This window comes from Triturus cristatus, chromosome 10 (genome assembly GCF_964204655.1).
Source record: "Triturus cristatus chromosome 10, aTriCri1.1, whole genome shotgun sequence".
NCBI classification, from domain to species: domain Eukaryota; kingdom Metazoa; phylum Chordata; class Amphibia; order Caudata; family Salamandridae; genus Triturus; species Triturus cristatus.
Genome location: NC_140593.1, coordinates 294,042,606 through 294,114,694, shown reverse-complemented (window position 1 = coordinate 294,114,694; position 72,089 = coordinate 294,042,606).

Sequence of the window (72,089 nt, the reverse complement as noted above, 5' to 3'; positions counted from 1 at the left end):
GAGGGGATTTTAATGCTCATATGTATCGTAACAGTCCCCCATGTAGAAACGGTGAAGAGTTGAAAAATCATCTAGCCTCCCGTGATTTAGTAAATGCAATGGAAACTGCTGGTTCTAGTGTAAACAATATATTAACACCTACATATATAGGCCAGGGTTGTGCGTCCACGATAGACTATATATTTATCTGTCCCTCTGTGGAAATATGGATTTTTCCGATCAGTTATGTCCCCTATCTTGGACCCCAACGGTTCTATGTGCATGTCACAAGTACATGTATGTTCCCTCCAGTTCCAGTTATGAAGACGCAAATACATGTGCGTCCACCGTCAACATGCCCTCTGTCAGATCCGCCATGAATAGGCCGGATATTCCATTCCTAAATATGAAAGGCCACCGGCTTTGTATGGTTCACTTATGCCATTTTACAGTCCAGGCAAGTAGGCCCAGATTCTGTCATCAAACTCCTCTTGCTTTCTGCCTCTGAAAACTCCAGTTCGAGCCTGCATCTGTGACCATGAACTTTGTCTCATTCCCTGCGCGGCTCACGAAGCCTGACATCAGCCTATTCTCTGCCAAGAACTGTATTTCGCCTTCGAGTTATCTGCTTCCCCCTCAGCCGATGCATTCCTGTCTAGTAGTTTAAGTAAACATTCTTCCAGCTACCGAGCAAAAGGTTCGACTTCTCTGTCCTCATGCAAGTAATTCATAGCCCTGTTACCATGGAATATTCCTACCCCCTCGCTTTCAGTGTAGACATTCAGACGCTTGTACACGCACGCACAGTCAGTATAGAATAGATTCTGTCCGAGAGTCCTTCTTTTGTGGATAACATAGTTCTTTAAACATAGGATGTTAGATATGATTTGGGATTAGGTTGACTTGACCCCCCAGACTTTTTGTCTCCACATGTAGAGCTAAATGTCAAGTCCCCTTCACCCCCTAGTTGCACGTCAATCACACGTCATACTGCTGCGCGCGCATCTATGCCAAGTATTATCTTATAGATCCACCTATATGTGACATCATAACCAATTATGTTCCTTTTTACTCCTTATTACACCCATTTTTTGGTTACGCAGACAAATCGTCATTTTCCTTATCAATTGTTACGCCTATTGCATTCGCTTCATTGTAATGTATGTACTATAAAGGTTACTTCTTGTCAATAAAGTATGTACTTCACTTCCTGAACCTCCGTGGTGATGGAACTTGGAGCAACCGATTATAATCGATCATTGGAATAAAGCCCATTCCGAACCTCTAATACCACGGATTCTGCCTCTCATTTTACTGAGCTATTTAATTATGTTTCTGTATCAAATTACGTCCAGGTAAAGGAAAATTATTTACCACATGAATGGCGCCCGAACAGGGACACTTTCTCATCTCACGCGCCGGCGGTGAGTTGCAGGCCCGGTCTCCTGCCACAGCTGGACGGACAATAACGCGTACCAGCAGGATTTCCTGTATCTCCCTCCGGTCAAGCGGGGGCGACTGAGACTGCGATCAACACCCAGACGAGGTGGTGAGAAGTGCGAAGTATCCCGACCAGAGCCTAGCTGAGAGAGCAAGATCCGAGGTATACAGAGACCCACCAGTTCGAAGTCAAGCCCAGTGTCCGACGAGTCGAGTCGAGTCCAGTCCGGTTCAAGTTCAAGTTACCGAGGCCTTCCGTTTCCGAAGCTACCCGGTGAGTACCATTGCTGGGGAGGCATTTCTGACGTGCACATAGGTTGTGCCGGTCAAGACGGGTTTGGGTACACAAATCCGGTCTGCACTGTTTTAGCAGTGTATCCGTACTGTTTAGCAGTATATCAAGTATTCCGAAGTATCTAGTTATTGTCAAGAATTAAGCTTGGTGATTAGTTATGCAGACGATCATCATTGTTGGTTATTTTAAAGGTTAAAAATGTTTTAATGTTTAATGTTTAATGTGTTAAACGTCCTGCATATTGTGGTATGAATGGTTGTTCATTATTGTGCTTTTGTATTAAGTGTGTTCAAGATTAAGTATCGGATCAGTTGTCAATATGCCGCTCTTTTCGAAATTAAGACAGATCACTACTAGAAAAGGGGTTCTCGAAGAAGCCGTCCCTATTCCTCCTAGGGACACTCCAGGGCACTTCATGTATCACAAACATGGCTTAGACGCTATATTATTTCTTGATTTATGGGTAGACTACACCAAGGGATTACCAGAAAGTCAGAGGTGGCCCGCAACGGGAACCTGGGATGCAGAGTGCATCATGAAAGTCGAGGAAGAGTTATGGAAAAGGAAAGTCAGACAGTCACAGAAAGACGCCGTTGAGTTATGGCGTAAAGAATCTCATAGACGCACAGAAAAAGCACGTAGACAGGAAGAAAAGAATAAAGAAAGTTCAAATAAAGTTCGAGAAAATCTATTAATTAAGGAAGGTATCCGAGTGAAATCAGAACAAGTAGACAGACAAAGAAACGCCCTTATGAATGGTATGTATCCCCTTCTGGCCGAAGGATTACCTAAGGCTACTCCAGAAATACCGAAAGACTTGCCACCCCCATTGTTCCCAATAAAGGTACATCCTAAGGGGCATCCTAGAACCGCAGAAGATGTTTTTCTTTCCTCATATTTAGATGACGCAGCTCCCGAATATGCAAATTCCGCCCCGCATAGACCGCATACCAGGGAGGTCCAACGCCAAGATCCAGCACCCGTATCCCTACAGCAACAAATCGAGTCACAAGTTCTGGCAAGCACATCTGTTTCTGCATCCGCTCCTACAGCTACTTCTATAGCTGTGTCCACACCTGTAGTTGCTGTGTCACGTTCGACGAATCCATTCACACCCGACACCCCAGATGGGGCCACGGGAGGTGCTACCAATATCTTTTCTACGCCACCCAGAATAAATAAACTTACTTTTCAAGAGTCAGCACATTCACGTACACCCAAACTCATAAGTGCCCGTACGCTGAAGGAACTTCTTATAGATTGCAGATATGACCCTGTGCCCGGTAAAGAGGACGAAATGACCCTGGCATCATTGCGTATCAGACGAGCCGCAGTGTATTTAGGAAAGTTACCAGGAATGACTGCGCATCTAGATAAAATATATCATTTTGTCCAAACAGGGCGAGATCCAGAATGTATTAACAGAGCTATGGAATACCAGAAAGTAGAGATACAGGGGGAACTGTTACGTTTCCTCATAAACTGTGTGATCAGAAATCAAGACCGACCGGGGGTAGACCCGGAAGCAATGCAAATTCTTACAAGATGGAGCCAGAATATATCAGAAGGGAGACATGATAAACAAAATTGTATAATAGCCATGTGCCGAAAGATCCGTAAAGAAATAGAACGCCTACACGAAGAGAGATTAGAGGTAGACGAGTTCGAACAAAGCGAGGAAGAAGGGTCAGGACTGCCCACAGGACAGTCAGACACCATAGCCTATGTAGGTAGAGGAAGATCTTGTAACAATAATAGACGTCTTACTGACTCGATACGTCCGATATGTCCAGATAATAACAGGAATTTCCAAATACCTATAATTAATATAAGGTCTAACGAGCATTCGTTCCAAACCGCCGACAAACTACTCCGAGAACGAAGGGGTTATCATTTTCTCGATTCTATGGATGAACAAGATTTAGCCAGGGCAGCTGTCCATTGGGTGGACAGTCCCGGAAAATATAGTGATGATACAGTAGTACGCACATTTTTGAATCTTACCCCAGATGAACAGAGGTTAGCTGGGATTTATATGATTCAACAACTCATTATACTATATCGAAGTCAGCATTCGGACCCTGGTCCCTTACCTGACATACTGACTGAATTGCGTATGAATAAATGGAGAGGTGCAGGTACTAAATTAATTAAAGAAATTCTAGAATCAAGAAAGCAGTATATTCTTTTTGTATGCGCAGATCATGTCTCACTGCCCGTCAAGGAAAGAACCACGTATCACATGGATAGACAGAATCCCTTACGAGAAGTGCACCCAATAAAAGGCGAGGACAACGAGTTCAAGCGCGTATTTGTATATACGCCCATATCGAAAATAGAATTGTTACAAATGAAGAAAGTGGTACCCAGTCATGACAAAGATCCAGCGGGTTTTCACCGAGAAATTAAAGACATGTTACTCATGGGAGAGTATACCTATCCCGACATTATGACAATATTAAAGGTATTGATGCCTGCTGGTATTTATGAGAAACTCAAGGAAAAAGAGTGGGAGGTAGGAGACCAAAAGATAGAATGGTCAGTGTTAGAAGCGGAAGAAAAGGCCCGAACTGCAGGAGCAGGACTTGGGGATAAAACTAAAGCACTGCCAGGTTTATTAGTACAGGTACTGCCACGTTTATTAACTACGAAAAAGGAAGATTGGGGTACAATTTCAGCCTGTAAACAGAAGCAAGATGAAGACACTAGTGATTACTATGCCCGATTTGAAAAATGTTTTGGTATAAATAGTGGCATAAAAGCAAGTAGCAAATCATACCCACATCTGTTTGTAACAAAATTAGTAGAAAATGCCTTGCCACCAGTAAAGAATAGAGTATTAAAATTCGAGAGTACCTGGCAAGGTAACACTCCATCACAAATGTTACAAATGTTACAGTACCATCACAATAGAATTAGAGAGGAACAAGAACATGAACACAGACGCATGAAAGACACGAAAATGAAAATGTTAGTTTCCCAGACAGTTCCAGCTGAAGGACATAAAAAGGGTATGACACATTCCGATTCAGCAGGACCTGTAAAAGGGACATGCAATTATTGTAAAAAGCCAGGTCATTATGTACACGATTGTCCAGTTTTAAAACATAATATCGCCATAGGTAAAACACAAGAAAGACCACGGCCATTTAGACAAGAGCAGAATGAACAAGGAGCTCTGCAGCATGCCCAGGCCATGCCAGCCGCACAACAGCCAATACAGTTTGTGCCAGCTGCACCACCGTTGCCTGTTGCTGCCACACAGACAACAACACGACAAATGTATCAGACCGCACAGTATGAATATCCTGAGTATCAGCGTTACGCATGAACTAGCCTAGAGAGGGAAGTTGATTTACCCCTTATCGAGATTCCTGTAGATCAAGAAGGACCTTATGTACATAGTGAATTATTAGGCCAAAATAGGAAATTTTTACTCGATACAGGGGCAAGTCGAACAACTATAAAACGTATTGAAGTTCCAGGGGCACCCCTCTCAGGCTCACAGAATATTTCCCTTGGTTTTTCAGGAAAACCTATTGTTAATGAAGTGTCACAACCTCTGCCACTTACGATAGGACCTCTGACCCGAACTACAGATTTATTGCTTACTAAATCATGTCCAGAAAACTTGCTAGGAATAAAAACATTGAAAGCTCTAGGAGCCATAATATGTTGTTCTCCGGAAGGAGTAAGGTTGTTTTTACGTGATTTTAAAGGTCACTATGTGTCTAGAGACATGGATCCCCGACTGCAGACTTTACCTACACGTCTATGGGCACAAGGCCCTACTGATGTTGGTTGCATGAATATTACACCATATAGAGTCACATTAAAGGCAGGAGTGGTGCTACCACGAATGCGACAATACAAGTTACCACCAGATGCTGTAGTGGCTTTACTACAAATCATTGACGAGCTCATTGCCCAAGGAGTAGTTGTAGAAACAGACTCCAATGTATGTAATTCACCGATAATTCCGATTCTTAAACGAACAGATCCTAAGGCCCCGCCAGTATATCGATTGGTTATTGATCTGCGCGAGTTAAACAAATGCATTGTGCCACAATTCCCTGTGGTCCCAGATATCTCATCATTACTGACAGCTATTGATTCCGAAGCAACATTCTTTACTGTAATCGATCTCAAGAATGCCTTTTTCAGCGTCCCAATAGATCCGGAAAGCCAATATTTGTTCGGATTTAGTTTAAATGGACGTAGCTTTAAATTCTCACGCGCACCTCAAGGATTTACAGAAAGCCCCAGCATCTATAGCCAAGCACTGAAACGAGAACTCGATAGTATCCACATGCCAGTTAACACTGCTCTGCTTCAATACGTCGATGATCTGCTGATCACCGCGAGAAACGAACCGGAATGTGAAAAAGCATCACTGACAGTTTTACAATTTCTAGCCGAAAAGGGGCACAAGGTGTCCCCTTCTAAGCTGCAATTCTGTGTCCAGCGAGTTGTTTATCTTGGACACTCGCTGTCCAAGGAGGGAAGGCAGCTTACACCCGACCGCATTCAGTTAATAGCTAACATGCCAATACCCAAGACACAAAAGGAGGTACGGGCTTTCATAGGCCTCACTTCATATTGTAGGCAGTGGATCCCTCAGTATGCATTTCTAGCAAAACCACTAATTCAGTTGACAACACAGGAGGCAGCCACATCGACTGTTCTCCCTTGGACTCAAGAACATACACAAGCTTTTGAAAGCCTAAAGAAAGCTTTATGTCAAGCACCTGTTTTAGCAACACCATGTTACAGAAAACAGTTTACACTTTTTGTTACAGAACGCGAAGGTACTGCCTTGTCAGTACTCACACAGGAACAAGCAGGAGCACACAAACCATGTGCTTATTTTTCTAGTACATTAGATCCAGTAGCTCAGGCTTTGCCTGCATGCCTGAAATCAGTAGCAGCGACAGCTTTAGCAATCAGACAAAGCGATGCCATAGTGTTAGGACATCCATTGACAGTTCAAGTACCACACACAGTAGAGGTCCTTGTAAATAGAACGCAAACACAACACTTGACTATAGCGCGACTTACAGGGTATGAACTTACATTGTTTCAGCCACATATAGAAATCAGACGCTGTAACACATTGAATCCTGCCACACTTTTGCCAGTAACCGGAACAGACCCACTAGCTCATGACTGTATTGAAGTTATTACTATAACGACAAAACCCAGACAAGACTTGACAGATGTCCCATTGTCAGATCCAGACCTGACGTTGTATGTAGATGGTTCATGTATGAGAACAAGTACAGGAGAGTTAGTGGCTGCTTACGCAGTCACCACAGATACTGAAGTCATTGAAACTAATCGTATAAATACTTTGTCAGCTCAAGCCGCAGAGCTCATCGCTCTGACACAAGCCTGTATTCAAGCCACAAATAAAAAAGTCAACATATACACTGATTCACGTTATGCCTTCGGAGTTGTACATGACTTCGGCGTGCTGTGGCGAGAGAGAGGTTATTTAACTTCCCACGGTGCCCACATTCAGCACGGACCCCTCATTCATGCCTTATTAGATGCAATACATCTACCCACTGCAATATCAATTATGAAATGTAAGGCTCATACGAAGATTACTGATATCATTTCCCAAGGCAATGATCTAGCCGACAGAACAGCTAAACAGACTGCTCAAACTCAAACCCCCGACATGACAAAGACAATAGTCCCGACACCGACACATTGTATGACAGTTAAAGATCCTACCCTTGACGTAATTGACATACAGACACATGCTACACCAGACGAAATAAAGAAATGGACTGAATTAGGAGGGATCCAAACGGACCAAGGATGGATGATGAAGGAAAAGTCTGTATGGTTCCTTCCTGATTCAATGGTCCAAGTTATAATTAACACTATACATAGTCCAGCGCATCTAGGAGAAAAAGCTATGCTAGACAGCATTCAACACATTTGGTTCAATAAACATTTACGAGCAGCAGCCAAACAAAAGGTCCGTACCTGTATGATCTGTTGCCAGTTCAACCCAGGAAAAAGCGTTCCCGTAGAACAGGGTGGATTTCATCCTCCTGACCACCCTTTTGAAGTCCTCCAGATGGATTATATCCAGATGGAACGATGTCGAGGATTCAAATATGTTCTCGTAGTTGTCTGCGCTCTGTCCCGTTGGACGGAGGCATACCCGGTTTCAGATTACACTGCCCCGACTACTGCCAAACAGTTGGTTCGAGAATTCTTCCCACGATACGGTTTACCACGTGTTGTCTACTCAGATAACGGCCAGCCGTTCTCATCCGAATTAATGAAACATGTTTCACTTCTGCTAGGATATCAGTGGAAATTCCACTGTGTTCGACACCCCGAGGCAGCAGGTCTCGTAGAAAGACATAATCAGATACTGAAAATCAGACTGTCCAAAATATGCAGAGAGAAAGGTGTCGACTGGATAGTAGCATTACCAGTTGCACTCTTTTACATGAGAATGGTAGCACACTCTCGAACAGGGCTATCCCCGTATGAGGTGATCTTCGGCAGACCACCAAATATGTGGGGGACGCCCATACCACGCAAAATAACTGATATTGACTGTAATATGCTGACAGATTACTTGGCTTCCTTGATGTCTGCACTACAATCTTGTCGTTCACAGGTTGCTGCAGCATTTCCCGACAACACTGAGGTGAAACCCCATGACGTAGTTCCGGGTGATTTCGTGTTTGTGAAAAATTTCGACCGAAAGACTCAGCTGGAGCCCAGGTGGAAGACACCCAAGTTGGTTCTGCTGACCACAAGAACAGCCGTGAAGATCGAGGGCCGCAAGGGCTGGATTCATTCAAGTCATATCAAGAAATTTCATGGACAATCCTCGGATATAGACATTGTGCCCTGCACTCCCTCACAGACTGATTCAAAACTTCCTTTGGTTGAACAGACTGAAACCGAACTCTATAAAGTTAAATTGAGGCCTAGAACGTCAGACGATTTGATTGTTTAAGTCCTCTCCTAGGTGAAGCGGTTGAATCTGTCTCTGACATGTATCCTCTAGACCTGAATCATGGACAGTCGCGAAAAATGATGAAACGACAGGCGTATTGTAAATCACTGCGTAGCCATTGCATAGTGACATTAATAATCTTGTTTTTCTTGAGTCTTTTAATAATTACTGCAAGCATATTGTTGCACATATATTACCCTATTTCTAGACATGTTTATAATGTTACTGCTGAACATTCTTTTAGTGACTTACCTCCGCATGAATTGTCTTATAGACTTGCGCTGCGCAATAACACTTTCATTAGTATGTTACATCATTCCCATCAGACTAGTAATGCCACTAATTGTTGGGTGTGTGGCCGACTCCCTCCCTATCAGAATTATGAAGGAGTCCTGCCTTTCTTTCCACATCCGTTTACACATAATGGATCCTGTGGAGCATGGTTTAGTTTAATCAATTCCATAGACTCAGACACAGCAGTTTACCAAGATCATTGGGTATGGGGAAATCTGAACCTAGTTTTACTCAAGGTCTGCTACCCTGACAAGGAGGGTCGCCCCAAGAGAACAGGAACTGATCTAGAAAATGAAGTATATGGATTAGGTAATTTTACACCTAATCTCATGATTCTAAATGTCGTATCCGAAGTTGAACTAGTCTTGCCCACCATGTCAGTATTCCCAGCGAAGGGTGAATTATGTGTAAGAAAGGTTGGTTCCATACATATGGGCCATAGTAAATGCACTACTATAGTAGAATTCAGTGATCGAGGCAAATCTTCATTTAGAGCTTATCGCCACTCCTACTTTATATGTGGTCAGACTGCATATATGCGTCTACCTCTAGACTGGGATGGTACCTGCTACATTGCATTCCTTTTGCCACCTGTTTTCCTAGCTCCTCCTGATTATTACAGAAATATTCATTTAATACACAACAGAGAGCGGAGAGATCTCCCAATTGTCGATTACACTGAAACAGCATGGGAAAAATACACAGATTTCAATAAAGGCATCTTTCCTTATATAGGTACTGTTACTAATAGTAAACTGATACGTAGATTAACTAGAACCCTTGAAGCAGTAGTGAACGAGACTATTTCCGCCTTAGGCAATTTAACGGAAGAGCAGTCTACTATGCGGATTGTTGTGCTTCAAAATCGTCTTGTTCTTGACGTCATCCTGGCTGATAGGGGCGGAGCTTGTAGGGTCATCGGATCAAGCTGCTGCGTATTCATACCAGAAAATTCGCCATCTGTATATAAAGCCATCACTCGCCTTCATAAGATTGTAAACCAGATACACCAGAACCCAGGCACTTGGACTTGGTCCAGTTGGTTTTGGAGTGTGATATCAGCCTGGGGATGGAGAGTTTTATCCTTCCTAGGTATTGGCCTTCTCATACTATTCAGTTGCTGTCTATGTCTGCAATGTGGACCAGCGATTTGTGGTCTGTGTACCACATCGTGTATTCCACCACCAAGATTTCGTTCGTCCCGGAAGAAGAAAGAAGAACAAATGATGTTATATGAACAGATCAATGGATTGATGAAGATTGATATCTCTTAACGGGCAAGTAGGGGACAAGGAGGGAATGTGGAAATATGGATTTTTCCGATCAGTTATGTCCCCTATCTTGGACCCCAACGGTTCTATGTGCATGTCACAAGTACATGTATGTTCCCTCCAGTTCCAGTTATGAAGACGCAAATACATGTGCGTCCACCGTCAACATGCCCTCTGTCAGATCCGCCATGAATAGGCCGGATATTCCATTCCTAAATATGAAAGGCCACCGGCTTTGTATGGTTCACTTATGCCATTTTACAGTCCAGGCAAGTAGGCCCAGATTCTGTCATCAAACTCCTCTTGCTTTCTGCCTCTGAAAACTCCAGTTCGAGCCTGCATCTGTGACCATGAACTTTGTCTCATTCCCTGCGCGGCTCACGAAGCCTGACATCAGCCTATTCTCTGCCAAGAACTGTATTTCGCCTTCGAGTTATCTGCTTCCCCCTCAGCCGATGCATTCCTGTCTAGTAGTTTAAGTAAACATTCTTCCAGCTACCGAGCAAAAGGTTCGACTTCTCTGTCCTCATGCAAGTAATTCATAGCCCTGTTACCATGGAATATTCCTACCCCCTCGCTTTCAGTGTAGACATTCAGACGCTTGTACACGCACGCACAGTCAGTATAGAATAGATTCTGTCCGAGAGTCCTTCTTTTGTGGATAACATAGTTCTTTAAACATAGGATGTTAGATATGATTTGGGATTAGGTTGACTTGACCCCCCAGACTTTTTGTCTCCACATGTAGAGCTAAATGTCAAGTCCCCTTCACCCCCTAGTTGCACGTCAATCACACGTCATACTGCTGCGCGCGCATCTATGCCAAGTATTATCTTATAGATCCACCTATATGTGACATCATAACCAATTATGTTCCTTTTTACTCCTTATTACACCCATTTTTTGGTTACGCAGACAAATCGTCATTTTCCTTATCAATTGTTACGCCTATTGCATTCGCTTCATTGTAATGTATGTACTATAAAGGTTACTTCTTGTCAATAAAGTATGTACTTCACTTCCTGAACCTCCGTGGTGATGGAACTTGGAGCAACCGATTATAATCGATCATTGGAATAAAGCCCATTCCGAACCTCTAATACCACGGATTCTGCCTCTCATTTTACTGAGCTATTTAATTATGTTTCTGTATCAAATTACGTCCAGGTAAAGGAAAATTATTTACCACACCTCATTGTGTGATATAATTTTTAAAGCTGAAGTTATCTGTTCCGCATATAGTGATCACTATCCTCTTAGAATATGCTTAGACAATCCACAGACCACGAAGGTTACACTGAGAGCAGAGTTGGGGGAACAACATTTGGATCTATCCACCGATAGATTAAGATTAATATGGAAAGGGGTGGATAATAAAGATATTCTAGCTAGAGTAATCAAAAAGCACCCTATGATAGTAGAGACCTGTCTGTCGCATACTAGCCCAGGCGATGATGTGGTTATTGCTTTTGGTAATCTCTGTGGGGCTATTAAAAGAGAATCCTCTAAACCAGCTAGGCCTAATATAGACCACGGCTTCCGTTGGTTTGACTCCTCCTGCTCTAGGGCCAATAGGGACCTGAGGGCTGCCTTAAAAACCAATCCGAGGGATGATCAACTAGTGAGAGAATTAAGATCAAAATATAAATCCGCGTTACGCATTAGATCTGAGGCCCTAGTGATTAATCATTGGGAATCTCTCACGCGCTTTGCCTCACTAAAGGACACGACTGGTTTCTGGAGAGAAGTCAAGTCCCTCAGATCTTTTGGTTCTAACATCAAACCAATCAATTGCAATATAACTAGTGAAGCGTGGGTAGAGCATTTTTCTAAAATCTATGCTATATTACCCTCTCCCCTAGATATTGCCCATTCATTTAACACCGTTGATCGATTGAATTTTTTATTATCTGAGGTGGAGGACGCTATACTTGAGAGCACTGGTAATAAAGCCCCAGGCCCGGATGGTCTTTCTATCAACCAGATTAAATCTGAAATCAATTTTTGGGCCCCCCTATTATGTAACCTATTTAATAATTTGGCTGACAGCTCAATTCCCGATTCCTGGTCGAACAGTGTCATCGTACCGATATTCAAAAAAGGTGACAGGTCGGATCCTGCCTGTTATCGTCCGATTTCACTGATCGACAATACGTTAAAAGTTCTCGGAAGGGTAATTTTTAAAAGAATACGTAATTGGGCTGAGGATAATAATGTTCTACACTGCAGTCAACTGGGATTCAGAAGCCATGTGGGTACAGTTGAACAATGCCTTAATCTGAATTTGATTATGGCTAAATATACCATTGTTAAAAAGTCCCCGCTTTATTTAGGTTTTATGGATCTGAGTTCCGCATTTGATTTTGTTAATCGTTCTAGGTTGTGGTCACTCTTGCTTGATTATGGTTTAGATAGTTCACTGGTTTATTTTCTTTCCTATTTACACAGGGATCTACAGGCGAGAGTACGTATTAATAATGATGGCGAATTATCAGATGATATTTTTATTAGCAGAGGAGTAAGACAGGGCTGCGTACTCGCCCCACTGCTTTTTATTTTATACATTAACGGGTTGAGCCGCTCTTTGAGCATGAACACTAAGGATGTACCAATCATAAATGGTTCCCCCATTTCTACCCTTCTTTATGCGGACGACGCAGTACTAATGGGGCGTACTCCGAATGCTTTACGCATTTTAATCACTGGGTTTGTTGCTTTTATGTCTGATTTGGGCCTAAGTACTAATTTTAAAAAATCTTTCATTATGAACTGTGGACCTAAAAAGTATAATATCACTTCGATAAAATCAGGGGACAATATATTAAAATGCACCAGCACCTTCCCTTATTTAGGGTTATTATTCTCTAATACAGGCTCATGGCAGCCACATGCTGCCTATGCAAGAAATAAAATTGGTAAATCGATTAACTCAATTTTATCTCTCCGACAACCCAAACTGGCCGATGTCATTTCCCCCTTGCTTAACATTTATCGTACCCAATGCCACCCAACTGGGACATATGGAGCAGAAGTGTGGGGTTATTGTAACAGCACTTCTCTCCAGCTGGAGGAAAATAGATTTTGTAGAAAGGTACTGGGGGGAGTTCCCTGTGCGCCCACATTTATTTGTCATAATGAACTTAGGCTGCCATACATTGCCGATTTTATTAGGTCAAGGCCTGCACTTTTCTGGATAAAAATTTGGTCCAACCCAGCTGCATTTTTAACACGCAGCATAATATCTGATTGTTTACTACTTGAAAGCTCCCACCTCATACCTTGGTTAAATGCAGTTAACAACAGCCTGTTGAGTGTGGGTCAAGGTCTTCTGTTTAGCTCCCCTAATATCATTGCCCCTTCTCATAAGAACGGCGTAAAACGGGCACTGTTTGATTTATATAAGGAGGAACGTAGGAGATCTGAATTGGTAAAACCTGTTGTTATTAAATATCTGCCACTAACTGATCCAGACAATGATAACCTAAATAAGCCCTGCAGATACCTGTCGATTCCAATTGGAAGATGGAACCGGAGCCTTTTATTTAGGTTCCGGGAAGGAAGTATTGTCAATTTACTAAGCTTCCCCCTTGGCTTTAATAAAAACTTAGAAGAGCTGGATTGCCCTTGTCCAGAGGGGGGAAAACAAAGTTTGTTGCACTTCTTTTTCTTCTGCGGCCATTATAAGCTGTATACCCGTCAATATCTAATGCCGATCTTTCGTAAACATAACTTAAGGGACTTTAATCTGGCATTAAGTTTCTTACAAATGTTGCCGACAGACGAGGTTATACACACGGTAAACTGCTTTATAAAAACCTGTATAAGATCTAGGGCAAGTATGGAACACACATAACGGCCACTGAATGTACATTGCACTTTATCATTTTATCATAAATAGTATATAGAATTAATTATACGCGTGTTTGGATCTGTATGACTATTATAGAAGTGGATAAGGTGGTATCTACAACCTCATATATTAATAGATCATGTATGTCCTTATTGTGCACCTTGCACTTTATGCTATATATGCTGCTAAACCCAATTGGAAATCTTGTTAGACTATGTATATCCTTTCTATGTACTATGCACCTTACGTTATATATGCTGCTCAAACCCTATTGAAAATTTTGTTTTTAAAAAATTTTTATACATGTTTTTATGTGTTTTAACCTGGATGTACTTTTATGGATGTATGAATTCCGAATAAAGATCATTTGACTTGACTTGAAATGTTGTAGGGGACTTCCTCGACTACCCCAACCGTTATCAAATCCTGCACTATCTGTATGAGAGCCTCCTCACCCTCCTGGGAAATACGGTACTGTGGGAGGCGTGGTAACACCGCCCCCTCCTGGACGCTAATGTGGACCGGTGGAATCACCATTTGTCCTACATCAGTATCCGAAGTTGCCCACAAAGCACGAGGGAGGGTAGATAACAGCCCATCTTCTGACATCGCACACATCCGTTCAGACCGGGGGTAATTGTCATTCAATATTACCCGCACACCAGCAGGGGAGCAGCGGATAGTAGCCCTAAAATGCTTTAACATATCAAGACCCATAATGTTGTCCGGTGTGTACGGGGCAAGTAGAAACGGACAGGGTGCAGAAAAAGAATCAACCTTAAACATGAGGGGCTGCGAAAGAGGGCTTCGGGAGAGTGTACCGTCAAACCCTACCGATGTGACCATCAAGCCGGATGGGGGAGCCCCCGGAACCAATTGCTTAGATAGCGCACTACGTGTCGCTCCTGTATCCACTAGGAACTGATCAGTAGAGCCCAAAACCTCAGCTGATACATAAGGGCCCTTCTGATCGACCGGCACCTCAACTGATTCTAACCCCCATCCAACGCATTCCTATGCATGCTGAGAGTCATGGTACCCCGACTGGTCAATCCCTGACGCTTGATACTGATGCTGGCGATCGAAAACATTTGATCTATCTCGGTGCTGCCCAGCAGAGTCAAAACGAGCCTGTTCGTTAGAGTTCCCTCGAAAGTTCGAGAAACCCCCTCTACCTCGCGGGCCGCCGTGGGTATGCCCCTGGCGCGATGCATGCAACACCGGGCAGTCCCTAGCCCAATGACCCGATTGCTTACAATACGCACATTGGTTCCTATTCAAATCAGATCGGCCCGAGGGAGGACCATAAGTTCCTCCCCTACCTCTATTACTACTCCGTCGGGGCGGGCCATAGACTTGCGCCAACATCACCTTTGTTTTCAAATCTTTCGACTTCTTTTCCTCCTGGCCCTTTGCTTCTTGCTCCTGACGCTCATAATACTGGGCGATAGTCAGGAGGGCCGTCGGTGTAGCGGAGGACCAAGAACTTTCACTCGCTTTTAGACGGGCCGCAACTGCCGGCAGCAGATTAGCCACATATTTATCCGCAAAAAGGTGGCGTCCCGTATCGTCGGTAAGCGACTGTCCACTAAAATCATGAAACGTCTCCTCAAAGCGCGTAAAGAAGTCCGCAACTGACTCGTCAACTTTCTGTTTACATGCAGCTAACATATTCCAGTCAATCTTTTTAGGGGGAATAATTGTCTTCAACTTAGCCACAATAGCAGCAGGGAGATCTAAAATATTCTGGGGCGGTTTCTGCGCAGGCTTCCTCTCCCTATCCTCATCCTCCAGTTCAGACCATCGAGCCTTAAAAGTGGCAACATCATCTACCTTTCGCACAGATCGCCACATATCTGGTGGTAGAATAAGCCCAAAGAACAGATCTATATCTGCTAAAGTCATAACGCAAGAATTCAAGGCCCCCTCAACTTCTTCATAGAAGGCCGCTGGATTCTTGCGGGGGTCGGGCAGCGCATTCTTCAACGCCATAACATCAGCCCTATGCCACGGAGTGTAAACCCAATTATACACAAAATATCCCTTAGCATCGGCGGAGGTAATGTCCGAGCTAGTCCCCGCTCCTTTAGGAGGAACATACAAAGGCGCCGCCTCTCGCATTGGTTTAACATGCACTATGTCATCCTTATCTGACTGGGAGGTGGATGAGTGGCCCTCTGTTGTGCACGAATCCGACTGCTTCTCCTCCCCTGCTCGCTGGCGCGCTTTCTCTTTAAAGACCAGCACCTCGTCCCGCAAGGCGAACAGCCGCCGAGCCGTATCTGGAGCCTTAGAAAAAGAGAAAACACCATTACGCAATGCTTTAGCATCCGATGACACTTCGTCGGGCTCAAAAACACCAGAACGTTTCCAGAAAGCATCAATCACTTCCTCCGCGAAATGACCCAGAAAATACAATTTATCTCTCTCCTGCCATGGCCCCCAAGTATGAAATAATTCCTCTATGGATATCTTGCCTTTAAGTGCACGGAAGGAAAGTTGCCGAAGCTCAGCCATTTGTTCGGCTGATAACATGGACCGCGTATCTACCTTACCCGGACCCGGGACAGAATCTTGCGGCCTCGGAGCAGATGCGCCGACATAAGGGGGCGGAGAACGATCTAGTAAATAAAAATCATCATCAAGATTATTAAGGACAGGATAAAGTGGCTGCCGAACAGCATATTGACCCGAAACTTGTAGCCTACGCTCCTTCTCTTGCCTGTCCGTCTGCTCTCTGTCCTCCCGACGCTTCGCTTCCTGTGCTCGCACATGATCATTCTTCCGTTGTTCCTTATCAAACAGCGCTTTCTCGCGCTTCTCTCGCTCACGCACCTCCTTCACCCACAACCGTACACACTCAAACATATCCTGACGAGCACGCCGTTTACACATACACTGTTCCACATACTCAATCTTACGTATATCAAACGACCCATACAAAGGCCATCGTAACTCAGGATCTTTTTTTGTATATTTCCTCCATACTGTGCTGTACATTATGGAAGAAAGACCATGCTTCACATACATATCCCTATTAGGAGTCCCCTCTGGGGGAGCTGAAGCAGATTCCTCGAGGTTCAACCGGTTTCCGAAACAGCAACACCACTTACGGAGTGCGCTGAAAGCAGGCATGCTCAGAAATAATGCAAAATATGCAATATTATAGAAAAAATGGCACTTAATCGTTGCGCCGTTCAAAGTTACACAGCTCCGGAGAAATCTCTCCACATTACCTGCCTATATGTGTTGCAACGCATATATATTCACAAAGACAAATACAAAATATGACTAGTCATCACAAATCTAACTCAAATAGCCAGATCAGGCTTCAAAAACTCGGAGCAAGTACCGTACACCGGTTCTTACCAATCAAGAGTCCAGATTCCAACTGCCAAGCTCCACAATCGCCCAAACGGCTTTCACGGCAAGACCGACAGAAGAGGTCTCAGTCGAGGACCGGCGCCACCCAGACGGTCAGCTCGGAAGGGAAGGAAGAAAAAAACCTCGGGATGCCAGGGCTAAGACGCCGCTGGCAGTGATCACGTCCCCGGCCAAATTCCTCACCTTCGTCGCGACCAGTCCTTCGAGCATCCGAGTCGCCGATGAGCCCCACGTGACGGGCGCCAATTGATGAATACAGGCCCCAGCCAGGCCCGCAGGACACAAGGGTTCGCTCTCCTGTAATGGAATCTATAAGGAAGTTGGCACGGAAACTGCAAAGTACAAAGACAGCATTTATTAACCCTTAAGGGTGGTCCTACAATCCACACAACACTCTTCAGTATTGCATAGAGTAGCACAAAGAACTTACGTACATGGTCCCCTTTTATACACAGTAGAGGGGCTCATAAGTGGGTGGATACAACATGAGGTCGAGGAACATTACCATTTACGGTCATTTTCGATACTGAATCAATATGTGGGCGGAGCTAACACACTCCTTGAGCCCGCGAAAACATGGTCAAGCAAGGCTAACTGATAACAGATGTGGTCAAGTCTGGGCATGTGCCAGATGGACAAAAGAGCTATTTATAGACTGTTACTAGGCAGATTGCAAGAGCGACTAACACAGAGGTTGGACTCTTCTCGTGGGGAACACGTGGAAGCATGACAATACAAAAATGGAGTCCAAGCTTCGGCCAACATAACAGAGAAAACACGATCTATAAAAGGGGAATTAATGTCTTTAGTAAATGCTTAATCACATCGTTGTTTCAATTTACAACATAGGTAGAACCTAATTATCTCAACCACCATCACTCTTAGCTTATTGTCTGAGAATCTGGGCTGTCTTCTTACAGATATCCTAAAGCATTTTAGGCAAGGAGCTCCACTGCTGGTGCGTCTTGTAGTGAGTGTTAAATAGTTTGAGGTTGTTGTCTGTATTGTCCTACAGGTGTTGTTGCTAAGTTAGTTTTGAACAGGTGCGTATTAAGGGATGCATCTGTCAATTTTGATCGATTTGTCTGCCATTGGAAACTCTGTCTGCCATCGCTGTCCTTCATCATGAGGGTTTCTCGATCCCAATCTGATGGCAGATAACACTAAATATGGTAGACGGACGTCTGCAATACCCATGTTGATTGAAAGGTGTCTACCAAACAAAGGATATGGGGACTGACAATGGATGACTGAAGGGCAGCTGACAGTCCTTCCTCCATTGGGACAGATGGCAGACCATCAGCCCAAACCCATTGTGATCAGTTCTACCATGGTAGAGGAATGACGGCTCACCTTTCACACACTAGCTAAGATTCTATATCTGAAGGTGGAAGATTTGTACCCTGCAAAGGTGAGAAAAATATCTTGCTGATGAGAGGATGTTGGTGTGCACAAAGGTTTACATTTCCTGCTAAAACCTATGGCCTCAGTGAGATCTCGTATAATGTCTGTCCGAGGGAACTTCAGTGGAAACAGACTATAGCCTCACACCACAGAAGTATTGAGACTTTCATTCCAGAGACCTGAAATCATGCCTAGCTTCTGGTCAACTGCGACCCGTAACTTCTGATTGGCACTTTATTTTTGCCTAGTGCTTTTTTCCCTAAAATGTTAAACATTCATCTCCCTGTTTGTCCTTATTGGATTTTAATTGGTTTTGTTTAGTTCTTCTTATTGAAGTTTTCTCTACTTATAGAAATTGGTTGTGGGATATTTATTATGTTGTTTTTTTTACTTTCTAATTGGTTTGGTCCTGTTAAATACTCTGCAGATTTTCCATATGTCAACCTTGTATGTTATTTGCCACCGCTACCAGATGTTCAGCTCAAGATTATGTACTGAACTTGTGTATTGGACCTAACAGAATTTTGAACGTATTACTTGGGAAGAGCCTACCTAACTAATACCCAATTTCTTTCAATGTTGATATATTTATATTTGATTAAGTTGTTTAACCCCTTCCATGCTCATGACGGAACGGTTCCGTCATGAGCATCGGTTGAGCTGTGCTCATGACGGAACCGTTCCGTCATGGCCCCGCCCGCGCTCGAACCCTTCAGCACCGCGGGGGAATCCGCACCGCGCTGAAGGGGTTAAAGTCAAATTACAGAAACATACTTTGTTATTTAATGCATGCCTACTGTTGGATTTCCTTGTTTGGATTTCACTATGCAAGTCCATTGCTTGGGGGCATAATACAACACTTGTTAAATTCTGATACCAGAGGGTGAGTCAATTACTTGGTGCAGTGTTATATCCCCATTCCGAGTTTTGCTCCTTAGAATGTGGAGAATGTGATAATATTACATAACATTGCAAAACACAAGGTATTGCACCTTCTTCCAGGCAAAATGTATTCCAGGTTTTAAATGCAAAAACCTGTACAGTGAAAAAATATGATATTTTCGCAATACTTCTCAACCTGATTTGGGGGCAGCATCCCATTTGCGTCTGGCGTAGGATTAACAGCCCTCTAAAAATGAGAATGTTTGTTATTTATCACCCCATGACAGTAACAGAAGATATTATTTCAACAGCTTTAAAACTTTTAGTTTCTTTGTCTGGTAAATGAGCAAAGCATTTCATTTAAAGTACTTACATTCTCTATGAACCTTTGGGTGTATTTTCTGTAGCGCTTACTATGTAGCTCAAGTGTGAGTATAGTTAAAGCATCACTAAGGAAAGTCAGGTAAACATTAGGAAATATAATGTCCCAGATGCTCCAAGGTATTCAGTTCACTGACTATATTGTTTCTCCTTTAGCAATACAAAAGAAGTTAAAAGTAAACAGTTACACTAAAAGATGAAAGAAAGCAAAGACAAGGAGATGATGGGCGGAGCGCTGAAACTTTTCAGACACTCACCCCCAGTCACAGATCTGGGTTGAATCCATCATCATTCTTTAGCTCACTTTGCCACCCCAGTTCAGACACAGTCATATGCAAATCAGTCTTGACCCTGTACCTCATGTGAACAGTACAGCCTGAACTGCCAAGCCAGGACTTCCCTGGACTGGAAACAAGTATCTTGGGACCATTTTCGGGGTAACACCCCTCATCAGCCAGGCTAGCTTGAATCCCGCGGCAAAGTGAGCAAGGTACCCACATCTGGGCATACCCTGCCCACTAAGGGCCAACAAAGCAAACACACGGAGATAATGGATGGAGTACCTCTTTGAAGACAAGCACCCAAACACATTTTTATTTAACCCAGATAAATCACATAGGAAAACCCACACAGGAAAATATACCAGACAATTGTCAAAGTACAAACCATGAAGGTCTATCTAAAATGTAAGAATCATTACAGAAGACAAAAAGGAAAATGGGTAGGCAATCAATTTAAATATTCAGAATGCAAATACATGCAAAATATCATTGGCAGCGGAAACAAAACCCTAATCTAATCAATAGCAAGAACCGGTTGTAGTCTAGCACAAGGCAAATGAGTACTAATGAACGTTATTCATAGTAACTGCTCAGTAGGGCATGGGAGGAGTTTCCAACATATTTTAATTGCAGATTGATAAACAGACTAACATGAAGTCTGATCCTAAGAGGGGCAGAGAAAGGCCTGGCTTGTTGCCCAAATGATGAGTGTTAATGCACTTTTAGACGGAGATCCATATAGTCAATGCGGTAAGATCCAGGATGTTACATTCCAAAACCCAAGAGCAAAACAGAAATCACATCACATGGCATAGTTACTTGTGCTATACTTCTAATGAATAGGACTGTATTATGTCTTACATAGAAAACAAAACCACATTCAAAATTATAGACAGCATGACCTTCAATTATACTTACTTGCAAATCAGTCCCCTTGAGGATCATCATGAACAGAGAATAATACATTTACAATGTAACTGTGCAAGCATGACCATAGAGCTACCTGAATTTTGTACAATTAATCAAGTAATGAAGTTTAAATTTGAGGCTTCTCAATGCTCAAGAAGATAGAGAAAACAATTTAGTGGCAGGCACTAATCTTCTCATGTAAATTAGGCAGTTGAAAACCTATGATATCAACCTATCAAGACTTCATTATGCCAAACACAATACAAATATCGCATAGTTGTTTCGTTGTTATTAATTAAAAGCACAGACGTATTAATTTGAATAACCTACTTCCACAAGAACATGTCACTGACTATGAGTGAGCAGGAGACAAGGTGCAATTTATCGCACCTGGTGAAATCTAACTCTCCAGGTCTCTGAATTTATCAGGTGTGATAATTTGCAAATGTTTCGAGTTTTGGGGAATAACATGTGGATTTTGATGCTCACCACATCAAAAACTGCATGTCATAGAAAATACTGTATATATTTCCCCTTTTAAATTCCTCCATGTTTGACCTGTTGACATGTAACAAAGGGTGAGGAAGTTATTTCACCTTCTAATTATCAGCGCAGGAGCCTGAACAGGGGTTGGAAGACTCCAAATGCCTCATAGTCAAGTCCCATGTATTTCGCCTTGCTGATGTTCATTATTAATTTTATTTCTGGATTGTAGCATTCAAATCCCTCCGGAACTCGGTGCAAAGTGAGCTCAGTTAGTGTAAGTAGTATTGCATTTTTGGCAAAAAAGAGAAATGTCGCTGCCACCAAGTCTCAACATATCTAACTTCAACTTTACCAATTTACTTCCCAACAATGTATAGGTACATGCCCTTGGATCCTGGGAAATGTTGTTTGATCCAAGGTAAAAATATTTTGAGTCTGTTTTAAAAAAAAATATTCACCCTTTGTTACTTAGGCATGTTTTTCCCAAACTCCATTTTGTTTTATTCTACATCAAAGAAGAATTATAAATCAGATTTTTACTTGACCTGGACAATATGTTTCCTCTAAGCTTGTTATGATGATAGATCAATGATGCTGAGTTTGTGATCTTAACCCCTTGCGTGCGCATGACGGAACCACGCCGTCATGAGTCACGGGCGAGCTGTGCTCATGACGGCGTGGTTCCGTCATGCTGCGGCCGCTCCGCCTACGCGGCACTAATTCCCCGCCTGTGCGGACGAAATGAAGAGTGGGCGGAGTCGTGACGGAACCACGCCGTCATGAGCACAGCTTGCCCGTGACTCATGACGGCGTGGTTCCGCCACGAGCATGGCGGCGCCACGCTCACCCCACACCCCCCCAGCGCCTCAGCGGAATTTGCGCCGCGGCGAAGGGGTAAGGCATCAGGATGGCCAAGTAATACGTTTATTCTTTTGTTTGTGAATTTGTTTAAATACTTAGTCATTTATCAATGTATGCATTTTTGGAACATGCATTATTCCTGCTCTGTATACGGGCAAGTATTCCTTCTATAGGTAATCCAACTACATGTGAAACTGGTATGCCAACTTTTACTGGCTCAGCTAACAGGCTATTCTAGCAAGTATGTTGCAGCCTAGGACAGTCCATGATAACATTGAGGTTTAGAAATGTTTCTGTGACTTGTAGGATTGCACTGAGTGTCCTCTTTTGTTGACATGGGACTACTGTCTATGTGCTGGGTTATTGACATGAAACCTTGGTGGCAATGAACAGATTTTGAAAATTGATAGTCCTCATCAGTCTGTTTTGTGTGCAGGAATGGAGTGTGTCCAACTAACCCTACTCTGATAAAGTTCCCCTTCAATGCTGGACCCAGATATTTGTACTAACATTCAGTGTGTGTATCTAGTGCATGTGTACATAGTATATGTGTGGCACATACATAACATTGAGACTATGTGCAATATACATTTGCTCAGACCAGATGATCCATTTTGGATTGAACATTGTTTGACATGGCACAAGATGGTGGATGGGTACAGCATCCACAGACAATTGAAGTGTATAGCTTGAACTTCTGTATTTGGAGGGTGCAAATTGAGACACTAAAGTGAGAGAGGATAGAGACAGGGTTACACTAAGAAATTCTTTGAGGACCTTTTAGCAATTGCCAATTACATGTTCCTGACCTCTGCCATTTGGTGGATGGTAGGGAATGGGGTGAGTCAGCAGATTCTGTTGTTAAATATGGGAAAGATTCTCAGTCGAGTCTGATTTTCATCTTTCCCTGATTACTACTTAAGGAAGACTGATGACAGTCATGGCCAGAGTTGTCACATTAGGATGTGGCCTTGTTTTGGATATGCCTTCTTGGAGTCAGCATCATCGCTACCTGCCGAGGGAGCCATTACCTTGGCAAAAGACTGTGACCTCACTAAATTATGGAGCCACATGCCCTGTCAGGAAAATGAATATAAAAGTGGGAACCAAACCACCCCAATTTCTTCCAGTTCCAAGTTCTTCTTACCAGGGAAGCAGTGCTACACTGAGTACTGAATGAGCTTCTGTGAGACCAGGACATGTGTCTGCATGATAGCCAGTCTCATAAAGGAGTAGGGACATCACCAGAAGTCAGTGCAACTTGCTGGAAAGGCGGTGGGTCTGCAGAGTGCCTGGATGCATGTCAGAATGCTCAGAGAGAAAAGGAGAGTATCTTGCCCAGCAGGCCAGATAGGGGAGACTGTTTGAAACTGTTCAGGAGGAGATGCCCAGCCATGATCCCAGAGTGTGAAACACACAGAAGAAAGGGTCTGCAATATGGGAGATTTACGCAGTCTGGCCTGGGTTGGGAGGTGTCATTCAGTCTCTTAGAGTGTGTTTCTTCGTAAAGCCCTTAAATTGCACTTGAGGCCACCAATAATGTGCCGTTCAGCACCCCTGCAACCTGATGGACTGGTGGACTGGTGTTGGAATTGCTGACGTGGTGCAATCTCAGAGGAGTAGTTGCTGAATTGGATGATCTGTTGCACCAAAGAGGCTGCAACTGCTGAAGATGAGTAGCAGCGTACCTGACTTGGAGGCTAAAATGTCAGAATTTGAGCACCTGTTAGGCCACCCCGTGGGCTACTACTGCCGATGACAAGTAGCCACCAGTCCAACCTGCAGCATTAAATCCTTCAACAGTCCAAGGGAGATGACCAAGCCTGTAGTCATGGTACAGCAACACCAAACAAGAAGCAGACATTATGAGACAACATGAACCTCTCCAGTACCAATCAAGCTGTGTCTCCACAGGGAAGGAAAAATCCAAGGTGGCCTCCTGAAACAGAGAGGCTGTAATACAACAAAATATTTACTGCAACAGGAAGCTGTCTTTATTATGAGACTCTGTAGGCTATGAAATACCTAAACTTGACTTGCTTAAACTTGTTGCCATAAAGCAATTTAATTGTGCGGTATTCCATATGCCTGTCATACTAAAATTACTTCATATCACTTAGAAGACAAACACTGGGCTGGACAGGGATTTACTGTATCTTTTGTTATCTGACTGTTGAGGTATGAGTTGCTGCCCCCAAACTACCCCACATAGAAGTCTTCGGCTGATTGCCCACAATACCCTGATAGTCAAGTGCACAAAGGGTATAACTTCCACAGTTTGCACAGCTTTAGTAGGATGGGCTGCGGGGAACAACAGTGGCAGATGACCCTAACCACCATGATTATGGCCTGGTAGTCTCTGTCTGCCATGTTTACCCCCTGAACAGGATATGACAATTGGTGGCAAGCTGGGTAGGATTTATCATAATCAGAACAATACTTTCAGCTTAGACACACCCACACCACTATATGCACAGTGAGATAGCAGGTAAAAAGCTGATGGGTGTAGACTGTGACACTTATCCTGAGAACAGTTAAGGAACTTGGGTTTAGACAGTGGGAGTAGGGACTCAGGATAAAAAATTGTGAAACCAGTTAGAGAAACTAGGAGGAAGTTAAGAAAATATGATCCAATCTGGTTCGGACAAAACACGTGTCTGCTGCTCTATCTTGACTGTTCAATGTTCACATTTCATATCATATCAATAACTGTGCAATTGGGACAACCTCTGAAAATCAATAAAAGTTTTGAAACAAACCTGTGACTACTTTTGCATCTACTGTAAAAACTCACCTTGACATGTGCTCCAACCTGCTCTGGGTATTTTACTTTGTTTTGGATCCTCAATCTGGTGTAGCTGCACATCTAACACCTCAGGTAGCAAGGTGGTTTGGATTGTAAGAACACCCCAACTTTGTTTATACTACCATGTTTTTCTAATGCCACTTCTTCTACATACTAATGCATACTGCATGGGGAAGTGCAACAATCTAAAGTTACTGCTCCCATTGTATCTTCAAATATTTAAATAATGTAATAGAGCAGATGGTTATACATTTGAAATCTCTATCCATAGTATGCTGCACTGACCTGTATCTCGCTCCGTTTATGTGGTTCTTCTGTTGATGGCAGGAAAGGAGTAATTGGATATGCCAGGGACCCCCTGGGGGAGTGTGCACTTGTTATTGGAGCTCCTTGTGCACATGAAGAGAGTGCGGAGAACAATTGCATTTCTACTCGCTCGGCTGGCTTGGCTCCCGACTTGGAACAGCGCTGTAACTCGGGATTCCAGGATGCCTCCACGAACCAAGCTGACTAAGGAGAAGGAACAAAGGGAGATGTCCCCGCCTCCCCCATCTACAGCTTGCCGCCTTACAGAGATGAAGAAGAAGGGGGATGATATTGAAGCAGACTGCAGACTGAAAGCGAAAGTCGGTGCCCTCACTGCTAACAGGGTCAAGACTGATTTGCATATGGCTGGGTCTAAACTGGGGTTACTTGGTGAACAAGAAAACAATGTATTTAACCCATATCTCTTGACTGGGGGTTTATGTCAGCATTCCGTCCATCATTTGTTTGACTAGCACTCACTGCTAAACTGGCAGAGACCTCTAGGGCAGTAAAAGATTTCCAGGTCACCGAGGGCAGACTCATACAGGTCGAGAGGAAACAATCTGTCATTCCCTCGATTTTCAACTCCTCTACTCATCGCTCAGTTCACGCAGAAGAAAATGCAGGAGCAGGACAGGGAGGAGGTCGCCAGGTCACTGCTGAGTGCCTGCCTAAGAGTACTGGTGCAAGTAACATTACTGCTGTTATTGGGCTTGAGGAGGGGGCCATTTCTGATTCTACCACAGTGGAAAGGATTTGTGAATATGCGGGGGGAAAACGATAAAAGTGGCCCTAGGAGGTGAAGGGGGGTTCTTGGATAAGGCTCATTTGACTATAGACAATATTACCACCTCCACCCCCCGACCCCGCATGGTCATACAGGATTCCTGGTAAACAAATCTGCCTTGGTATTTTACATGTAGAGCAGTGCACTTGAACAAAAAGAGCTTACTCAGTCCTTTTAAATTTCTTTTGATCCTTTATTTTCAAATTTACACAAGGTTTCATAAACAAGCAGCCAACGCGTTTCGTTCAATTCGGCAAATAGCCTAAAGAACTTCTTCAGGGCTCTTTCAATCAAGTCTTTCTACCCATGGATTCTGCTGGAAGCGAGGATGACCAATTATTCAGATGGAGTTCATCCCACTGGGGATTGAGGGCACATATTCTCCAGATCTTCATCGTTCTACTGCCATTTATTGGGGTGACTTGATGCTGTTTCGAGTATAGATTTTGGGAGAACAATTTATCTTGGCCCCATTCTGACATCTGACCATTTCTGAAGATTATTACGTCTGTTTATTTGATTTAAAGAGCCCTGAAGAAGTTCTTTAGGCTATTTGCCAAACTGAACGAAACGTGTTGGCTGCTTGTTTTTGAAACATTGTGTTAACTTGAAAATAAAGGATCAAAAGAAATTTAAAAGGACTGAATAAGCTCTTTTTGTTAAAGTGCACTGCTCTACATGTAAAATATTTTGTGATCTGTGACCAGGGGCACCAAAAGGCAACAGGTGCTGAGAAGTGTGCACGAACCAACCACCAAATAACATTGTAGCACAGTTGTGAGGTGCTTTTTGACAAAGCCTGTTGCCTCAAACTCTCATTGGACTTTCTAAATCTGCCTTGGTATCGCTTTTGCCACAAGACAGCCTTGACTTGAGGAATCTGGCCTCCCCAGATCAGTAGGATACGTTTTTCTCACTTAGTGATGATTCGGATGGTTCAGCCATCACTGAGGATCTATCCGAAGATGGGGCTGACTTTGGAGGTTCTAACAGTAGGACACCCCATGGCCTTTTCCCTCCAACTACTCAAAAATGTCTTACAAAAAGGAGGAAGACCAGGAGTAGCCTTCCCAGTAAAAGCCCCTCACTTACTGACACCAATAATGTAGCCATGGCTGCTCCCTCTCAAGTTACATGGGATTACTTTGCAACCCATCCAGCAGTTCTACGAAGATACAGGAGCCCAAGCTGCTCCAGCTCCCGCGTCTGTCATGGCTGCACCCGGTCTGGCGCATCGGCGGGCGGAGAGTTGGGGGCGGAGTCCCTGCCTGCATAAAACGAGACGTCAGCGAAGCGCTGGCACTTCGCGTTCTAGTTGTTTTCCCCAGAGTTTGTTCGTCCGGGTCATCTGAGTTACTTCCAGGTCTTCGTTTCCGGTACAGGTGTGTCGCGTCCATGGAAGTTGTTGTGCCTGAAGAACTGCTGTGGTTTCCTCGCCTTCCTGCAAACATTGTTCCTGTCGGCATTTGGGGATCTTCCTTGGCTCGTTTCTACTCCTCTTGGCCCCTGTCCCTGAGTTCTCATTGTTTGGGCAGTAATGCGCTAGCGCTGATGCCAGTGGCTTCCTAAGAGGATGTTCTGTTTGCTATGTAGGGGCACATTCTGGGTTGCGTGTTGGGAATCTGCACTTTCCTTATGATCTTCTCCGTGTAGGTGAGCACGCACATCATTGGCAGTATTGATAGTAGAGTGTTTCTCCACAACTTAAGGTCAGCTATAGCGACTCCTGAGGCAAGGAGTATAGCTGTAGTTTCGGAGCATTCAAGCTAGCAGTAATCTCACTTACTCCTATTGCTCTTAGCTTGGCCCTACAGATTTAGGCGGCTACATATTTTGGTTTTTGCTTTTACATTGGGTTGTGCTGTTAACAACCCACTTCTGTATTCTTGTCTTATTTTGGCTGCCTAACATCCGAATTCCTCATAGGTATGAGGTAAGCTGCTCAAAAACACCATCACATGACTTTATACCCCTGAATCAGTAAAAGCATTATTAATTGTTCTTTTTATCTGTGTTTAGGAAGTATTCTTATCTGGTTACGCCCCGTATGTTTTGTGGACACACATGGAAGAGGGGAGATTAACAGGCAGAATGTTATGAAGAATCACAGCCATACACATTATTGCACGTAGTGTAGTCCATTATTGATTCAGCCATCTGTTTACAGGACTTCCTCTGGACCCCAGTGATGCTATGGTGGTGTGGGACGTGTGCTGGACCTGCCTCTCTCTTCTTCCTCCCTTTGTCTCCCCTCTTCCCCCTGTTCACCTGTGCTGCTTTGACTTAGTTGGGCAGGCCGGTTGGTGGAGGGAAGTTGGGATCTTTTTATCATCTCCTGCCTCTTGTCCCTGCGGAGACCTCAGGTGAGCCTGACAGAACGCGAAGCCCACGTGGAATCCTTGCCCGGGCGGGATGGAGGAGAACAAAATTACTCTAGCAGATTTAGCACATATGTTAGGGAATTTACAAAAATAATCGCAAGCTCTTTCTATAAGAGTAGATACACTACAAAGAAGCATGTCCCAAGAAGCCCCAAAAGGGGCTGACGGAGGTGGTCCTTCCCCATTTACGTCCTCACCAGTAGTCAGTAGCCCTGTTATACAGGTCACCACTCCTCCCACGATACCATTGGCTCGTCCTGAGAGATTCATGGGAGAGCCCTCTCGGTTTGCAGCTTTTATTAATCAATGCCAGTTGCACTTTATGTGCAAGGCCGCTTGTTTTCCAACTGAACAAGCTAAAGTAGCTTTTGTGTTATCATACCTGGGTGGAGTCGCAGCCACATGGTCAATTCCATTAGTTGAACGAAATGATCCTCTTTTGTACAATTTCAGTTTGTTTAAAGAGGAATTAAAGAAGTTGTTTGACAGACATTGCTTTGTGCAGTCGGTAGACTCAGAATTACTGAATTTGAAGCAAGGTTCGAAGAACTTAATAACTTATATTGCCGACTTCAATCGCCTAGTGGTGGAAGCCGGATGGCCTGAAGAGAAGAGAAGTGCCTTGTTTTATAGGGGGCTCAAAGATGAACAAAAGGATTAACTAGCTCAGGTAGTAGACACACCTGAGGATTGTAAGGCCCTCATGGATTTGACGGTGAAACTGGATCATAGGTTACATGAGTGGAGGAGGGAGAGGGGGAGGTCTGAGGCACGGCTTATAACCTACAGAGAAAAGCGCACTGAGTTGGAGAGGTCTGCGGCAGAGGGTGAACCAATGCAAATGGGGAGCTTAAGAGGTCCTATCAGTAGTGAGGAAAGGCAGAGGCGTCGGGACCAAAAGTTATGTCTCTATTGTGGCACACAGGGGCATTTCCTGAAGACGTGTCCTGTTAAACCGAATAAACCAAAAGAACAGGGAAACTAATCAGCCTGGGATCTAAGGGGACAAGACTTTCAGGCAGCTCAGGTTTAATAGTCTCCCAATCCGTAGTCACGGAACACTCACGAACAATGTGTTCACATTTTCATGTAGACACAAGGTTAGAGTGGGAGGGTCAGTATATCAAAGTCCGAGCAATGGTTGATTCCGGTGCTACAGGCAATTTTATGGACATCCAGTGGGCCACTAAGAATGGTATTCTGACTGAAGCAAAGGCTATGATAGAGACATTGAAAACCATAGATGGGAGTGCCATTAAATCTGGTCCAGTTTCTCATGCTACCATTCCCTTGTCTATGTGCATTGAAGAGATACATACCGAGAAAGTTATTTTTGACCTGATTAAATCCCCACAGTTTCCTGTGGTGTTGGGGGTTTCTTGGTTATCGCAGCTCAATCCAATTATAGATTGGAGTTGTACAACGATTACGTTTTTTTTCAGACTTCTGCAGTACACATTGTTTGGAACAAGTAAAAGTTGTAGCCCCTTTGATGGAATCCTGTACACCATCCGAACCTGAACTCCCCTCTTGTTATTTAGACTGGGCAGATGTGTTTGATAAACAAAAGGCCACGACTCTTCCGCCACACCGTTCTTACGATTGTAGAATAGATCTGATACCTGGGGCCCAGATTCCTTGCAGTCGCATATATGCACTTACTGAAAAAGAAAACCTCTAATTACGAGAATGTTTGGATGAAATGTTACGCATAGGGTTCATTCATCCTTTCAGGTCCCCGGCGTCTTCTCCTCTTTTCTTTATCCCTAAACGGGAGGGAGGTCTCAGATGCTGCATTGACTATCGCATACTGAATAACAACACCATAAAAAACCGATACCCATTGCCATTGATATCCTCTTTGTTAGATCAGGTCAAGCAGGCAAAGATATTCACAAAGCTGGACTTGCGAGGGGCATACCATTTAGTGTGAGTCCAACAAGGCGACGAGTGGAAGACAGCCTTTCGTACTAAGTTTGGGCTTTATGAGTACTTAGGCATGCCCTTCGGGCTTTGTAATGCTCCTGCAGCCTTTCAATATTTCATTAATGAAGTGTTGGACGTCTATGCCATCGCATACATAGATGACATCCTAGTATATTCCTCCTCCATGGAGGAACACAAAAGACATGTGAAGGCAGTGCTGCAAAGACTAAGAGACAACCATCTGTATGTCAAACTCGATAAATGTGAGTTTCATACGACTAGAGTAGCCTTTTTGGGGTTTGTTTTAACACCTACAGGGGTTAGCATGGATCCACATAAAGTAGAGGCAATTACACAATGGCCATCCCCCAAAACCGTGAAAGATGTACAAAGCTTCTTGGGGTTTGCCAATTTTTACAGACGATTTATCAACAATTTTTCTGAGTTGGCATCTCCTATTACTAGATTGCTTAAGAAAAACGCAGAGTTTTTGTGGTCCCCTGAAGTGGAATCTGCTTTTGAAATCCAAAAACGAGCCTTCACACAGGCTCCCATCCTACGACATCCGGATCCCTCCAGTCCTTTTACGGTTGAAACTGATGCATCCCAGATAGCTATTGGAGGCGTCCTTTCTCAAAGAGGCACTTCCACTGGGTGTTTACAACCCGTCACCTTTTTCCCTCATAAACTTAACACCACTGAACAAAACTACTCAGTCGGGGACCGAGAATTACTGGCCATTAAAAGAGCTTTTGAGGAATGGAGACAGTGTCTATTGGGAGCCCTACATAAAGTCACTGTTTTAACTGACCATAGGAACTTGTTATTTCTGAAATCCGCAAGAGCCCTATCCACAAGACAATTACGATGGACTTCGTTTGTTAGTGAATACGACTTTGTAATCCTATATCAGCCTGGTAGGAAACATGGGAAAGCTGATGCATTATCCCGCTTGGGTTATGGGGCTGATGAGCAAACATCAGATCCACCCCCTATTATAGCCCTAGAATGCATATTAGGGGCATTAGCACTAGAAGAAGATTTTTTGCAGAAAGTAAGAGAGGTTCAATACACAGAGGAGCTCAAGAGTTGGGAAATGAAACATCAAGGGAACAGAATCAATGACCTCTTATACATACAGGGCAATCTCGTGATACCTACCCCTGAGTTACAGGAACAAGTCTTAAGGTGGTGTCATGCTCATGTACTAGTGGGTCATCATGGTTATAGAAAGACAGCGGACCTAGTATGTCGTTATTTCTGGTGGCCCTCTCTGTTGGCTGATGTTAAGTCCTATGTCCAAAAATGCCATGTATGTGCACAGGGTAAAAGCTCTCATCAAGCCCCGGTTGTGCTGCTACTCCCCATGCCTACTCCTCCTAGCCCTTGGCATACTGTTTCAATGGACTTTGTTACGGAACTTCCTAAAACAGCCAAAGGACACAAAGTAGTTTGGGTGGTAGTAGACATGTTGACTAAAATGACCCACTTCTGTCAGGCGCTGAGCATGGGCGCCTACCTGACTTGTGGACAGACCCGGGACTACGAGGCCCAGAATGCCCGGTGGTAGGAGGGCGTGGCTATTGCCTTAAAGCTCAGGGACTCGAGCGGAGAGGCGCGCGTTATCCTGCCAATTACAGTTGGAACTCAAGGAGAGTTCTCCTGTGGCTGCAGATTGAGGAAGACGGGGAAGTCATTAGTGGTTCCCGAGTTGGGAGACCGCAGCGAAGCGCTGACGTAAGCACCTTCAATGCCAACCCCGGAACTAGAAGTCTTTGGCGGTTTCCGAGTCGGGAGACCGCAACCACGCGCTGAAGTCAGCGCCCTCGCGCCAACCCCGGAACTCTGAGTCCGTCCTTCCTGGAAGCCAACAGCAGTGCGAGAGGCTTTTCGTGAACTCCTGTTCGTGGTTCCTGCCAGGATGGAGACCACTGCGAAGCGCTGAGGTAAGCGCCACCGCATCGGTATGTGGATTGTTAGCACTCGGCTGTCCGGACTAAGGGGAAGTGTCTAGCCACCGATTGCTTGTCAATTATTCTCTGGGAGTACAGCTCCAACGCCTGACAAGCACGGACCACGGTAGTGGAATCAATCACGGGCAAGACTGTCACAGCCGTCATTCCGGAAGTCTTGGGCTACAAATAACTGCATTCAGCATTTCCAGTTTCATGACTCTTAATGATACTAGGGAGGGCAGCGCGTAGAGCCTAGAGAGGCTCCTTTAGACTATCGACTCTTTTCTTGAAGTATATCCGCTGGATACTGCTGGAAGGCACAGCAGTCATTCATTATTATTGTTTTGGGGCAGAAAAAGGGAGAGGAAGAGGGTGGATGTTTGATGTCTGACAGAGGGTGCTTACCTCTGAAGGTCCTTACTGGCGAACGTGTGTTATGTGTGATGTATGTAGAAGACACATTTAGTGAGACCTAACGAGAGTAGCGCTGCTTATATGCTATTGTTGGATTGTTGTTATCTATGTTAATCTTTTGTTGCAGGTATCCTTCTCCCAGCCGTTCCCTTCCTAATCCCTTTCCCTCACCTGATTGCCCTAGTGCTCTGTGGTAGTTTGAATCCAGAGTCGGGGACATCTGGGGGTGGAACCCTTTGTGCATCGTTCAAGGCCGGAGGAGTCACAGTGGAACATGACAGAATAACGCGCCCACGATTACTACTCCTGGTGGCTTGAGCGAGGCACAAACATGGCCTCCCTGGATGATGTGTTACAGGCCCTACTGGTGGTGCAATAGGAGTTAGCTGCCTCTAAGGCAGAAACCGCAGCCCTCAGGGACAGGGTGGATCGACAGGGTAGGAATCCCTTTGACGTCACTCAGGCGTCATCCCCCATTCAAGTGAATGTATCGCCACCCATTCCCTTAGCTAGCCCTGAAAGGTTTTCAGGAGATCCCCTCAAGATTCAGACGTTCCTCACACAGATTATGTTACACTTTTCGTGTAAACCGGCGTAATTTCCTACCAACCATTCACGGGTAGCCTTTGCCATCTCGTATATGACGGGGGATGCCGCCAATTGGGCAGTACCTTTGGTTAAATACGATGACCCTCTGCTCACAGATTGGAACTCCTTCCGCAGGGAGTTTGAGCGGGTGTTTGACCGCAGGGCCACCACGTTCTCAGCAGACCGAGAACTGCTGGAACTCAGGCAGGGAAAACAGGATCTAGTATCGTATCTCACTCAGTTTAATCGCCTTATAGCAGAAACGGCCTGGCCGGAGGAAAAACGAATGTCTCTATATTATCAGGGACAGCGTGACGACATGAAGGATGTGCTAGCACAGATTGATCCACAACCCGTCACTTATACCGATCTCATGAATCTCACCCTGAGACTAGACCATCGGTTGGCCGAACGGAAGGGAGAGAAGGTTTACGCTCAGGTTGAGAAAACCGAGAGAGGCACCAGAACGATGGGCTCCTCCTCCGAGGTCCACCCAGAACCCATGGAGGTGGGTGCGATCAGGGCTCCGTTGTCCAGAGCAGAGCGGGAGACCCGTAGAAGTTCGGGCTTATGTATGTATTGCGGGAAAAAGGGCCATTATGTGCGTGAGTGTCCCGCAAAACCCAAGAAACCAAGCGGGTATGTCTCGGGTAAAAAGGTGGCGGTCACCAGGATCGGTCCCCCGGGTTCTGACAAAGATACCCAAGGAGAGCGAACCGAAGTTCCTCCATTACATGACTTACAACTACCCTCATTGGCGGTAATAGATTTGGTTGCCTCGGAGTCCCACATCATGTTGCCCATGCTTCTGGTGGAGGGTACACAGGCCCATGAGGTAGGGGTAATGATAGGCTCTGGAGCCACCGGGAATTTTATCGATAGCGGGTTGGTGCAGCGCTTGGGGCTGCGGCGCGGCCCGAGAATCACTCCTGAAAACGTCTTAGCGGTAGACAGGAAGCCGCTTAAATCGGGGCCCATCACGGAAGTCACTGAGACGCTCACTCTGACCAAACATGGAAAAGATGGGGATCACGTAGAGGAGCTGGTATTGAATATTATCGATGCACCGCAGTATGAGATCATACTCGGGATGCCTTGGTTGGGGAGACACAATCCCACAATAGATTGGTAGCGGAAGACCATAGAATTCAAAACCGAACAGTGTAGAGCGAGTTGCTTGAACACTCACAACACCCATCTCTTGGCCCTCACCCAGGGATATCAGATAGCTACAGCCGCTGAGAAAGAGACTGTTCTTCCCGCGGTGTACGAAGAGTATCGGGAGGTGTTTAGCGAAGTCAAAGCGGAGCATCTACCGCCACACCGACTCTATGACTGCCAGATCGACTTGATACCTGGGGCACTCCTGCCGTCCTGTCGTGTGTATGCATTATCCAAACCTGAAACCGTTCATTTACACCGTTATCTCGAACATTATGTGGACATAGGGTTTATTAGACCCTCGCGTTCCCTGGCAGCGTCGCCTCTTTTTTTTATTAAAAAAGCCAACGGCGAGTTACGGACATGCATCGATTATCGCGTATTGAACAAAAACACCGTGCGAAATCGATACCCTCTTCCACTCATCCCTGTCTTATTGGACCAGGTGACGGAGGCAGCCGTATATACCAGGCTTGATTTAAGGGGGGCCTATCACCTGGTCCGGATAAGAGAGGGAGATGAGTGGAAGACGACGTTTAAGACGCGCTATGGTTTATTCGAGTATTTGGTAATACGTAAGCCGTTCGGGCTTTGTAATGCCCCGGCGGCTTTCCAATACTTTCTTAATGATGTCCTAAAGGAGTACATAGACAAGACCACCGTCGTGTACATAGACGACATCCTGATTTATTCCAACGATCTGGGATCGCACATCCAGCACGTGTCTCAAATATTAAGCAAATTGAGGGAACACAGTTTGTTTTGCAAGTTGAGCAAGTGCGAGTTTCACGTGGACAGAGTAGAATTTCTGGGGGTGATATTAAGTCCCTCTGGGTTGTGCATGGCGGAGAGAAAGGTGGGGGCAGTGCAGGAATGGCCGATCTCGAAGACTGTGAGGGATGTCCAGTGTTTCTTGGGTTTTTCCAACTATTATTGAAGATTCATTTCTCATTTCTCTCAAATTGTATCTCCTCTCACGCGGTTGCTGCGCAAGGGACATCATTTTTGTTGGACCCCGGAGGCCATGGAGGCCTTTTGCTGCCTAAAGAAGGCGTTCACCACCGCTCCGATACTGCGACACCCACAATTGGATGTGCCATTCATAGTCGAGGCGGATGCTTCCGACATAGCTGTGGGAGCGGTGTTGTCGCAATGGGAGTAACACTCGGGACAATTGCATCCCATCGCTTTCCTGTCCAGGAAATTAACCCCAGCCGAGTTATATTACACAATTGCAGAAAAGGAACTGTTGGCCGTAAAAAAGGCCTTCCAGGAGTGGAGGCACTATCTGTGGGGGGCTCAACACCAGGTCACGGTGTACACAGATCACAGGAATCTGCAATATCTGAAAACAGCCAGACAGCTCACACAACGCCAGATGCGTTGGATGTTGTTTTTTGCTGACTTTGATTTTACTATCACATTCCGTCCAGGGTCTGAAAACAAAAAGGCGGATTCGCTATCCCGGCAAGAAAGCGGGTATGTACCTAGACAAGAAGCCACCGCGTCCATCATTCCACCAGAGAAGGTGGTTTGTGTGGTCACTGCTAATACGTTTTTTGGAAGCAATAAAGACACACCACACTCTGGTACAATGGTTGCGGTGGGCGGAGCAGGACATGCAGCGGAGCATCAAAGAGGGGTTGCCGTTCTTTCAAAACAAGTTGTTTTTACCCACGTTGGAGCTTCGTTGCCAGGCTTTCGCTTGGTGTCATAACTCAATGGTAGCCGGGCATCCCGGATGCACGAAGACCATGCAACTCTTGCAGCGCCAATTTTGGTGGGATGGCATGTCCCAGACCGTTCGCCTCTGGATTAAACAGTGTGAGACATGTGCCTGGGCCAAAGGAGACCACTCGAAAGCCAAGGGTAAACTGGTTCCTTTGCCTACACCCGCAGGGCCTTGGCAAACCATAAGCATCGATTTTGTGTTGGGACTGCCGCTTGATCAGGGATGTGACGCCATCATGGTAGTGGTGGACAGCCTCACGAAGATGGGGCATTTTGTCCCGTGCAAAAACCTTCCCACGGCCAGCCAAACTGTTCAACTATTGCTATCCCATGTGGTGCGGTTGCATGGATTTCCGAGGGTGATCGTGTCGGACAGGGGGCCGCAGTTCGTTGCTCGTTTTGGAAAGCATGGTGCACGGCGGTGCAAATCAAGGGGTCCACCTCCACCAGCTTTCACCCACAGACGGATGGCCAGACTGAACGTCTGAATCAAACGCTGAAGACATATCTCCGTTGCTACTCGAAGGACGCGGGTAATTCGTGGGTGTCACTGCTTTGGCTGGCCGAACTGTCTTACAATAATGCTTGGCACAGTTCCATTAAGGAATCTCCCTTTCGGGCCAATCACGGGTTCCACGCCAAAGTTCTTCCTCTGTTGTTCCCTGACGCAGTGCGGAATCAGCCGGCTATCGCCTCCCGCCTGAAAGCCCTGTGGGCGATCCGAGGAAAAATACGGAGGAACCTGGACCGGGCTAAGCTACGTTACAAGTTTTGGGCGGATCAGCATCGCCAGGACGGGCCCTCATATCAGCCAGGCGATCGGGTCTGGCTGTCCACGAAGTACATCCGCTTCAAGGTGTGCAGCATATTCCATCCCCGATTCATCGGTCCCTATACCGTGCTGCATCGTGTGGGATTAGTGGCCTATCGCCTGAAGCTGCCCGTCTCTATGCGAATTCACCCGGTCTTCCACTGCAGTTTGTTGAAGCCCGCGACTGGTGCCCGCTGTGCGGCTGTTCCGCCGGTGTGCCGTGACGGCCAGTGGGAATACGAGGTGAGGAAGGTGTTGGATTCGCGATATCGTCGGGCCGCCTCTGGTATCTCAAAGTGTGGAAGGGGTATGCTGCGGAGGAAGACTCCTGGGACGTGCATGCCCCTACTGCAGTGCGCCTGTTTCACGCGCGCTTCCCGGATAAGCCTGGTTCTAGGAGGCGCACGGGAGGGGGGCGTACTGTCAGGCGCTGAGCATGGGCGCCTACCTGACTTGTGGACAGACCCGGGACTACGAGACCCAGAATGCCCGGTGGTAGGAGGGCGTGGCTATTGCCCTAAAGCTCGGGGACGCGAGCGGAGAGGCGCGTGTTATCCTGCCAATTACCGTTGGAACTCAAGGAGAGTTCTCCTGTGGCTGCAGATTGAGGAAGACGGGGAAGTCATTAGCGGTTCCCGAGTTGGGAGACCGCAGCGAAGCGCTGACGTAAGCGCCTTCAGGCGCCAACCCCGGAACTAGAAGTCTTTGGCGGTTTCCGAGTCGGGAGACCGCAACCACGCGCTGAAGTCAGCGCCCTCACGCCAACCCCGGAACTCTGAGTCTGTCCTTCCTGGAAGCCAACAGCAGTGCGAGAGGCTTTTCGTGAACTCCTGTTCGTGGTTCCTGCCAGGATGGAGACCACTGCGAAGCGCTGAGGTAAGCGCCGCTGCATCGGTATGTGGATTGTTAGCACTCGGCTGTCCGGACTAAGGGGAAGTGTCTAGCCACCAATTGCTTGTCAATTATTCTCTGGGAGTACAGCTCCAACGCCTTGCAAGCACGGACCACGGTAGTGGAATCAATCACGGGCAAGACTGTCACAGCCGTCATTCCGGAAGTCTTGGGCTACTAATAACTGCATTCAGCATTTCCAGTTTCATGACTCTTAATGATACTAGGGAGGGCAGCGTGTAGAGCCTAGAGAGGCACCTTTAGACTATCGACTCTTTTCTTGAAGTATATCCGCTGGATACTGCTGGAAGGCACAGCAGTCGTTCATTATTATTGTTTTGGGGCAGAAAAAGGGAGAGGAAGAGGGTGGGTGTTTGATGTCTGACGGAGGTTGCTTACCTCTGAAGGTCCTTACTGGCAAACGTGTGTTATGTGTGATGTATGTAGAAGACACATTTAGTGAGACCTAACGAGAGTCGCGCTGCTTATATGCTATTGTTGGATTGTTGTTATCTATGTTAATCTATTGTTGCAGGTATCCTTCTCCCAGCTGTTCCCTTCCTAATCCCTTTCCCTCACCTGATTGCCCTAGTGCTCTGTGGTAGTTTGAATCCAGAGTCGGGGACGTCTGGGGGTGGAACCCTTTGTGCATCGTTCAAGGCCGGAGGAGTCACAGTGGAACATGACAACTTCACCCCTTTAAAAGCGCTTCCCACTACACAAGAGTTTTGCATGGTTATTTGTGCAGCATGTGGTTAGGTTACATGGATTGCCCACCATTTTGGTTTCTGATCGGGGACCCCAATTCGTGTCTAACTTCTGGAAGGGAGTGGGTAAACTCTTGAATATAGATATGCGGTTTTCTTCAGGGCATCATCCCCAAACGGATGGACAGACAGAAAGAATCAACCAGTGCTTAGAACAATATCTACGATGTCAGTTGTTACAAACACCAGTAGATTGGGATAGGTTTTTATGGGCAGCAGAAGTCTCCATTAATAACAGTATAGACTCCTCCATAGGGTATTCCCCTTTCTTTGTTTCTTATGGTTTCCATCCCAGGTTCCTACCTTCTCACTCTGCATCTTTTGCACCAGTCCCAGCAGCTAAAGAGTTTCTAACGCAAACCCAAGAGGCACAAAAGGCAGAAATAGAGAATATTGAAAAGGCCAAAGTGGCATATAAGGAGAGGGCAGATGCTCATCGCCGCCCAAGCCCTGAATACGTTGTGGGGGATAAGGTTTGGTTATCCACATGCCATATACAGATAAAAGGTGTTCGCAAGTTCAAACTTCGATATATAGGTCCCTATAGCATTGTGGAAGTCATCAATCTAGTGGCCATGAGATTAGAACTTCCTGACACACTGACGATACACCCGGTATTCCATGTATCCTTATTGAAACCTTTTGCACCGGATACTGAGTTACCAGTCCAACCAGTTCCCTTTGAAGTTGATAAGGAAGAGGAGTACGAGGCAGGGGCCATTGTAGACTCTTGAAGAGTTCGAGGTAAACTCCAATACCTCATCCATTGTAAAGGGTATGGGCCCGCAGATTGGTCTTGGGAACCCGTGGCTCATGTGCATGCGCCCCGTTTGGTGATGTTGTTCCATCGCAAATACCCCTGGAAACCCAAACCAGTGGGGGGTTCTATAGGAGAGATATACTGTCATGGCTGTACCCGGTCTGGCGCATCGGCGGGCGGAGAGTTGGGGGCGGAGTCCCTGCCCGCATAAAACGAGACGTCAGCGAAGCGCTGGCGCTTCGCGTTCTAGTTGTTTTCCCCAGAGTTTGTTCGTCCGGGTCATCTGAGTTACTTCCGGGTCTTCGTTTCCGGTACGGGTGCGTCGCATCCACAGAAGTTGTCATGCCTGGAGAACTGCTGTGGTTTCCTCGCCTTCCTGCAAACATTGTTCCTGTCGGCATTTGGGGATCTTCCTTGGCTCGTTTCTACTCCTCTTGGACCCTGCCCCTGAGTTCTCATTGTTTGGGCAGTAACGCGCTAACGCTGATGCCAGTGGCTTCCTAAGAGGCTGTTCTTCTGTTTGCTATGTAGGGGCACATTCTGGGTTGCATGTTGGGAATCTGCACTTTCCTTATGATCTTCTCCGTGCAGGTGAGCACGCACATCATTGGCAGTATTGATAGTAGAGTGTTTCTCCACAACTTATGGTCAGCTATACCGACTCCTGAGGCAAGGAGTATAGCTGTAGCTTTGGAGCATTCAAGCTAGCAGGAATCTCACTTACTCCTATTGCTCTTAGCTTGGCTCTACAGATTTAGGCGGCTACATATTTTGGTTTTTGCTCTTACATTGGGTTGTGCTGTTAACAACCCACTTCAGTATTCTTTTCTTATTTTGGATGCCTAACATCCAAGTTCCTCATAGGTATGAGGTAAGCTGCTCAAAAACACCATCACATGACTTTATACTCCTGAATCAGTAAAAGCATTATTAATTGTTCTTTTTATCTGTGTTTAGGAAGTATTCATATCTGGTTACGCCCTGTATGTTTTGTGGGCACACATGGAAGAGGGGAGATTAACAGGTAGAATGTTATGAAGAATCACAGCCATACACATTATTGCACGTAGTGTAGTCCATTATTGATTCAGCCTTCTGTTTACAGGACTTCCTCTGGACCCCAGTGGCGCTACGGTGGTGTGGGACGTGTGATGGACCTGCCTCTCTCTTCTTCCTCCCTTTGACTCCCCTCTTCCCCCTTTTCACCTGTGCTGCTTTAACTTAGTTGGGCAGGCCGGTTGGTGGAGGGAAGTTGGGATCTTTTCATCAATCTCCTGCCTCTCATCCCTGCGGAGACCTCAGGTGAGCCTGACAGTGTCCCCAGAAGCTCCCACTATGGGTCTGATATATTCTACATTAAAGCAGCTACAGGGTGAAGCTAGGGAAGAGACTCGTAAGGCTCATTTTGTTTCTTAAAAATTTCAGGGAACTATCCGTAAGGTTAATAAATGCTGCTCAGACATGTCAGAAAGGCTGGCGACTTTGGAAAGTCAAACAGGGGCCGATGAGGAGAGTAAATGCACGCTTCAAAGTCAAGTGGAAAGAGCCAGGACTCACAGCTGGTTGATGAGCTCTGGTAGTTTGAGGATTTCGAAAACCGCCAATGGCGGAATAACAAACAGTTTTTGGGCTTCGCGGAAAACGTTGAGGTCAATGATGCCAGGATTTTTATGATCAAGTTACTTAAAGGTGCGGTCCCCGTTATGGCTGACTGGAACTGAGAGACCGAGATTCAAAGGGTGCACAGATTCCCACTCACCCTACAGAATAATGGACAGAGAGGCCAGTCGAAGAAGGCAAGAGCAATTTTGGGGTTTTGGGGGAAATTTTTGTTGTGACAGGCTATTTTGAAAAAGCTCGACCCAACGCAAGATGTTCATTCAATGGTCATTCATTTTTCGTGAGGCCTGACTTTTGCCATGCAACAGTAGAGAGGAGGTGGTGTCTCTGGCAGATGTTTGGCCCATTGCAGAATCTTGGCTGCCAGCTGTTTCTCCTTAACCCAGGCAGACTCAAGGTTATCTTCAAGGGTAGCATACGACCCTTTACCTCCGAGTAAAAGACACAAGAATTTTTGGATGAAATCCATGCGGGCTGTCATCATCCTGAAGCCCCCAAAAGGGACTCTAAGGGGGGGACACACTGATTAAAAATTAGCCGGAAAAGGAGTGCTGGTCTTACTATATCATTCTCTGTTCTCACTGAAACTGCCTTTTTTTTTTTACTTCGTATAGGTGATACATTGGACAAAATGCCTTTTTGTCTCTCTTTTTTTTCCTTCACAATCCGGGTGTTTTTCTCACTTCTCTCTTTCCTCTTTCTCTCCACTTTCATTATCTTTTCTCCGGTGCTTGATGGGGTGAGTCTGGCTTTTTTGCAGGAGCCATCATCAGGGTCATTGGTGACCCGCTGCTCAAGGTGGAGGTTTAGGGCTGGGGTAGGGGGCTAGGTTATTGGCCGAGGGAGGGCGGTCTGGGTGGGAAGGAGGGGTGAATACGGACCCAAACTGACTTTGTTGTAATTGTGAGATTAGCACAAAATGGAAATTTAACGCAGGGTCTAAATCCCATGTTCTAGTAGTAGATTCTGTCGAGATCTATATTCCGAGGCAATACAGATTTTCCTCATTTAAGGAAAATCTCTATTGCCTCAGTAAACATTGGTAGGCTCAGTGATTACCAGAAGTGGCAAAGTATTGCTATTGATATAAAGATTTTGAAATCTGATATTTTATGTATACAAGAGACCCATTTAGAGAGCTCTCGTAAGCATGTACTTGATGGCCTTGGGTATCAGCTGGTTTGTTAAACCACATAGGGAACACGCACCAAGGTGGTAGCTACTCTGGCTAGAAGAGGAGTCTTCGATTTCCCTCGGTTCAGCTCAGATAATCTCGGTCGAAGGGCCATTGCTGAGTGTAGGTCTCGCTCTAGCTGTTTTACGATCTGCTCTGTATATGGCCCGGTGCTGGACGACCCTGCACTGTTTCATTGGCTAAATAGCGAACTGGTCTCCTGGCCCCTACCCTTGATAATATGCAGTGATTTTAATATCAATATACCTTGCACTGCCTTAATACAAGGGTATAGTAAATATTCTGGTAGGCAACCTAAAGTTTTTAGAGCTCTTGGTGACCTACAGTATAGTTATGCCTTAGATGACGCCTGGAGAGAAACTATGAAGGCCGACTATTTTCTTTTCCACCCCTCACAAGATCCATTTGTGAATAGATTACTTTCTAGTCTCCAAGGGTCTGATCAGATATTCTAGTAATTCTAGATTTCCAAGGGTTATGTCTGACCACAATCCCCTTGTGTTGTTAATAAGGACGTCCCGACCCCCGAAAACTGTTCCCTCTTGGTCATTTGAAATGGCTCTGCTTTTAGATCTACAGTATTTGAGTCGGATTAAGGCATGGATTCCTCATTTCATGCTTGATAACCTTGGAAGTGCCCCAATCAGCATCATTTGGGATACTTTTAAGGCCTGTCTATAGGAAACAAAAAGATATAGTTTAGAACACCAACAAAATGAAAAAGTATTAACCGAGCTACTATATGCAGGCCTTACCAATGCAGAACTAAAATTAGTCGAGAGGATTTCCTCAGGGAATAGCTCTGATATTGCTCTTCTGGAAGAAGCGATGGCCAGGGCAAGGATCGTTGAGATATCCTCAAGGAAGGCAGCTGACATGGCTGGCATCGATGGCGAGAAAAGGCTTATGAATTTAATGAAAAGATATGGCAACAGCTAGCCTTTAGAACAAAACAGTACCTTGTCAAGGGCCAGATAATGGATATTAGAGTCCCCTCTCCGGTATTAAATCTGATCAGGCTGAGATCAGAGCGGCCTTTCAATAATTCTATCAACATTTATACTCTAAGGAGATTCATGAGGATACTGCAGTAATGGGGGAATATCTCTCTGAACTTGGTGAAGAAACCCTCATGGTAGAAGACAGGAAGGCCCTAGACATGCCCATCTTGACTGGCATGGACTTTATTCCCATGGAATTTCATAAAATATTTGGAGGGGCATTGGAAGGGTTTTTGAACGAAATATTCCAGGAGATCCAGGAAGGGATTCCTCCGCCTGATAGCTGGTCATTGGCTAAAATAGTGATGTTTTAAAAAATAATAAACCCCCCGCGGAGCTGGGTTCATATCGTCCCATCACACTTATCAACAATGACTCAAATATTTATGCTAAAATCTTGGCCACCCGCTTATCGATAGTTATTAACCGGCTCACATCTCAGATACAGCATGGTTTTATCCCCGGTAGGAGTACCACCGACCACATCCTGCGGGTGATTAACCTTTTTGATGTGGCTGAAGTTACTCGAGATCCTACAGCTCTTATCCTATTGGACACCAAAAAGGCATTCAATAGGGTTTCCCAGCCATTTCTTTGGACAGTAATGTCCTGCAAGGGAATCGGCCAGGGATTTATTAGTGCAGTAAACGCCCTCTATCATCTGCCTAGAGCTAGGATTTCTCTTATGGGGGACAACTTCAAAGAGGTGGTCATCGAAATGGGTTATCAGGCAAGGGTATCCTTGCTCCTCCCTACTATTTGCACTCTATATCGACCCCTTGATCAGGAAAATCCATTGTAATTTTGTCGATCAAGTTATCAGGAGGAGAGACGAAGATTTTGGCATATGCCGATGACCTGGCTATTGCTACTCTGCATTGAGTGGTGCTCTTGTAGAGATTGAAAAGGAGGCAAAGAGATTCGGTTAATTTTCATGGTATTTATTAAACAGGTAGAAAACCCAAGTCATTGTTAATAAAGAGGAGCTCCTTCTCGATGAGCAGGTTCCTAAAGAGGCAACCTACCTCGGGTATTTATTTGGTCTGATGTCAGAAAGATTGTGGAGGCCAATCTCACCCCTTTTATTCAGAAGGACAAACTGGACTTGCTGACGATGGAATAATTTGAAGCTGTCCCTAATTGGGAGGAGTAACCTAATCAAAATGATCTTTCTTCCCAAAATTCTCTATCTCCTTCGGGCTATCCCGCTGGAGATTTGTAATAATTAGTTCCAAATCCTTGATGGAATGCTGACTAGATTCCTTTGGGCATATGCAAATACCCGGTGTGCGATCAGATTTATGACATTACCTAATAATCATGGAGGATTAGCAGTTCCCAACTTAAATTGTACTAATGGGCTGTTGGACTGCAGCAACAAGCAGCCCTCCTGGGGAAAGTGGATGTTCCTCTTGGACAAGATGATAAGCCCCTTTCATATATGAGCTCCTGATAGGAGATAAAATAAGAGACTGTCTTTTCCGGCAAGCTGATTTTTGTTATTATAAAAAAGTCCGCTTTGAAGTTCTCATCACAGCCTTTCGAATTTGGGGTCAAATTTGTAAAAAATTTGGCCTGGGGAGATTGAATTATTATACCCCAATATTGGATAATTCGGTGTTGCCGGTTATTTTTCATGATGCTTATATGAGTAAATGGGTCTCAAACGGAATTTGTACACTCTGAGATTTGTTTTCACTTAAATCTTTTAAGTCTTTTGAGATGTTGTGTCAAGAATTTAAGCTTTACAATAGGAACTTTTTTATATATCTGCAAATCAGTGATTTTGTAAGGAAAAAAGTTGGTGGGTCGATGGGTTTCAATAAGGTAGAGATTGTTGAATTGATTTTGGCCCATGAAACTCGGATAGGGGTTCGTTATAGTTTTTTAAATAACTCAATGTAGGATGATAGGGCCAAACATTCTCAGAACTGGGTGGATAAGATCAATGCCGAACCAAGTGACCTGGCGAAGTCATTGGCGGGTGCCCAGATGTTTCTAAATTCTGCCAGTCTACAGGCCAAACATTTTAAGACCTGCTTCAATCTCTATATTACACCTGGGAAGATAGTCAGATGGGGGCTACCTCCAGGACAAGCTGCCCCAGGTGCACGGAGTATGGTGCGGATCTTGTGCATATGTTGGCAACTTGCCCGGCATTAGATGATCTCAAATCAGGAATTAATGATTTTCTTGTTAATAAATTGGGCATAGACATTATTCTGTCTCCTAGATCCGATTAAAGGTTCATGATGAACTAGCTCTATCCAATGTTGAACCTTTCATGTTTATAGCTATGGCTGTCTATCGGATCTGTCTGACTACTGCCTGGCTCGACCCTTCCCCCCCTGTGTTCCATCAATGGTTTGCACATCTAATTTAAATGTATTACCTTGAAAGGGCTATTTATTTCCAAAAGAACAAGAAGGTTCCGGAAAAAATGTCTAGAGCCTGGCTTCCCTTCAGCAACTGGGAATCACAAAACACCACTATGCCTGGTGAGCATACTCAGACGTGTTGATGTAGGTGGGGTTGTCTGCTGTGAAAGATACCTGTCATCTTTCTTTTTGTCCTTTTTCTTTTTCTCTTTTCTCTTTATTTGAATATGGTATGAATTTGTTATCTCAAGGGAAAATGTCTGTTTGGTGTGGTGGGTTATTTTGTATATTATCCTGGTATAAAATCAAACACGGAATATTTTTTAAAAAAAATGAAATCCCTATCCATTGTGTGTTGTGTGATTGGCATGAGGGTGAGATGGTTGGGGGCCAAGGATTTGCATGTCCTTAACCAGTTGATGGTAACAGGTAGACTTACATAACAGTGCACAATGCCACTTAAACAATATCTGCTTCACTTGACAGAAAGGATCCAGAGAAACTTACAGTGTTGGCTGACACATAGATAACTAGGATGGTTAACTAGCAGCATATTGTTAAGTCAAAAAAAGGAGAGAAACTTAAAAAAGTTTGGATACAAACCCAAGTATAATGGCCAGATCAATTCCAAAGGAGAGGACACAGGCAGAACAGGAAATGATTTTCACATGAGGAACCAAAGGACAATGTAGGAATGCAAAGTTTCTTCATGCCCAAAATGATGATGAATAGGTATCACAAGGAGAGGTACTATAAAAGAGGCTTTCAGGTGACAGACCCTTTACAAGCTGCATCTATTGTAGCAAGTGTGTTGACAATGGGTGCGGAGACTTGCGAGGGCACTTTAGCACTTAGCCTAAAAGCAATGGATGTTTGCAAAAGGGTCCAATGTGCTCTAAAGCACATCTATCCAAATACCATGTGATTTGTGTTAGATGTAGGTATTACAAGGTGGAAATTTCCTGACCTGAAGGTGCTTGCAGTAATATGTTTGAGAGTAAATATCTCAAACCCAAGTAGATTCTCTATGCATTGCACCCAGTGGGGATGACATGGAGTATTTGATTGTCCATGTTGATGTTGACGTCAGTGGCAATCTGAGCCATGATCAATGTAGGGGTAAGAGAAAAGCAAGGTGCTGGTTATCTTTTAGAAAATTATGGTTTATTACCAGGACCAGAAGCCTTGATAGCATGGACCATTTTGGCTATGTTGACCAGAGCTCAGCCTGTACATTAGTCTCTGAATTAGACTGGGACCATTCCAGATTTGCAAAGACCAGAGAAGGGTAGTGAACAGATCAGAGCATACTATAAGAAGAGATGAGGTGTTGCACCCATCACACATGCTCTAGAGGTAGAGATGCAAAATGTATCTGAAGTGGACCAGGTGGCACCTGGATCACTGCCACAGTTTTAATATTTACTATAAACTAAATGTCCAAACCATGAGGAATTCCTCCAAGCACAAGTTGAGAGCCCTGTGGGATTTAAGAGGGAAGTGCATGAACCGAAATGAAAGAGAATGCTTGGAAGGCCCTGTGCTGGCTGAGAGAATAGATTACTATACTGAGAACCTGTGTATCTTGAGTCAGGAGTGGCAAGAATGTATTATTTTGCTTATTGCACAAGAACCTTGTGATGTCACTGGTCCATGAAGTGCCTTTAACAGGATACTTGGCCGAAAGTAGACCTAGGATAGGATGGGCTCTTAGTTTTATTGGTAACGGATGCATTTAGGCACAAAGAGGTTCTGTAGGGTCAGTAGTACTTGTCAAGGGAGTGTTATTGTTCAGGTACGACTTGGGCAGCACCAGTAGTACCATCATCAGCAGTCGGCGTTCCATTTGAGTGGGTGAACATGAACACTGTTGGACCATTTGAAATACTTTGTGCCCACATCAGCCAACAAGTATATCCTGATTCTGGTATATAATACCACCAGTTATCAAGAAGTGGTACCTCTAAGGAACTCAACTACAAGGATAGTAGCCAAAAGAGGATCTCTTCAGGAATTCCTAAGATTGTGATTTCTACCAGGGAACCAAGTTTATCTCCTCATTCTTGAGAGAGATATGGGAGCAAACTAGCGTAACCTACACTTCTCCATAGCATACCATCCACAGAAAAATGGAAAGAGGATAGTGATATCTCTGCCAGAGAACCTCTGCAGGACATGGCACCTTTTCCTGCTAGTTTTCTTTTTCACCTGGAGAGAAATTCCATAGAGAAGTAGGATCAGTCCCTTTGATCTTTTGTTTGGCTTCCCAGTACACAACTGACTCACTTCATTCAGAGATGGATTTAAAAGAGTATCTGAGGCACTACAAAAGGATGTGGTGGACTTTGTGATTGGCCTCAGGAAGTAGATGGTGCAATATACAAGTCAGGTGAAGAAAAACCTTCATGCAAGCCAAGAACTGATGGAGTGGTATGACCAAAATGCAACACCTACTGGGAAACAGGAGATCAGAAGGTGGTAGTGATGAAACTCTTTCATCCAATAGATTTGGAGGCTATATGGTGTGGGACATACAAGGTAGTCCAGAAGATTTCCTCAGATAAAATATTTGGTGGACACAGGTGCCACAGGAAAGATAAAATGGATGCTCCTTTTTAACTGGCAAAAGACAAATATTTCGAAAGAGATTTTACCTTGAACATTCTGGACAACATAGAGGTGGTTGAGGAAGACAGTGATTCACTCCCCAACTACTGGACAGTGATGAGAAGGATGGTTCAGTTTAATGGGTAACCGTGCCACTGAACTGACTCCTAAATAGTACCAAGGGTCTAAAGAGGCAGATACTATTTAACCCCTCTTTTCATTGATCCCAAGGTTAACACCTGTCTATGTGCATGATTCAGGGGACAGCTTACCACAGAAGATCCTGGTCTATAGTATGTCAGCCTGGGTTCACAAATGCATCAAAGTGCAGTTTGCTCGCACTCATTCTGAATGCCTTCACTGCTTCCATCGCCTTCCCAGATTCTTGGAAACATGCACTTGCCTTCAATGTTCGCCAACTACAGATTGATCTCCCTGCTACTGTTCTAGCTGAGGAATTGGAGAAAATCATCAACACATGCCTCATTGAATAAGTCAATGACCTCCAACTCCTCAACTTCACAAAGGCTGGTTTCAGACCCAACCAGAGAACAGAACCTGCCCTTGTCGCGGCATCAGTATGACTCTGGCCAGAGGTTATATAGCAGCCCTCTTCCACCTGGACCTCTAGGCAGCGTTAGGTACAGTCTCCCACTCCATCCTCATTCAACACCTACACCACCTCAGAACACAAGGACACACACTCTGAAGGATCTGCTCCTTCCTGACTGGAAGGTCTTGGTTTGTTAGCCTGGCACCACACAACACTGATGAACTCAACCTCATCTGCGGAGTTCCACCAGGATCTTCCTTGAGTAAAGAGATAAAGTTCACTACCTGCATGACTGGAATCCCCTACTGGATGAAGACCAGGTGTCTAAAGCTGAAACCAACGCGAGCACTTCATCGTGGGCCTCCACCTGGTGTCCAACAGAGCTAAGGCCAACAACACTAAGTACCTCTCGGTGGTCATCGACAGCAATCTCGACATGACAGCCCAAGTCCATACTGCTTTACTATTCTGAAGATGCAGTGGAAGATTTTCAAATGTCTCAGCACTCAGAATAACATCAAGCAAGGCCTTGTCACACGCAAGCTGGGTTATGGGAACACCCTCTATGCTAGGACCAACAGAAAACTCACCAGAATGGTGAAGACCATTCTGAACTCAGCAACCAAAATCAATGTCAACCTCAGATGCTGCACTAACATCACACTACACCTGAAGGAGCTCCATTGGCTTCCCATACACAGACTTGCAAATGCCAGACTCCTAACCCACACTTTCAAGGTACTACATAACACTGGCCTAGCATAGTTCAACAATCGCATCTGCCGTAACAAACCTTCCACTCATCCGGTGCATGAAGAAAACAAGATCCAGTAGTCAAGCCTTCACCTACATTGATCCTAAAGCATAGAGTGACCTGCCTTTACATAAAGAAGCCTCCTCATAACTTCTTGAATTCTGCAAGAAGCTGAAGACCTGGCATTTTCGTTAGTCCCTCTAGGCCTTATGTTTGACTAGATTTACACCTGCTCAGAGCCAGTATACCCTACTGGGTGCACTCCACAAATCTGCATAACATAATATTTAAAACACAAATATACAAAACAATAATATTGAGTCCATGTTAAAACCAATAAAACACTACCTAATAAGGAGAAAAATATTGCCACCCAAGATAGCAATCAAATATAATTATAAAAATAAATGTATGTAATAATATTATAACCAAATAAAAAACGAGAAATGAGAAAATATCTGAATAAAAAATAAAAAAAACACCCAGCAGCCCCCATAAAAGGTAAAAACGCTTAACATCTCACATATTAGGTAAAAACATAACCTTAAAAAATATTTCACCTATGAAATTAAAAGTAAATTCAATTATCAAATTAATTAATTTCCTAATTTAAACACTCAGTAAATAAAGAACGAAATCATGCAACAAACTGCACATGAATTCATCTTCACTCCTTCACACAAAACTCCATCAGACAAAACACCAACAGAGAAGGAGTGCACCAAAACGAATAGAACAGGCATCAAAAATATAAAGTAAGTAACTAATAATCATATAAGGCAAAACTGGACAAACTTTAGCAAGCTAATTATGAAAATGAAACAACACTAGTAATTATTTTTTTAAATTATATCCCCAAATATAGCTATGAAGACTAAATAATACTAAAGCAAATGTCCAGAAAAACCCAGAAAATTGAAAGAAAATTCAAGGTACAACAAATAATACCCAAATATACATTCAATAAAAAAATAGTAATAACATTAACACATTGTTTAAATTAGGCCAATACGTTTTAAAAGAGATATAAACATTAAAGAATGTAACTGATTGTAATTACAAAAATGAATATACATTAAAATTTGTATATTAACTTGAAAAAATAAGAAAAATGAATAGTGGGGAAAAAGAGACCCAAAAGAAACAGAAAATGTGGCACACCAAAAGAAAGCAAGAAAAGGCATAATGTAAACATACATTGCACCATATGTTAACAAATGTAGTAAAAATTAATACTAAGTATAATATGTGATATATACTTTCCACAGATGGATGTATGACGATATACAACAAATTCCATTCCATGTGTGCCATTTCAACATGGGTATTACAGCGCAAGTGTCATTCTCACGCATTGCCAATCCAAAGTTTTTTTTTACCACACATATGTCTTTACCAAGCAAATGTAAGTATTTTACAGGTAAGTATAAACAATTTCTATCTACATAAAAATGGCTAATAATAGCTACAAGTGGAAAGGTGCACCATAAATCAATTTGCAGCCTAAGGACGCTTCCAAAGAATATACATTCGTAACATGGTGTTTATTCTATTTCTTTCTTACCCAAATTACACAACATCCAGCCAACGTGTATCGTTCCAATTACATTTGGAACTTCATCAGGGCTGAAAATAGTATACAAAACGCATGAAAAATAATTACATAGAAAAGCATAAAACACACAATTAGAAACATATATAGACAACCAATGTATGACGATATACAATAATATTTAAAATAAAATTACAACTGACATATGAACAGACATTTAAAGCAGTATAGATCAACATTGTCATAGTAAACATGACACAAACATTAGACTAGAACCTATAAAAAGTAAAAAACAACAGAGGCAGACTTTAACTGTGTCCAAAGTGTCCTCATAAAGCCAAAAAGCCATTGCAAACCCACTATGTACTGCAGAGCCATGAACCCAGAATAACCAGCCCTATCCACTGAGTTTACCTTATCCAGTTGAGCAAAAACCCATTTAAAAAGAAATATATGCCCAATCAAACACCCCTAAGTAGTGAAAATGCACCACGCGTCATTATACCAGTCCCTGAAAACATTTCGGGAGGGCTATGCCCCTCAAAATAGAATAAATTCATAAGATTCTCACCTTAATATAATAGAACATTACACATCTGGAAAATAGGCATCAAACTACATATAGATTCATCCAAGTCATGGTACGTGATGTTTTTGTATAACCGTTAGCATCATATCCGAAAATGTAATTATCAAGCTTCATAATGTTCTGATAGGTATCCACATGAATTATATATGTATATTGTTAGAAATGGGGGTCTCTTGTTGGCAGTGGATGGCCACCGTCCGAGCAGGGACCCTTCTTTCTAAGTCACAGTGAAGGGCTGCACCCCCTTCACAACCCCTGCTCCACCCTGTGGTAACGTAGCAAGAGCAGTTAGGCTAATCTCAGAGGCATTTAAAAAGAAATATATGCCCAATCAAACACCCCTAAGTAGTGAAAATGCACCACGCGTCATTATACCAGTCCCTTAAAACATTTCGGGAGGGCTATGCCCCTCAAAATAGAATAAATTCATAAGATTCTCACCTTAATATAATAGAACATTACACATCTGGAAAATAGGCATCAAACTACATATAGATTCATCCAAGTCATGGTACGTGATGTTTTTGTATAACCGTTAGCATCATATCCAAAAATGTAATTATCAAGCTTCATAATGTTCTGATAGGTATCCACATGAATTATATATGTATATTGTTAGAAATGGGGGTCTCTGGTTGGCAGTGGATGGCCACCGTCCAAGCAGGGACCCTTCTTTCTAAGTCACAGTGAAGGGCTGCACCCCCTTCACAACCCCTGCTCCACTCTGTGGTAACGTAGCAAGAGCAGTTAGGATAATCTCAGAGGCAATGTGTAAAGCGTTGATGATCATACACAGTAAATACAGTGAGGAACACTACAAATGGACATAACACAGGTAGTTATCAAAGAAAATAGTTATATTTATAGAGACTTATCACATGACCAAATAAGGAGGAGATCACAATACTGTACAAAAATAGTTCTCTTTGGATGCTGCAAAAATAGTTCCAAGGGGTAAGGTAAAGTTCAGTTCAGGACAGTGGTCTCTGCGACCCCTCTACTCACAGTTCTGAGATGTTGGCAAATAATCCCCAAGAAATGTCGCTCCGGCGGGTTAGCGATGTTTTTCCTTACGCTCTGGTCACGGCCGCCCGCTAACAGGGGTTAGCGACAATTTTCTTTACGCTCAGTCGCTGTAACGATGATTTTCCTCACACTCTGGTCACGGCTGCTCGCTAACAGGGGTTAGCGATGATTTTCTTTACGCTAAGCAGCTGTAGCGATGATTTCCAGGGCAATACAAATTGTAGGGGTTTCAGCACAGATATTTATACCCCAAAAGTCTTTGTTCTTAGAAGCTACAAGTCACTGAACCCAGTCAGAACCAGTTCTGCCCAGCCCTGGAGCACTTTGTTTACCAGGCTGCATCCTTCCTTTCAGAAAGAGGGGGTCTGCCATCAGACGCACAGTGGGAGGTGGAGCCAGCATTCACCTTGCCAGGCACAGCCCTATTCAGGTCCAGGAGCTACCCCTCTCCATACTCCAATGCAGATCTCTCTATTCAACCCAGGTCTGACTCAGCCTGCCCTGTCCCTCCAAAGCCAGACAGTCAATGCACATAACAGCAGAGCACACTGGAAGGCTTAGGCAAGAAAATACCCACTTTCTAAAAGTGGTATTTTCAAACACAGAATATAAAAATAAACTTCACTAAAAGATGTATTTTAATATTCTGAGCTCAGGCATACTAGATTCGTTTTTGTACCGTGTTCTATGGGTCATTGAGGACTATAGAATGTAATAGCCAAACCTCCCATTCTGGCCTATGGAGAACAGGTAGCCTTACAGTAGTGGAAAACGAAATTGGGTGTAATTCACTACCAGGACATGCTACACACATCAGAGCATATCCTACCTTACACATATAACGCACCCTACCATAGGGGTGGCTTACATGATGCCAAGGGAAGGTTCAGCAGCTGGGAAGTGGGTGCACTTCACAGCCAAGATGGCAGTTCTAGACTGCACACAGACACTGCATTGGCAGGTCTGAGACACACTTTACAAGTTGCTTCTGTGGGTGGCGCAACTCAGCACTGCAGGCCCACCAGCAGCATTTGGTTTAACAGCCCTGGGCACACATAGGCCACATTACTAGGGACTAACAGGTATACCAAAAAAGCCAATCATGGATATACCAATTCACATGTCATATTTACAAAGGGAGAGCATCTGCACTTTAGCACTGATCAGCAGTGGTAAAGTGCCCAGTCATAAAATCAACACAAACAGGTCAGAAAAAATACAGGAGGAAGGCAAAACGTTTAGGGATGACCCTGCAAAAAGGGCCATTTCCAACATATATTATCCATGTGAATTACTTGGGAAGGTGAAAACAAAACTAGAATCAGACAGTGGAGGAGGAAACTGAAACCACATGAAGGAAAGACCTCAAAATAATGACTAGTGCTTCAAAATCGTAAAAGTAATCCACAGTTTCACATAGTGTGACTAAGAAACTCTATACTTAATTATATCTAAACGCACACACACCATAGGTCACCACATTCCTTGCACCAATTATATGTTAAAGAGGAAATTCATCGAGAACCAAACCCAATTGCCACAATATGCATGGTGCAGTCTAGCATAGGTGAAAAACACCCAACTGGATATGTGTTATACATACAAGAAAGGCGTAATGCCATGACGGGCATTGTTAATGAAAAACAAGTTCACAATTCCAAGCAAGAGGAGTACATAACGCTAGACGCCCCACTGAAATGGCATCGCATACATTAATAGGTATCCCATGTTGTCATGTCATGTTGCTGCAAGTGTCTAAAGCTCCTGGCGCCATTGCTCCATAAGAGGCACAAAAGCAGAGGTTGATGAGAGATGAATAGGTCACAACATGCGAGTGAACTTAACCCAAAAGGCAGTCCTCTTGTACAGAGTGTGGTGGTCATCTTGAAGTGATGATTGGTATCATGATTGAACCTCACATCACATACAAAATCATTACGGAACAACGTTAAAAATAAGATCCATGTAGTAAGTAACAAACAGCAAATCAGACCAAAGTTGTAAATCGCGAAATTATGCAGATACAGTCTCTCATTGGCTCAATATATCAAAGGGTAGATCCATGGCAATGACCCATGGTATGCCAATACAGCATTTAGCATTTTAGGAAAGTCATAAAACATCTTGAACTCCGTCCTGGCCCAAAACAAGTAAATCACATAAGCCATAGCTAACTGTTAAATGTCAAAAATCAGTCTGCGTAATTGTGTTAAACTCTTATCCCCCGTACAAAGTATAGTGGCCATCTTAGACTGATGTTTAATATTGTGTCTATATATCACATTGTACACAAAATTATTTCAAATCGCCGTTTGTGGGAAAATGTAAGTATAACATCACAAACACAAAGTGAATAACTGGCCCAGATATAAACATTCATCCATGCAGGGAATTAAAATAGATGGTCACACCAAAGTTGAAAATAAGTAAATAATACAGTCACAAATATTTACTAGATCTTTGTGTCAGCTAGTCTAAGTATTTAAATGACCCATGGTGTATCAATGTAAGATATTAGTTGTCTCGAAGAGTGTCATGGGCCCTGCCCTGGATAGGTCAGGTCAATTATATTGCAAATAGGTAAGCAATGAATGTAAAATATATGTCTACGTAAGCGTGATACAGTCCGATCCCCAATGTACTCGGGAAAACTAAAAGTTCCCTTAAGTCATAAAATAAAAATGGCAGTGTGTCATTGAATTATTCAAATTATGTATCTGAACCAAGTCAGAGGTCAATCTATAATCATCAAGTCAACTCAGTGATCAAAGATAGACAAGAGAAGGATACAATGGGATCCACAAGGATCAGTAATACTTAATCAATCAATCAATCAGAGCATTTGTAGAGCGTGCTACTCACCCGTGAGGGTCTCAAGGTGCTGAGGGGAGGGGGGGTGCAGCTAATGTTCGAATAGCCAGGTTTTGAGGTGTTTCCTGAAGGTGAGATGGTCCTGGGTCAGTCGTAGGTGTGCGGGGAGGGAGTTCCAGGTCTTGGCTGCCAGGTAGGAGAACGATCTTCCTCCAGTGTTCGTTCTGCGAATCTGCAGGCAGGTGGCGAGGGCGAGGCTGGCGGAGCGGAGCTGGTGGGTGGGGGTGTAGAACGAGAGGTGGCCGTTGAGGTATTCGGGGCCCATGTCGTGGAGCGCTTTGTGTGCGTGGGTGAGGAGCCTGAACGTGATCCTCTTGCTGACAGGGAGCCAGTGCAGGTTTCTTAGGTGGGCGGATATGTGGCTGTGGCAAGGGATGTCGAGGATGAGTCGTGCGGAGGCATTCTGTATGCGTTGAAGTCGTTTCTGAAGTTTGGCGGTGGTTCCTGCGTAAAGGGCGTTTCCATAGTCCAGTCGGCTGGTGACGAGGGCCTGGGTGACAGTCTTTCTGGTTTCGGTGGGGATCCACCTGAAGATTTTCTGGAGCATGCGCAGGGTGTTAAAGCAGGAGGACGAGACAGCGTTGACTTGCTTGGTCATCATGTGGGAAGAGTCCAGGATGCATCCCAGGTTGCGTGCGTGGTCCGAGGGTGTCGGCGCAGATCCCAGCACTGTGGGCCACCAGGAGTCGTCCCAGGCAGATGGGGATTGTCCGAGGATGAGGACCTCCATTTTGTCTGAGTTCAACTTCAGGCGACTGAGCTTCATCCATTCTGCGATGTCTTTCATCCCTTGCTGGAGGTTGGTTTTGGCGGTGGCTGGGTCTTTGGTGAGGGAGAGTATCAGCTGGGTGTCGTCAGCGTAGGAGATGATATTGATGTTGTGATTTCCTGTGATGGTGGCGAGGGGGCTCATGTAGATATTGAAGAGGGTTTGGCTGAGCGAGGAGCCTTAGGGTACACCGCAGATGATCTCGGAGGCCGCTGAGCAGAAGGGAGGGAGGCGGACTCTCTGGGTTCTGTCGGAGAGGAATGAGGTGATCCAGTCCAGGGCCTTTCCTTGGATCCCAGTGTTGAAGAGGCGGGTTATTAAGGTGCGATGGCATACGGTATCAAAAGCTGCCGAGAGGTCTAGGAGGATTAGAGCGGTAGTTTCTCTGTTGTCCATCAAGGTCCTGATGTCATCGGTGGCTGCGATGAGGGCGGTCTCGGTGCTGTGGTTGGCTCGAAATCCGGACCGGGACCGGTCGAGTGAGTTGTTTGCCTCGAGGAATGTAGTCAGCTGTTTATTGACGGTTTTCTCAATGACTTTAGCCGGGAAGGGAAGGAGAGAGATGGGGCGGAAGTTCTTGAGGTCTTTGGGGTCCGCTGTGGGTTTCTTCAGAAGGGCGTTAATTTCTGCGTGCTTCCAGCTTTCAGGGAAGGTGGCTGCCGCGAAGGAGTTGTTTATGACGTTCCGGAGGTGGGGTGCGATGATGATGTCAGCTTTGTCGAAGATATGATGCGGGCATGGGTCAGTGGGGGAGCCAGAGTGGATGGTGTTCATGACGTGGGTGGTGTCTTCAGTGCTGATGGGGGTCCAGGCGCTGAGGGTGTTGGTGGAGGTCGTTGGTTCGGTGGCTGGAGGTGGAGTCTGGGGTCCGAAGCTGTTGTGTATGTCTGCGATTTTGCTGTGGAAGTGCGCGGTGAGGGAGTTGCAGAGTTCTTGTGACGGTGTGATGTCATTGTTGCTTGCGCTGGGGTTGGAGAGCTCTTTGACGATGCTGAAGAGTTCCTTGCTGTTGCTGTCTAGCCGTTCTTTGAATAATGACCTTTTGGTAGTGTGGATCAGCTGGTGATGTTCGCGAGTGGCGTTTTTGAGAGCTGTCATGTTTTCTGTTGTCCTTTCCTTGCGCCAGGTTTTTTCGAGGGTTCGGCAGGATTTCTTTGATTCTTTGAGGGAGTCTGTGAACCATGAGGTTTTCCTGTTGCCAGTCTTGCCTGGGGGGTTCTTCAGTGGGGCGAGGTCGTCGGCGCAGTTGGTGATCCATTGTGCGAGGTTGTGGGCTGCGTCGTTGGTGTCGGGGGTGTCGGCTGGCGGGTTCTGGCTCAATGCTGACAGGAGCTGGTCTGTGGTGATTTTGCTCCAGCATCTGCGGGGGATTTGTTGCGTGCAGTGGTGGGATGTCTTCTTTTTGAAGGTGAAGTGGATGCATCTGTGGTCGGTCCAGTGTAGTCCAGTGAAGTGGCTGAAGGAGACGTGGTTGCTGGCGGAGAAGATGGGGTCAAGGGTGTGGCCAGCGAGGTGGGTGGGGGTGTTCACCAGCTGTTTGAGTCCGAGGTTGTCGAGCAGGGTGGTGGTGTTGTTGTCGCTGTTTTTCTCCAGGTGGAAGTTCAGGTCTCCTAGGAGGATGTATTCTGGTGAGGCAAGGGCATGCGGGCTGATGAGGTCGGCGATGGTTTCGCTGAATTGTGTGCGAGGGCCCAGGGGTCTGTAGATGAGCGTTCCTCTTAGGGTGGTCTTGGGGTCGGTGTGAATCTGGAAGTGTAGGTGACCTAAGGACAGAGCCGGGCATACATGAACTCAAGTTCAACTCCAAAAAATCGTGAAATTCATTATCAGTGTTGTGTCCATCAATAATTGCTCTTAAACGGCATATCTATTTTACCTCTGATTGCCTCAATTATGATTCCCTGTTTCCTCCATGGGCACACTCTGTACAATGGTCAATTCCCAAAAACCAAAAACTGGGATCACCAGGATGGGCCAGCTTATAATGCTCAGTCATAGGGTATCTAACATCACCCTCTTAAGTGCTCTATGATGTGCCTGTATACTTATCTTTAAGCTGCATACCATGCTCTCTACATAGATCATGTTGCATTGCAACCAATTATGTAAACAAAATGTGTATTAAAGTTGATAAAATGTTGACCGCTAAATTCTTGCGCTGTGTTAAACCTAAGCATATTTGTCTTGTTTTTACCAAGTTGACATACATTACAAGAATTGCATACATAAACCCCACATGATTTAGGTGGCAAGCATAGCTTGAGCATAGTGAGTCCCTGAGTGTGCACCCCCTCCTAAAAACCACCAAAAGGTATTTTGAGATTTAAACATGTAGCCCTGGGATATCCAACAAAAGATGTCAGTTCTTCGAAGCTTTTAAAATCTTATTGCTATTTGTTGTATATCTAGTGAAGAAGGCCAGTGATTTATGCCCAGAACCCCCAAATCTCTTTCTGCTATGTTGGCTAATCTGAAATGTCGATTCTCTTGAGATTTGTTGAGCCCTAGTTTCTGCATCCGTCAATGTTCTGGCTTCATAGCCTCCACTAAGGAAGCATTTTTTGAAATCCAAAATATTGGCTCCAAAGTTAGTATCCTAACTACAGTTTCTTCTTATGCGGAATATCTTGCCATAAGGTATATTCCTGATCACTGATTTTGCATGTGCACTGGATGCATGCCACACACTGTTGCAAGCTGTTTCTTTGCGGAACATAGTACTGTGAACAACCTCTTACATAGAATGCAGATCCCAAAAATTCATTTCAGACTCATGGTGGTGCATTGTTAGCTTGATATTTTAGTGGTTGTTATTCAATAGGCAAACTACTCCATCAGGACATCTGTAGGGCCCGCACAGAGACAGATGATGTCATAAATGTACCTCCCCCAAAAGACTATGTGTTCCGACCCTTACCCCAGGGGTGCTCCCTCTCATACCAGCCCATGAAAAGGCCGGCATATGAGGGAGCAAATCTGGAGCCCATAGCTGTACCACTGGTCATCACGCTTAAAGAAATTTTTTGAGATAATGATATCCATAATTATCAAGTATTATACAATTATAATCAAAGTGGTCTGCCCCCTCTTTATACAAAAAAGATCGAACTGCCATAAGTCCATAATCCTTTTGTCCACAAGTATACAAACTTGTCATAACCAGAAAAACAAACTGTAAATCATGCAACCAGGGGAAATTATTACATTTTATTAGGATATCCTTGCTATCCTTGATATATGATGGCAAATTGGCGACATGTGTTTGTAATTGGATATCAACAAATTCTGAAAGCTTTTCGATCGCAGATCCCCCATCAGATATGATTGGTCTCCTGGAGGGAAAGCACCTCCCTTATGGACCTTTAGCAGGATGTATTACAAGGAAACCTCACTTGTCCAACCAATAAATAACGCTAGTCATCATCAGGCAGTAAGCATAAATCTCACCATTCCCTCATTTTCATGTTAGTGAGTAAAGTGAGTTCACCAGTTGGATTCATTTTAATGTGTTCATAACACCTGCTGTCACTTAACTGGTGCATGATCTCATTCATGTAATCTGCCTTACTCATGAAGACCACATTGAAGTCTTTATAAGCATTGCTTATTACAATATTTGGGTCATTTTTAAATCTCAGAAGTATATGTCTTTCTTTGTATGTAAGATTTATTTGCTGCTGCGAACCAAATCTGGTGGGAAAGTTTAAGTGATGCAATTTGCGGGTCACCCTGTCATTGAACACATCAATGTTGCAATGGTATGCTATTGACGGAAATAATTTAGACTTTGGCCTCAAACCTCTATCAACATCCAAACTCTGTAACATTTAACTCGCTAAGCAGTGATTTCATAACAGGAGCTACATCATTCTCTATATATAGAAGACATTGTATGTCTCGTATATCAGAAATAATATGTGATGATATTATCTGCTCAAATGCTTGAATACCAGAACTATTTATTTGACCAGAAAAAAATATTTTAATTTCAAAGATCTTACAAATTTGAATTAATTGACCTTTATATCAACCAGATCCCCACACCCTGTAGGGCAAAAGTTTAGACCCTTACATAGCACTTGGACTCATTTACATTGAGTGGTCTATCTGACAAATGTATAACCTCCAAGCCCTTGTAGGCGTCATTATCATTTGTGGAAAGCAGATTGACATGTGTTGCTTCATCCATAACATTATTCACAGAGAGTACACTTATTCATTTCTCTTGGAGTAGTTTTGAACCCCCACCATCTCTGCAGGTTTTCCCTTTTCCCCTCCTCCACTCTCTTTGTTTTTTTTTTTACCTCTCTCATTCATTGTTTGATGTTTATCCGTAACCTTGCAAACTCTTTCTAAATGAGGAGGCACCCTCTTCTAAAGGGTTTTCAGATGTTACATTGCTGGAAGTGGTACTGCTTATGGATGCAATAGAAGTACTACTAGCACATTTTGTCTCATCATCACTCCCATCTCTCGCCCCTTCCAATTCTCCACATTGTTGGTATTCTCATATTTCTTTGCAAAGGTGTAGATACTGCCTTCCCTGTAATCACGATCATCACCCTTGATCCTTCTCGTTTTTTTATTCTTTAAGTACTTTTGCTGATTCTGAATCACTTTATTTAGGATGTGATCATTTTTATCAATTAGATCTTTACATTCCAAATCATCAATCTCCTTTTCTATATTCTCAATTTCAGACTGTAGTTTTGCAACCATTTTCACCTCCATGTTTAATTAATATGCGCATCATTGTATACGAAGCGCCCCTCTAGATTACTGTCCCATTCTACCAGTGATTCTTCACTGAGATCCTGAAATGTGGGTAATATTAAAATGCATAATCCCCTCTGGGTTTTCTTATTTTCAACATACTGTTGCAGTGTAAAACCATCCCACCACCGTGGGTTCTTGTTTCTTTAGGCGTTCCAACTTTAAGAAATTAAATCGTAGCCCCATGTGTTGCTGATCACTAGTAATGGTGATGATGAGGAGGTAAACCCTCTACTGAAAAGATCCTTTGCAGTTCTTCCCTTCTATTGATTACTAGAGGCATGACGTAAGTTCAATCACAAATGGTGAGAGCAGTCAATCCAAAATGTACATAAAGCACACTTGAAACAATGGCGGACTGTAGAGACCGCACCTCACTCAAAGTACACAATTGAAGTATATTGTCCCGTGCACTACTTCTCAGGTACCTTGCCGTTGTCAGGTTGTTAAGTATTACTGACCCTTATGGATCCCATTGTATGATTCATCTTGTTAGACTCCCTCTCTTGTCTATATTTGATCACTGAGATGACTTGATTATAAATTGACCTCTGACTTGGTTGAGATCATTTTAATAATTTATTGACATAGTCCTACTTTTAGTACATAGAAGATCGGACAGTATCACGCTTACGTGGACTTATATTTTACATTCGCTGCTTACCTATCTGCAATATAATTGACCCGACCTATCCAGGACAGGGTCTGTGACACTCTTAGAGACTACTAATATCTTATATTGATACACCGTGGGCCATTAATATACTTAGATTAGCTGACACAGATCTAGTAAATATTTTTGACTGTATTATTTACTTATTTTCAACTTTGGGGTGACCAGCTATTTTAATGCCCTGCATGGATGAATTTTTATATCCGGGCCAGTTACTTACTTTGTGTTTGTGATATTATCTGTACATTTTCCTAAAAGCAGCCTTGTAAAATGATTAAAAATGATTTTGTGCACTCTGTGATATATAGACTTGTTATTAATCATCAGTCTAAGATAGCCGCTATACTTTGTATAGGGGATAGGAATTTATCCTTATTACGTAGACTCATATTTGACATTTAATAGTTAGCCATGGTTCATGTAATTGACTCATTTTGGGACAGGTCAAAGTTCAAGATGTTTTTTGACTTAACTAATATTATGTATTGGCACACCTTGTGTCATTGCCATGCATCGACATGGCTTTCGTTGAATTTCCTTTTTAACATATAATTGGTGCACGGTCTGCTGTGAGGTATGGTGTGTGTGATTTTAGATATAATTAAGTATAGGCGTTCATAGTCACACTATGTGGAATTGTGGATTACTTTTGCAATTTTGAAGCACTAGTTGCTATTTTGGTTCTTTCCTTCACGTGGTTTCAGTTTCCTTCTCCACTGTCTGAGTCTAGTTTTGTTTTCAACCTTCCCAAGTAGTTCATTTGGATATTATGTATATATAATTTGTGGAGGTACCTATCAGAACATTATGCCCCTTGATCATTACATTTCCAGATATGATGATAATGGTTATACCAAAACATCATATACCATGACCTGGATGAATCTATATGTATTTTGATGCCCACTCTCCAGATGTATAACTTTCTATCATATTAAGGTGAGAATTCTCAGGGGCATAGTCCTTCTGAAAAGTTGTAAGGGACAGGTATAATGACTCATAGTGCATTTTCACAACTTAGGGGTGTTTGGTTAGGCAAATAAGATCGTTTTAAATGGGTTTTTGTTCAACTGGATAAAGTAAACTCAGCGGATAGGCTGGTTATTCTGGGTTCATGGCTCTGTATTACATAGTTGTTTTGCAATGCCTTTTAGGCTTTATGTGGCCCCTGAGTACACAGTTGTAGTATGCCTCTTTGTTGTCTTTTACTATGTGCAGGTTCTAGTCTTATAATATTTGTCATGTCAATGTGGATCTATATTGCTAAGTGTCAGACCATATGTCAGTTGTCATTTTATTTTAAATGTTATTGTATATGGTCATACATTTGGTGTCTATGTATGTTTCTAATTGTGTGTTTCATGCTTTTCTATTAAATTATTCTTCATGCGTTTTGTATATTATTTTCAGCCCTGATGTAGTTCCAAATGTAATTGGAACAAAACATGTTGGATGGGTGTTGTGTAAATTGGATTGTGAGAGTATATATATATATATATTCACTGAAAAAACCATGGGTTTCACACACGTTATAGTTAGGAATTAGCATTTAAAAAACCTTAGAAATTCAATGAAAAAACCAAAGGTTTCACACATGTTATAGTTAGCTGGACATTTCACTCGTAAAAAACCAATGAAATTCCCCCGTTATAGTTAGTTCAGCTAACTATAACTCGCGCGCCCGCAATGCACTACTGATGACGTCACATATTACATCACTCATGACATGCTCAGTGACATCACTCATGACATCACTGATGACATCTCAAATGACATCACTGATGACATCATCCAGTGAATGTGTGTTTTTCTGAAAATTAAATATGTTTTATATATGTATATCTCAAGGTCGATGGAAGAATAAATGAGTATATAAGTGTCTAAATTGATGATTTGTTTCTGAAAAATTGATTGTATAACTGACTGATTAAGTGTATCTTTTTGAATACATGGCTTAGTGAGTAATGTTTAAATGTGTAAATACCTGTATCAGTCTCTCACTTTGTATATAAGTGGCTGCATGGGTTGGTGAGTAGCTACATGAGTGTCTATATAGGTTATTAGTTGGTTTTTTGAGTATCAGTATGAGTGTCTGAGTGTCTGTATGGTTCGGTGGGGGGTATTACGTAGTGCATAGATGCATGAATGAGTGACTCACTGTTTGTATGTGTTGAAGACAGCATGTGTGCAGGACTGTATGGGTGGATGAGTGTGTGCATGGGTGTGTTAGTGAGTGAATGACTGTCTCAATAGTGTCTTCATAAGTAACTACATATGTTTTAAACTAGTATATGTGACTATTGTTGTTTATAAGTGAGTATATGTGAGAGTGAGAGATTGGAAGAGTTCCTGTATGAATAAGTATGTGTTTCTATAAGTGATTGTTAAAAAGACTAAGTATGTGTAAGTTTCTGTAAAAGTAAGTGTGCTGGTATGTGTATAACTGTATATGCAAGTAAATGGATGTTTGATTCTTTATTAGCATGAGTGACTATGTGTGTGAGTAACTCTATGGGTGAGTGGGATTGTGTTACAGGATGTTTAGGTGTATGAGTACATATGATGTGTGAGTACATGTATGAGTGACTGTATAGGATTGTTGGTGGATGAGTGGATGTGTATGTGGATCTTAGAATTACTGAATAGGTTGTTGTAACTGTTATTGGTATGTCCATTGTTTTGAAAATTTTAGTGTCTATTTTTGAATGTTTGTATCAAAGGTTATATTAGGGTGAGAGGAGGTCTACCACTCTGTCACAAGGATAATGTCATCAGTGATGTCATTTGAGATGTCATCAGTGATGTCATGAGTGATGTCACTGAGCATGTCATGAGTGATGTAATATGTGACGTCATCAGTAGTGCATTGCGGGCGCGCGAGTTATAGTTAGCTGAACTAACTATAACGGGGGAATTTCATTGGTTTTTTACGAGTGAAATGTCCAGCTAACTATAACATGTGTGAAACCTTTGGTTTTTTCATTGACTTTCTAAGGTTTTTTAAATGCTAATTCCTAACTATAACGTGTGTGAAACCCATGGTTTTTTCAGTGAATTTCAAAGGTTTTTTAAATGCTAATTCCTAACTATAACGTGTGTGAAACCCATGGTTTTTTCAGTGAATTTGCAAGGTTTTTTAAATGCTATTTTTTTTTTTTTCTTCTATTTTTTTTTACATATTTTTATTTTAATTTTCTATCCTTTTTTAAAGACTATGGTTAAATTTTTAAAATTCTATAATATGTTTTTTTTAATATATTTTATAAAATAAACAGGTAAAATTTATTAGCAATACATTTTTTCCTTTTTTTTTTATTTTTTTTTTAGTACGCGTACTGTAAGCTTACGGTAAGCGTACGGTTTACGCAATGTCCGTAATTTATCTACGCTGTTTGCGTATAGTTACGCAATTTGCGTAGCCGCGCGTACACCGCGTGGGGCGCGTACGCGTGTACGCTACACGCGCACGTTACGCGGAAGTGTCGGGGAGTGACTGTTATGCGCATGCGCGCAAGCGCGTGTCTTTTTTACGCGCATGCGTACTTTTGCCGTAAGCGTACCGTAAGCGTACGGTAGGTCATGTGATCATGAAACACAACTTTTGATTGGTTGAAACTACTTTCAGTTCTAGAACTCTCCTACACCACACCCATTCCCCTCATTTCTGCTTGTGATCCCTTAGGAGAAGGAGCTGGGTTGTCTTTGTGATACGATGGCAGAACAGCAGAGCTCTTCTGAGAGTGAGGCTAGCAGCACTACCTTGAGGCAGAGAGCGAGGAAACAAAAGACCTCTTACGTATGGGAGTATTTTACTTTTCCAGAAGGCCAGCAAAAGGTAAATGCACCCTTAGTGACTTGCAAGCTGTGTAAGCGTGTACTTTCAAGAGGCAATCCTGACAGGAAGTATTCCTTTGGGAATCACACCATGATGAGACACCTTAAGGATGTACACAGAAGGACACATGCTCGACTTACTGAAGGTAACCCTTCAGTAAATCAACCAAGCACATCCACAGCAGCTCAGCCTGGACCATCATCTGCAGAGCCGAGTCCTTCTTCTGCAGGTCAGGTGAGCCCTTCATCTGTGGGGGGAGCATCTCCTTTTTCTGGTCCTCTGGAAATTAACCCTCGGTTTGCGAGGGTTGAAGTACGGTGCGCCCATTGTCACGATCTAATTACTTATAGGGAGACCAGTGTTTCCCTAGTGAACAGTAAAATAGATCAGCACACTTGTCGTACCGTCTAATATTCCCAATCTTTCTTTCCTCTGTCCCTGCATGAACACAACGGCTCTTTTAAGAGCCAACCTTACCTTTCATCTATTTTTTATATATTTTTTTTAAAACTTTTTTTACCGTACGCGTAATTTTAAAAAAAAAACACAAAAAATCAATTATCACATTACAAGGTCCTTGAGAGACTACAATTAAAAACTGCAAATGTGATTGTAGAGAAGTGGAAAAAAGGGACCATGACATTATTGACTTACCATACCCACTCAAAAAAAGATTTATTCATTTAATTTATTTTTAATTGCTTTTAAAATGGTTATAGTTTTCGAAAATTTTCTATCTCAATCTGAAAAAAAAGAAAAAAGTATTAATATTTAATAAAACATTTAATAATACAGTACACATATTTACATATTTTTCAAAAAATATTTTTGCCTTTTTTTTGCTGTTTTCAGAAAATATTGCATTTCACCATAAATTGTGAAAGCAATTGCATTCATCATTTAACAGCAGGCAAAAAAAAATTAACAATCTCAAAGATTGTTTTTAAAAAAGCCCAGAATCTCTTTTTTCATAAACATAACTTTAAAGAAATGCATAATATTCTAAAAAAATATCATCTAATATCTATACTTATTTCTTTAAAATACCGTCTGATATTTTTGTTTCAGAAGTATAATCACAATAATATATGTCAAATAACTCCACAATACATCTGGTTCCATTTCCTTTAGGCCAAATAGTAATTTTAAAATTCTTTTTTTGTTTAATTTCCAATGGTAATCCAATAAAAAACAAAAGTTTAAATTGTACAGATGTCACCTTTTCTCTGTAACATTTTGGTTTCCGAAAGATTAATTAATAATTAAATAAGTCCACAATAGAATTGTTTACTTTTCCGCATGGCCAAATAGTAATTTTAAAAATCTTTTTTGAAAAAATTTCCAATGGCAATCCAATAACATTCCAAAATTTAAATTGTGCAGATGTTACCGATTTTTTCTAAATTTTTGGTTTTCCAAAGTTTCCTTAAAAAATGGAAAAATTCCACATTACAATTGGTTACCTTTCCATTAGGCCAAATGATAATTTGTTAAATCTTTTTATTTATAAATTCCAAATGGTAATCCAATAAAATGGTAAAATTGTTTTCTCCAGATGTTGTCAAATCTCTCTAAAATTTAGGTTTCAGGAAGATTAGATAGGAATTTGCTAAATCAAAAGGCAAACGTTGCTTAAAAATCAATTGGGAATCATTACACAGTGTCCAGCCTTTTTCACATTTAAGATAAACTGTGTAATGACCAGAAGTTACAGTAGGTCCATCATGGAAAATTATTGCAACTGTTACAAAAGTTTTTCCTGAAATTGATAATTGCTGTCCTGTAAACTTCTTTATTAAAGTATCCAATTTTGAACCATCAGCTCTACATCGTTGCATCATTAAAATTACATACTGTCTGTATTCCTTTAAAATTAATGTTGAAAACATGTCAGATTTACACTCACTGCATTGCATGCTATGATTAGCATCTTTAACTAATTTAGCAAAAGTGACTGTTTTACTCTCTGGCAATGTTAAATAAATAAACCTTTCAGAATCAACATTAGAGCCACATATATTATAATAGTTTTCACAACTATGTTCCCATTTATAAGAGAGACCAAATAAATTTTCAATGTTAACCCCTTCTTCTTCCAGTACCTGAAGAAAATAAATCAAGAATTCCTGTGCGTCTTGCTGTACATTTTGAGAAAACTGTGTTCGTCCTGAACATACATCTAAAACTTTTCTAATTTCAGTAGCACTTTCTATTTGAGTTTTATCATTACTCAGCTTTTCAAAAAGGAGACTCAGCACAGTACAGAATCTTTTTCCCTGATTTACTATTATCTGCTTTTGCAAACTTTCCAGATAAAATGCAACATTCAGCACTACATTAGCGTAGCAGTTGACACCAGAGCTATTTTCAAAATAACATCCTACAACCTGTTCTTCATTTTCCTTATTCTTTTTGCTTGCAATTACATCACTCCTCTTTTTTTTCCTCCTCTCTACATCTTCATTACAGATATTCTCATTTCTCCTTTTACGAGAAACTACACGTTTCTCCAACACAGGATACTGACCTAAATGAGGAGCATAACTTCTTCTTAATCTATTATACTCCTTTACACAGTTTGTATCAGCACTAACTTTTGAATCATCAAAGTCTATCATGAATAAACCTGATAATGTTTTCACTCGTGACAAAGCAACATATGCCATACCTTCTTTGAACACAGTTGAACCAATGTTCACAAATGCACAATCTACAGTCAATCCTTGAGACTTGTGAATAGTTACAGCATATGCTAGAGAAAACGGAAACTGCTTCCTACGTACATATAAGTCTTTCACAAGCATGAAACGAACTGTACAACGACAAATATCTTTAACTTCTTCTATCTGATCAAGTTTTATTTTTAAACATTCAATTCCATCATTTTTCTGATAATTAATAAAACCAGCAACTCTTCCCATAGCTCCATTAACTAAACCTTTTTCAACATCCAAATTTCTCCTTAAAAATACTCTACAGTTCATGCAAACATATAGATTTTTTTCTAATCCAGCTGTTTTGGAAATCTTCTTCTCTAGTGAATCCAATTTATTTTTCAGTGTGCCTGTTAATGTCACAGTAATTCTTCCATCCTCAATTTTGTACACTGCTTCCAATTTCCTGATATCTTCCTTTTCCAATTTCAAAAGCTCCTCATTGAATATTGAGCATTCACGTAGAGTTGGCATTAAGCAGATGACACTTTTGTTTTCTGCAATGTTCTTGTATATCTTCTCTGCAACTATTTCTTCCTTTGGAAATAAATTATGTAGCAGCCGAGTCTGTAATGCTTTTTTGCCAGCTTCTGTGAGTAGTCCAATCCTGATATCTTTCAGAATACTTCCATATTCTTCATCGTTTGCTTGCCTCATATTAGTTGTAAGTTCCTTGTACTCAAAGAAGGACCAAATATTTGTATTACCGATGCTTCCCAATGACTTCTTCGTGTCTTCATGTGTCACAGTATTAAACACTGGTTGTCCTTTAACTGGAGTAAGTTGCAAAAGATCTCCAAAAACTATGACGTGTTTTCCTCCAAATAACACGTCATAGTCTGACTTCAGAATTTGCTGCATTCTTAAATGCACAAAGGCAAGCATTAAGTTCGATACCATGCTCACCTCATCAATAATGAGAACTTGTATCTTCTTCAATACTCTTGAAACTTCCAAGCATGCTTCTCCAGTTAGCTTGTTGTATTGTATTTTGTTCTCATGCTCCACTGGTAACATTAGCAAACGATGTAAAGTGATTCCTTTTATGTTATATGCTGCTAACCCAGTTGGAGCAGTAACCACACAAGACAAAGTAGAATCCGTTTTTTGCTGTAGGTAGCTTCTGATGACTTTTATTAGGAAACTTTTTCCAGTTCCAGCTTGTCCGCTTACATACATCCTGATTGGATGAAATGATGTGCATGAGCACTCTTTTTTTTCATGTAGAAATCCGTGATCAATTTTGTTTCTGATCTCTTCATAAATTTGTTGCTGCTCTTGATTCAGTTGTCTTTCCAAATTTTGTAAGTCTATAAATTCTTCTTGAGCTTGATTCATAGCTGTTTCCACTTCATTCATGGCTATTGATGCTTCATTTTCAACGATTGGTTGTCCTAGGGATCTTGACTGAGTGTTCCTGAACTTTGGCTGTCCTGAGAACTGTCTCTAGCTATTTCTGCTGCAATTGTAGTTTCCGGTTCAATTTCTTCATTTAACATTTGCAGATAAGTTGTGAATGTTCTGCATTGTATGCTGTCTTTGCAAGCATTAAATTAATCTTCATAGCTTTGAAATTCTCCCAGTAGTTCATCCTCTGTACGCCATGGTTTAAACAGCTGTAAAAGAGCCAAGTAGTAAAATTCCTTTTTGTCAGTAGTGTCGCAACTCAGCTTCCGGTGATTTATCAAACTTCCTTTTGTTTGCTTCACCAAACATCCTTCCTCACCAATGACTTTATATTTTCCATTGTTGATGTCTTCTGCGGCTTTCCGTGAATAAATGTAGTTCTGCAGCACTTCATAGAGACACATGTTCTCCAGATGATGACTTCTCTTTGGGTAATATGTATCCAACATGTTTGATTTCAAAATATCTGTACTTTCTGGGTCATTCTCGGCCAAATATTCAATTTCTCCAACAGATTTCAGTACCCGATTTCTCATTGCTGCAAGGCCTAAACTTGCCCAAATTATTCTTCTTGATTTCGAGTAGAGACTTGCAGAAGATAACCTATCTGAACATTAGTAGGATCCAATTTCTCGATGCGATAACGTCTTCAAACTGAAACTGTACAGCTTCTTACTGACAGTTTTCTCGTGAGAAATCTCTTCCCACATTTCCTTCAATTCTGTTTTTTCTGATTTTGTAATGTAAGACGTTACATATCGAGCAACAGCAATGGAATTGTCAGCTACATACTGTATATCCATGTTAGCGTTCCACATGGATAAAATCACTGGGTTGTAGTCATTTATATTTTTTGATTCTTCTTTTCTTTTAAGGTTGTAGGTATTCTTAGGTGATTTTCTTGTGATAGTATGTCTCACAGATGACATAAAACTGTTAACTCTTGCATTTGAAAGAACAGGTCTAGGAAATCCAAATCGACATTTAGTGTAGACTTATCTTTGCTCTTGTATTTCCGTCGACAGTATTTTCCACACCGATGACTTTGGAAACGTAAAACTTGCTCCTTTAACTTTTTCTCTTCTGTGCTTTTTGGTATAGCACATGTTGCATATTCTTCAATGTAAGATAACACTGCTTCATCAGTATCTGTTCCAAACTTTGGGGCATCCTTGATCCACAACAGCATATGAATATGAGGAGCACCTCTTGCCTGGTACTCTTTTCTCCAAAAGAAATCCACAACTTCTCCTAGAGGTGGATTTTTTTTATTGCAGATGAAGGACATCATAGCCTCAAATCTATGATTGAAATGTCTGCAAATATTAACCGGATCCAATGAGCACAGTTCTCCTGCTGTCTTGTATTCGATGTTTTTAATGTTTGAATTTGCCTCTCGTAGAAAATCCAGTAAATCATCCCAAGCGTACTCGGCACAGCTTAGGGTAAGGAACCATGTTGGAGTTCCTAAATTCCGTAACATGCATTTTAATTCACCATGGCGTCGGTACCAATATTCATTTGTCCCACGCTGACAAGCCATCAGATTGATCAGTTGTGTTTCCAAATGATCATCTCGGTGCTGCACTTTCTCCATAAAATCCTTAGCAGACACATTTTGTAAATGTACTCCACTTTTTAAAATGTGATTTACTGCATAAGACAGTGCAGACAAGTCGCTTTCAAATAAAAGATGGAACAAATAAGGAATACTTTGTCGAAATCTGGGATCTTCAGCATATAGTCTTGTAGTCCGATACTCAGAAGCTGGAATCTGTTC